The sequence below is a fragment of the Pan troglodytes genome, chromosome X (assembly GCF_028858775.2).
Source record: "Pan troglodytes isolate AG18354 chromosome X, NHGRI_mPanTro3-v2.0_pri, whole genome shotgun sequence".
Classification (NCBI taxonomy): domain Eukaryota; kingdom Metazoa; phylum Chordata; class Mammalia; order Primates; family Hominidae; genus Pan; species Pan troglodytes.
The window spans coordinates 132,615,340-132,687,428 of NC_072421.2; the positions used below are offsets into that span (position 1 = coordinate 132,615,340).

At 40.9% G+C, this 72,089-nt stretch overlaps 2 protein-coding genes and 2 pseudogenes across 2 annotated transcripts; 1 reads left to right on the forward strand and 3 right to left on the reverse strand.

Annotated features, from left to right (window-relative positions):
• Nucleotides 1-7,937: 7,937 nt before the first annotated feature.
• CT55 (cancer/testis antigen 55) lies at nt 7,938-24,859 on the reverse strand. The gene is made up of 6 exons (XM_009439671.4): nt 22,450-24,859; nt 20,965-21,149; nt 11,799-11,943; nt 9,596-9,708; nt 8,713-8,900; nt 7,938-8,425 (listed from the first exon to the last, which is right to left on the reverse strand). Exons 1-6 carry the CDS (start codon nt 22,541-22,543, stop codon nt 8,356-8,358), a joined length of 795 nt encoding a protein of 264 aa, XP_009437946.3. The 5' UTR covers nt 22,544-24,859; the 3' UTR covers nt 7,938-8,355.
• A 6,013-nt stretch (nt 24,860-30,872) lies between these two features.
• On the reverse strand, nt 30,873-46,598 carry LOC737004 (cancer/testis antigen 55-like). Its single transcript, XM_024353153.2, has 5 exons — nt 45,707-46,598; nt 44,242-44,426; nt 34,973-35,117; nt 32,506-32,618; nt 30,873-31,805 (listed from the first exon to the last, which is right to left on the reverse strand). Exons 1-5 carry the CDS (start codon nt 45,918-45,920, stop codon nt 31,614-31,616), a joined length of 849 nt encoding a protein of 282 aa, XP_024208921.2. The 5' UTR covers nt 45,921-46,598; the 3' UTR covers nt 30,873-31,613.
• On the reverse strand, nt 34,574-34,654 carry LOC112207270 (small nucleolar RNA U3; annotated as a pseudogene).
• Nucleotides 46,599-63,676: 17,078 nt separating the features above from the next.
• On the forward strand, nt 63,677-63,772 carry LOC112207272 (small nucleolar RNA U3; annotated as a pseudogene).
• The last annotated feature ends 8,317 nt before the right edge of the window (nt 63,773-72,089 follow it).

Sequence of the window (72,089 nt, forward strand, 5' to 3'; positions counted from 1 at the left end):
ACAAGTGATTATAGGTTGATAATGAAGACACATAATATGCATGTATGTATGTGTGTGTGTATATGCATGTATGTACATATTAACATATATATTTATTATCTTACACACACACACACACACAGAGAAATAAATTCTCCTGCTTCATTTATGTTTCCAGCATAAACTCTTAGGAGTGGAATTTCCTGTTCAAAGGTTTCTGATGAAGATTCAATCCATTGAGTTTTAAATCACTTTTCATGTTTCTCATTTGAATAGCCTAGTTCATAGCCCATACTACTTCACAATTGGTGTCTTTACAACCGTCCATACCAATGTCATGGTATTTCCCCTGTATTTGCTTTCACTGAGGTCTTGTGCACCAAGGTCTTGTGTCTCTCTATACCACTACTTGTGTCACTCTCCTAGTGGATGACCCATAAGACACCCCGGCCTCTCTGCTCCCCGACTCCACTCGTCCTCACAGTCAAACCTCAGGCTTCCCCTCAAGTTTCATTTCTCATCCCCAACCCTCCCTCCTCTGTTTCATCTCCTTTGCAAACACCATCACCTGTCAAACTTCATTCACTTTGTCATTCTCCGCTGGCAAAACTGGAGTCTAGTAAGGCCCAGCTATCCAACTATTCTCCACCTGCACCCAAGTAACAGAACTCTGCTGCATAAATTATAACACCCAATGCAGCTATATAGACCCATACCAAAATAGGGACACACATTTCACAGGGGCCACTCAATACTACCCAATAATCCTACTGTATTACACCCAGGAAGTATGATTTTCCAAAATCTGAGGTTACCTATGCTTCTAAATGTAACACAGCTGTGTTAATTTCCTAGGGAGGCCAAAACACATTACCCCAACTGGGCAGCTTAAGACAACAGAAATTTATTCTGTGGCAGTTCTGCAGGCTACCAGTCTGAAATCAAGTTGTCAGTGAGGTTGGTTCCTTCTGGTGAGCTCTGATGGAGAGTCTATTACAAGTTTCTGGAGGTTACCAGTAGTCATTGGTGGCTTTTCTTGGGTTGCAGATGCATCACTCCAAGCACTTCCTCCTTCATCTGATGGTGCTCTTACCTGTGTGTCTGTGTGTCCAATATCCCTCTTCTTATAATGCCACCACTCACTAGATTAGTGGTGTATGACCAATCCTAATGCTGTGGGACCTCATCTTAATTTGACTTTTTCGTTTTTTATTTTATTTTTTTGCAAAGACCCTATTTCCAAATAAAGACACATTCACAGGTATTGGGACTTAGAACTTGAGCATATCTCTTTAGGGGCGAAACTGAACCCACAACAACTGCTCTTGTACATTTTGATTACTCCAATATTCTATGATTGTCAATGAAAAATTAGGACACACAGATAAGCAGACATTTCCTCTTATTTCTCTGAGAAAACAAAGGCCATAGCCGGGCGCCGTGGCTCACGCCTGTAATCCCAGCACTTTGGGAGGCTGAGACAGGTGGATCACCTGAGGTCAGGAGTTGGAGACCAGTCTGACCAACATGGTGAAACCCCGTCTCCACTAAAAATACAAAAATTTAGCTGGGCACGGTGTGTGCCTGTAATCCTAGCTACTCAGGAGGCTGAGACAGGAGAATCGCTAGAACCCAGGAGGCAGAGGTTGCAGTGAGCCGAGATCACGCCATTGCACTCCAGCCTGGGGAACAGAGCGAGACTCCAATTCAAAAAATAATAAATTTTTTTTTAAAAAGAAAACAAAGGCCGTGAGACAGGAGCTCCTCTGCGAACCTCCTGACACCCATCCTGGCTTTCTCTTCCTTCTCTCTTGTAACAGTGAAAGGACATATCAGCCCCTTCCCAGGGCTGACCCTCCACTGAGCACATGGAACCATTCTCTTGACACATTTTCTCTGAGGATGTCGCTTCTGTTGCTATTGTCTCTCTTCGTCCTGCGTCAACAACCATTCTTTTTGAATCTTTGCTTCTAATGGAATAACATACAAACATACACAAGAATCACCCATCTTAAAAACGTCACAGACAAGTAACTCCCATCTTTAAAAATGTACATAGATAAATAAGCTTCCTTGGCCTCATTTCCCCTTCAGTCCCATTCCTCTGCATCCTGTCCCCCACAGCAAATGCTATTTCAAGAATCACCTCTGCTCACTTGCTGAGCTCCCATTCCCTCCTTATTCCTCTGGCATTAGGCTTTTACCGACATCATGCCCCTAACTTGCTCTTAAGATGGCAGGAAACCTCCAGGTCACCAAATCCAGTGGTCAATATGCTAAGCTCTCATCACTCAACCTCTTAGTGTTTGACGGAGTTGAGGGCTCCCCATTTCTTGAAATAAGTTCTTCGGTCTTCTGTGTGACCACCCTCTCCTAGAAAGGCTCCTTCTCGGCTTCTTTTGCGAGATCTTCCTCCTATCAGGATCCCACGAGACTGCTCCAGGGCCCAGGCCCTGAATGGCTTCTCTATCCACACGCCAGCCCCATGGCATCTAAAGGCAGGTAACTCCCAATCCCATATATATACTGAGTCACACACATGGTTGTCCCATAGATGACTCAAGGGTAAGGTGTCCAAAATTTCATGTGCCCTGAGCTTCCTTCAACCCCTGCACCTCCTTAAAACTTCTCCGTCTCAGACGATGTCAGCTCAGTTCACACAGTGGGTTAACATCATATCCCTGCCATAACCCTTAGTTTTCTCCATTTGCTTTACACTCTTCATGCCATCCATCAGCAAAAACTATCAATCCTTTGAAAACATACCTGTAGTCTCACCACCTCTAAAGAATGATTGAAAAAAAACATCACTGGGTCAAATGTTTTAGTTTCCATCATGGCACAGAAGAAAGCAGAAAGAACCGAAGAGACAGCAGCCACTCAGACATATGAAAACATGCCCAAAACCCTTCCATGTGTCCCTGCTGGCACAAATAGAGCTAACAATGGATGCTGCAGCAAGAGATTGGTGCTAAGAAATCACCTTAGAAAGAGGTAAGAAATAGCCTTCTCTGGCAAACTTCACTAAGTCAGACTCAGCCTCCTCTGCAGGGTTCAAACTCTGTTGGCAGAGAAGCTACAGGTAGATTCCAGCACCAGGAAGACAGGTCCCTGCTGAGAGAATACTGCAGAACAAAGAAGGGGCTCTTCTATACCAACCTGCTGAAAACACTGTGAATGATCTTTGTGGTAGGAGGTGCCTCCAGAGGCCCGGAACATATCAGATAAGAAATGGCTGCTGGACCTGAATGCCAGGGGATGAATTCCACTGGGCCACAGAGCAGCTGTGCGCCCCCTCTTTCCTGTTTGTGTCCCTGACTTGGCTGTTGAATGGACATGATGCTACTGGGACTTCTTTCATAGGATTCTTTGTGAACATTAAATGACGTGTGTGTCCCAAGGCCCTTAGCCCAGTGCTTGGCATATACAAGGGCTGGACACAAAGTAGATTAACAGCAATTCTGAACAAGGATGCTATGCACCCCATTAAACCTTCTGATGTTTTAACTGTCTCCCATGAACAAAATGCACACCTTCACAAGTAACCATGAAGCAATCATTCAATGCCAGATTCCAGCAAAGATATAACCATGTGATTCGCCTTCTTGGCTTCTAATGACCTGCATGTTTCACTCTCAAATCAGGGAAACTGACTCCGACTGAAAATATTGAAAACCATCTGTTCGTGGTCACTGCCATCAAAAACCTCTTATCAGAATCACCTGCTTACATTTCTTTCTGTCACTAACTGCTAGACGGAAATTCTTACTTATTCATATGCTTATCAGAGTATTTATTGTCGGTCTCTTCCCACTTGTATGTCAGCTTCATGACTGCAGAGCTTTTGTTCGTGGTTGCTTTTTCCATCTGCTGGGCCTTCAGCATCTAGAACAGTGCTGGGCACATGGTAGGTTCTCAATAAATACCACAGCAATTAGTTGAATCAGAAAAGGGTAACATCCTGAACCATTCCAGCAACCTGAGAAAGGATCTGGTTTTAAGGCAATTCACACCAAATCTGACTACTTTGCTTTGCTTTGTGCATCTACCTAAACAGTACTGGGCCTCATTCAGAATTATGTTGCAGCTGGCTGTAAATGTAAGAGCTGTAGTTTTGAAGACACTAGATCCCGGCTCAACTAAACTTTTTCCTGGCTTTGCAACCTGTCCCCAGGAGTGTGACCACAGCAGAAACTTAGAACGATTATAGGCCAATAAGTTGGGTTCTCTTGCATGTCAGTGACTCAGCCTCCCTTGTGTACATGAGTTGCACCATGGAGTAAAATGTTACTCCTTCCACTACAAAAGCTACACTGGAAATAAGTGTAAATAAACACTGGACTAGTGTTTAGACAAACATTTCTATAAGAATAGAGTGACAAGGTTTAGATGACATGTATCAATACATGTATTATTCATTATGATTTAATGGATGGGGACAATTCCCATCCATGGGAATTTTGGGATCCTCATGTGATGGGAGTTTTCCCAATCCATATCTTTGTTTTTGAAAACACAATGAGTGTATGGATTGCTTTTATTTGTTACAGAATGTCAATGTTAGCTCTCTGTTGTCTTAGCTTGGTCTGCTATAACACGATACCACGGAAATTTATATTGCACAGTTCTGGAGGCTGGCAGGTCCAAGAATAAGGTGCTGACTGATTTGGTTCGGGGCAAGGGTCCTCTTTCTGGATCGAAGATTGTCAAATTCCGGCTGTTTCTTCCAAGGGAGGAGTGGAAGCAAATGCTGGCTTCTTTTCCTCTTCTTCTAAGGATACAAATCCCATTATGGGGCTCTAGTCTCATGACCCCATCTAAGCCTAATAGCTTCCCAAATGCCCCTCCTCCATATATGATCACATTGGGGATTACGGCTTCAACAAAGGAATTTTTGGGGAACACAGATGTTCAGTCCTCCTAACCACTGTGAAGTATGTTCTTTATGCTGTCAAAATAGCTTGTACCTTTCCTTTTGTTTCCTTTCCTTTTCTTTTTTCTTTTTTTTTTTTTTCGAGATGGAGTCTCCCTATGTCGCCCAGGCTGCAGTGCAGTGGCACGATCTTGGCTCACTGCAACCTCGGGCTCCTGGGTTCAAAGGATTCTCCTGCCTCAGCCACCTCAAGTAGGTGGGACTACAGGCGCGCGCCACCACGACCCCCTAAATTTTTTGGCATTTTTAGTAGAGACAAGGTTTCACCATGTTGGTCAGGCTGGTCTCAAACTCCTGACCTCAGTTGATCCACCCAACTCGGTCTCCCAAAATGCTGGGATTACAGGTGTGAGCCATGCACCTGGCCACCTTTTGTTTTCTTTCAATGGAACTTCAACAATAAGGTTATGCTTTTCACCCTTTGTATATACAGTAGGCCTTCAACTATGCAGAGGATTTGGGGAATGAAGTTTCTAATTCACCTCATTTAGGGTCGACTGGGGCAATGCTCTTAGAAAGTGAAACCACTGTAGGATGACGTTGCCCCAGCAGGGTGAACTCTTTTCCTCCCCCTTATGAGACCAACAAGAGTGCTAACTGATCTGAGTCCTCAGTTATGGATGTTTAGACTGATAGTCCTTAACCAATCCCAAGACTTCACTCTTCTGGCCAGGCCAGCAGCTCTGGAAAGAAACTCACGAAGCATTTAACCCAGGCTGTCCTAGGTGACTATTACAATGAAATGGTGACTAAAAACCAGTTCTGTGAGGAGTTCCAAAGGCAACAGAGAGCCTTTTTCTCTAGCCCTCCCATCCCTGTAGAGCAGGGCACCCAAGTTTAGGAAGGCAGGCGTGGAGCCTGCCGAAAAATGGTTCCAAGGAGGCCTCCTGCAAGCCAGGGTGCATGAGAAGAGGGAGTTAGAGAACAGATGGAAGGCTGTCCACAGTAGGAGAGCATATACGGTAGGATTGTGCAAAGAAGTAAATACACAGAGGATAATGGAAGGTAGGGTTCTCCAAAGCTGAGAAGGAAACAATACACATGGAAAGGTGGAAAGAGAGGAAAACATGGAATAAACTCTGTATTCCTGGGCTGGGTACTGGAGGTTTACGTGCAACCTCAAGTTTGCCAATAGAAATAAGAGCTTCAATTCAAAACATCGTATTCTCCAACACCAAGGGAACAGGGATCCTTCTAAATAGGGCTGATTAAGTAGAATTTGAAATTTTGACAAAACAGAGAACTACACACTAAGCATAACAGAGAGGGGTTGTTTACATTCACAGAGTATATCCCTTTGGCAGATGTACAGTTAAAGATTTATGCGTCTCACAAGAGGAGTGAAATGACAAACCAGAACCTCTGAAAGCTACAGGTGGTTAGAGGATGAAGCCATGATCACAATAAGAGACTTCAAGGTGCTCCTTTGATTAACAGTATGCATTATCATGACAGCGAGAACACTAGGTTCAATCTATTGGGCCATGATTAGGCTCCGGGTACCTAAGTATAACTTTATGTTTTAGAATCATTGCAGGCATCAGGCCAGAATTGGCAGAAGGGCCATAGTTTGCCAAACCCGGCTAAAGATCATTATCTTATTTCATTTTCTTCATTGCATGTATCACTAAATGAGCTGAGAGGCCTCTGATATCAGCACATCTGCAACGCCTTCACGGCGTGGGGCAGTTGGAAGCTCCGTGGCAGAACACTGGAGCCCCAGAAACTCATGGTGACAGGTCCCTGTATTTTCAATCCAATTCTTTTGTACGTGGGGAAAGCACGTTTCTGACAGTCTACTATTTCCTAGTCCCTGAGTCCTTCCGTCCTTGTGCCGTGAGGTCATCCATTTAGGGACACAGGTGTGATGGGGGTGAGATGATCAAGGACCATTCATTATCAGTTGTGGGAAAGAGCCTTGGCATAACACATCCCTGAGGCAAAATATTCAAAATGAACCGCTTGGTCTGCCTTATGAAAGCAAAGCAGTTCTGGGCTTTGCTATTTGAAAGAAGATAGAGGAAATGTATCCAATCCCTGCCCCACTGCCCAGCTGAACTGCTGCCTCCCAGGTGATCTTCAGTCCTGTGAGGAAGTTTGTGAAACAGTGGCTGTGACTGAATCATCAGCTGATTGGGCTTATCATAATACATTATAACTCCCAAAGAACATTCTTCCACATCAAACAAACTGCAGAATTAAATGGGGAGGTAGTGAAAGTCATGACCCTTGCATCTCTCAAGTCCAACGTGGACTGCTCTGTAATTCCACAGGGTGTGGGGTTGCTTTTGAATGACGACATTCACAGGGACCTGGTGTTGCCACAGCTCCCACTTACCCCTTTCAATCATAGGAGCTACTGCTGCATGGGTCAGGAAGCCGAGGACGGTGGGGGCGCCGGGGGGGTGTGTGGGGTTGGGGCATTGAAAGAACACAATTCCATTAGGGCCTGGAATTTTGTCCTTTTGGTTAAGGATATAACTCTAGAGCCTCAACAGTGCCTGGCACATCAAAGAGAATCAGTAGGATTTTGTGGAGTGAACCAGTGAGTGAAAATGGGAACTTTACAAGACCTTCACTGTTTCTATCAAGCAGGAAACAAATCCCTGGATAACTGAGAGGTCTCACTGGATCTGTAGTGGAACGTCAAAACACAACTCTGTTTATTCAAGGACCGGTGGTAATGGTGGAATTATGAATCACAGGACTCAGGGTAAGTTTACAACGACACTCAAGCTATGCCCAAAGGTCTGAATATATCCCTTCCCCTAGGTCACAGCTACCTGGTTAAATATTCTATTAGAAGAAAGCATGAAGTTTCCTGGAGTTTACTTGTGGGATTTTAGTATAACCTTTCCCAGTGGGTAAGCAGCTTGTCCTTCCCTCAAGGGTCTCTGTGTTTGTACGTTTCTTCGTGACTTCACATGAGCTGCACCCCTGCAACAAAGTGGCTCACAGAGGCTCATGTACAGCAGAGTCGACTTTCTATGGTTGTTGGTGTTGTTTAAAAATCAGCAGAGAGGTCTTAGTGCATTGCTCAACAATTTTATTCCTAAGGAACCAGTGATGAATGAACCACAGGTAAGTATCATTGCTGGCCCAGTCATTCAATCATTGAACTTAATAACATTTTATCTGCTCATTGAGTCTGCCAGGCACTCTTCTAAGTGCTTGGTGATGCTTTAATGACAACAGAAAAAAAAGAAAGAAAAAAGAAAAAAAAAACAGATTAAAAGACATCCTGCCATTGTGGAGTTTACATTCTAGCATGGGGAAGAAGGAACAAGTAAAACAATAAACACTGCAAGTTATGTGGGTGACAGAAGATGAAAGAGGCTATGGAACAATACAGGTTGTACAGGCAGCATAACGGGGCTCAAAACTGAAGTCAAATTGTAACTTTAAATCATGCCTTTAACATGCTGTCCCTGATGACTTTTCAGTTAAATGCTTTGGCTCCGACGTTCCCTTTTGGGCCGTCTCAGGCCTCCGTCATCCTGGAATCCGCTGCTGCTAATGGGAAATATGGAATTCAAATTTAATGGCAGTGTTCATTTTAATTAAGAACTCCTTTCCTCCAGTGACTAGCAAGCTAATTTAGCATGCTTTTTAATTAATAAGTTATTTCCCTAAGCTGGGTTCCTGGTCCAGTTGGACTGGCCAGTGTCTCAATTAGATTTGCCAGAAAAGTCATGTATAAAGTACTATTTAGGCTTACTAAGCTAACCTTTTCAGTTAAACCAGCCCCTTTACTGCTCATAAAAGGAAAGATAAACAGAATAAAAATGCTTTGTCATTACGATGTATGCACTGGGGTGATAGAAATCGCTCTCCAAATAAAGCAGAACTGAATGCTCTCCACCACGACCACATTGACGATATCATCTACTTGAGGTACGTATCCATCAGGAAGTTTCACAGAATCCAAGGTGAAAAAAATAGTATAATCTATCACCCCATTTCTTCCATGTACGCTAGTAATGCAGACCTGTGAGTATAAATAATGGAAATGATTATGGAAAAGCCCAATAATCACTGTAACCAGCTTTGCACCTCCTCACCCTGGGTCCTGCGTGAGTGCAGGTCACTTCGATGCAAATCATTGATTTCCAACCTGGTTGGCCCATTGCTAACACCAGGGGTGCTTTGTAAGAATACCCATGTCCACGCTCCACCTCAGACCAATTAAATCGGACTCTCTGGGAATGAGGCCTGGGTCTCTGATGAGAAATCCTGCTCTAAATATTACCAAAATATGTCCATTACCCTCTGTTGCCTTGAATTGCCTGTGCATATTCAGGCTTTAATAACCAAATCATTCTTAGCATCTACTGGTCAGCTCAAGTCCCACAACACACTCCGTTCATTCTTTCCCTATAGTTTTCTGGCACAAAGATTGTTTTTCTTCCTCCTGTCCTCGGAAGATTCTAATAACATTTGGGTATCGAGTAAAATGCACAATTTAGAACTTAATCATGTGCTTGTTCTATATAATTTTCTAATTATTTCCTTTGGAAAATTCTGCCTTTTCAATAAGAAAAGTGGCTCCTTTGTTGGCAAAGAATGTATTTCTTCATATTTTCTGGAATTCCCATTACACCCAACAGAATCCTGGTCACGTAAATTATCACCAAAGGAAGAGTTAGCAGAAACTGCTGACGGGAGCAACAGGAAAGAAATTACCTCTTCCGTATGAATACAACGGATGGGCTTCACAGAAGTTGCCTTGATGTTTGAGATGCCTGGCTCAGTGGAATATTCAACTTCTAACAAGTCACCCTTATAAGGCACAAAATCTAAAACAGCCATGGAGAAATGTGAGCGTCATGATCTCTTAACTAGGTCACTTTTAATTTCACATGTTATTTGATAGTGTACTACTTTAAAGTCAGTTCTGCTAAATCTAAAGTCCATTTTGTGCATATTTAAACAGACACTACAAATCTCTAAGTCCAAAAAGAAGTTTATAATCCTTAGGCATTGATTCTCCTCTACTGATTTAACAAATTTAAATGGAGGAAAGTGTGAAGCATGCATCACAGCCAATATGAGGGAGCAGCACAGGATTTACTAAACAACTGTTAGTGTTCACAATTGCTTAGTGAGAGGCAGTCAAACATATAGGTAAGAGCACAAGTTTGAACCTGGCTATGTGGCTTCGAATCTTGACACTGCCACTCACTCAGTTGGCAACCTTAGCCAAGGTGGTTAATCTGTCTGTGCCTCGATTTCTTCATCTATAAAATGAGAAGCACAGTAAGTAGCCTTCATGGTACACAGCTGCCTTGAGAATTAGTTGATATGTGTGATACGCACAGAATCATCGCTGGCGCATAGCAACCACCAAATAACTGTTGATTGGTAGTAGTGGTAGCAGTACCGCTAGGAAATGTTGTCACTTTCAGAATGAATCAATGTCCCCTGGTGTTGTGTTCAACTAATGAACTCTTAAGTATGTGCCTTACAGGTTACAGTTAAGACCATCGAGTTTCAAACAGAAGTTTGCAATAAGTTAAAAGTGAGTCACAGGATAACAAAGTTACGTGAAAGAATCTGGAGCAAGTGGAAATCCCAACTGCAACTGAGACAGTAAATTGCCACAATGAAAACTAGTGATATCAACAAAGTTAAACATTTCTTCACCTTAGGACCCAACACTGTAGAATGACATAAGACACTGTGTTAGACCTGTTCTCTCTCTCTCTCTCTCTCTCTCTGATAATTTACATACATTTCTTTTGTGTGGATTTGACATATATCTATATGCTTATAACTCCAAAATGTATATGCCTCCAGCTCTAACCAACCTCAGGGTCAATTATCCATATGCTTACACCAATCTAACGTGTGTAAAGCTGAGTTGTTGGTATTCTCCATATTCACCAACTTTTGTTTGCCTCAGTCGTCTACATCACAAACTGGCAACTCCACTCTCACAACTGCTCAAATCAAAAACTTTGGAGGTACCTTAGACTCATTTTCCCTCCACAACAAAGATCTAATCCATTACCTCCTGGGTTCTCCTCTCACTTCAAAATATATCCAGAGTCAACTCAATCCTCAGGTTTTCCACTTCTCCATTTTCATTCACATCTCCATCATCTCTCACCAGGAATATTACAACGTTTTCCTGACTGATTTCCTGACTCCACCCTTCCCCTCATAGTCTCTTCTCAACAAAGCAGACAGAGTCAACATCGTCAAACAAAATTCAGGTCAGAATCCTGCTTTTGCACCCAAGAAAACAAACTAGCAAGCTGCCTGGGGAAGCGGAGCTAATCTCTCCATTTATACCCAAGCTATACGACAGCTGCAGTAGACAAAACAGACAAAAAAATATCGTTGGGTAGAAGCTAAATATTAGAATATATCTGCCGATTACAAAGAGAATTCAACAACACACACACACACACACACACACACACACAAACAGACAACCACAAGGCGCTATCTCCAATCCTAAGTTTGAAGCATTTGAAGTGTATTCTTTTAAAATTTGGTAGTCTACCTTGTCACAGAAACTTCTCTAGTAACCAACTACAGAAATGATGCCTGCAAGTATAGTCTTTGAAGGGTATTAAAAATAGTGTCTCTATGCACTTGTAGGATTGTTTTCTTGATTAGAAATTAAATTCTCATATGAATGAATAGTATATCCAGGCATTACTGAGGGCATTGAACAAATGAACACACAATAACCAACAGCACACAATTTATAATACTGTCTATTTGCCCCTATACTGTACTTAATTTCGATTGGAACAGTCTACCTCTAACACTGAAGAGCCATTGACTGAAGCCAAGTACACTGTAAAAGTTGTTCCAGGACTAAAATCCTCTCAAAAAATTAAGAATTACATCATATATTTCAAAATGTAAATCATACCTTCAGAAACAATGGCTATGGAAAAATAAATGCTGTTACTAATATAAATATTATCTTCATTTATAGAAGTAACACATCCAATTAAAACTCTGGTTCCTGAGTCTGCGGGTCCAGCACCATAAAGATGGCGAGGCACAACATCCACCTGGAAGATTTAGGAAAGAGTTTACTTCAAAAACAATACAAATTTAAACATGGAACTTACATGATTAAAAGACTTGTATTCAAAAATATTTTCAACAACCATCCTAAACACTGGAGAATATAGTTCACTTGGTAAATGGACCATTGATTTGAGATGACAGTAAAAGTCATGTGCGTGCTTCAAGAATTGTGAAATGTATCCCAAAACATTAATTGCATACCCAAGTTTAATGTCCTTGTACCATTAGATTCCAAGATTAAAATAATACCGTCCTTCGCCTGCAGAAATTCACAGTGAAATGACAGTAAAGTGGAAAGGTATATAGTCATAAGCAGGTTGCGATGAAGGATATAAAACTAGTTCAAAGATGGTTTCTGTGAATTATCTAGAGGGAGAACATTTCAGACAGGGAGAAAATAGAAGCATTGTTTAGGGGAAGTCAGATTTGTGCTGGGTTGGGAAAGAAGACGGGGTAAAGGAGCAGGGAGGCAGAGAGAAAAAACAACAGAAGTTAGGAGCCTAGGGAGCAAAACCCTAACATCCGAGATCCAGGCCTAGGAGACAGAAGCATGAGATAAAGTTGGAGCAATAACCTCAACTGGGGGAGGTTCGAAAAACCAAGTCAAATTAGGGCTTTACTTTATCTACAATAGAGAGGCATACAAACCTTTTCCCTTGTTGGAAGTGTAATAGTCCTTATTTTATAATCCTTAAAACTTACAAAAATAGTGTAAGCTTGTTATACTAAAAGTAGGAAAGAAAACAGATAAGCAGACAGCAAAAAGGAGTTACCCCATAATCCATAATTCATTACCAAGAGATCACCAGGGACTACATTTTTGGCAGTAACACTCATCCTGATGTTTTTGTCTGTGCACAAATATATATACATGTGTAAATGCCTGTTTTAAAAGCAAATTAGCATGGTATTCAGTGTTAAAGTATCACATTAAATGAACACAAAAGTTTTTAAATAACAAGAGAGGACGGAAAGAGTCACAGGGAATCCCAATTAATGGATGTGCCGTAATTTACTAACCCAATTTCACATAATTAGACATTTCACTTGTGTCATAGCATTTGGACTACTTGCCTGACTTAACTATAGGATAAACTCCTAGGGTTGGAATTTGCTGAGCAGAGACTTCTGATGGAAACTTGAGCCACTGAGTTGTAAAGAATTTTTCATGGTTTTAAAAATAGCCTAGTTTGCTGCTATTCTCATTTCTAAACTGGTGTCTTTCCAGCTGTCAATACCAATCTGATGTTTATTATCCCCTCACTTACTGTCATGAAGGAATGAGGCATTAGCCTCCCATCCACATATCTATCACCACTTCCGTCAGTATCCCAGTGGATGATCCACAGCACCCTCGGACCTCTCTGTTCCTTGACTCCACGCCAACTCACAGACATATGCAGACTAAAGCTTTGCCCATGTTTCATGGCTCCCAACTCTGTTTCTTATGCCTTGCAAAGACGACCAACACAACAGCTGGTACAAATAGATTCAAATGTTTACGATAATGTGTTGTATGACACAAGTGGCATTTCAATAAAAAGGGGCAATGTGGATTATACAATTAATGTTGAGGGACAACTGAGTAGCCAGTAGTGAAACAAGATGTGGATCCTTCTCTCAGTCCTGCACATGAAAAGCAAACCCAGGCTGGCTGTATGTTTAGATATAAATAAATGAATGACTTTCAGAAGAAAAGCTAAGTGAATACTTGTGTAAATTATGTCTTAGAATTAGCCTAAGGATACTTCCTGAACCCAGAAGCCACATGGACAAGATGGACATATTTATAGTATGTAAAAATTAAACAGATAGAGGAGGAGGGGAGCAAGATGGAGAAATGGGACTCTCCAGTGATTGTCCTCCTGCAGAAACATCAATGTGAAAAACTATCCTTGTATGAAAATATCATCACTTGACATAAAGAAACCAGGTGAGAGACCATGGTACCCGGTTATAGCATGAAAATAAGAAAACATGCACTGAAGAGGGTAGTAAGGACAGTTTTACATTACCCACATCACCCCTTCCCCGACCTTCAACAGCAAAGCATAAATAGAGATACCATCCACCCAGAGGAGAGAGACAGTAGCAAGCATAGGACATTGCCTAGGAACCCAATATCAGGCCACCACTTGACAGATGCCCATGGCCCCTGACTCTCAGATGGTACTTGTGAACAGTCTCTAGACCCACCCTGGCACCAGACAGGAAGCCACAGCCACAGCAAAACAAACTCAATATCTGGCCCACATCTCTCCCTAGTGATTCCAGTGGCCTTATGCTCAGAATAATCTACAGCAACAGGGAGTTCTCAGTGAATGGAGGCTTGGATTCCAGTCTCACAAGGGACCAGCCTCAATAGCTAAGGGAATCCCAGCCATCCTAGCATCTGCCGCTGTGTCCCTGTGAATAGGCATCCCCCTAGTGCTTCAATAGCTGTAGTGTTCCCAAGCATAAGGACCAAAAGAGACCTATATAGAGTTTCTGGACAGGCTTACTGCTAAAGGATGTCCCCTAAAAGCTAGACTGCAAAGACCGAAATGGATACCTACTTCTTCAATACGCAGATATAAACACATTACCACAAAGATCAAACACAATAAGGAAAACATGACATCACCAAACTGACAAAACAAGGTGCTAGCAATTGACCCTAGAGAGACAGGAATATATGAGTTGTTTAACAAATAATTCAAAATATTTATTTTCCACATGCTCTGTGAACCTTGAAAACAATTACAGAGAAATGATTCAGGATTTATCAGAGTAATTTGCAAGAAAGATTGAAAGAATTGTTAAAAACCAAGCAAATCCAGAAGTTGAAAAATACAGTGAAGGAAGTACACGATAGAGAACATCCAAAGAAGAATTGATCGAGCAAAAGAAAGAATCTGTAAACTTGGAGACAGGTTCATTGAAAATATACAGTCAGAGAAGGCAAAATTAAAAGGAAGGACACGGAGTGAAAAAAAACTAGATTTCTGGGACAATATCAGAAGAGCAATAGTATGAGTCATTCACATTCAAGAGGGAGGAGTGAAAAAGAGGTAGAAAGATTATTTAAAAAATAATAATGGAGAGCCATCCAAACCCAGAGAAAGTTACAAATGTCTAGGTACTGGAAGACCAAAGTTCTGCATTCAGATACAATCCAAATAAGATTACCCCATGACATATTAAAATCAGACTGTCAAAGATGAAAAATAAAGAAAGAATCCTGAGAGCGGTAAGAGGAAAGAAGCAAATCACATATAAGGCAGTTCCAATATGCCTACCAGAAGACTTCTCAGCAGAAGCATAGTAGGCCAGGAGAGAGTAGTATAGTATACTTTAGGAACACAAGGAAAAAAATCTCTAACCAAGAATAATGTACCCAGCAGTGAAGGGGAGATAAAGACTTTTACAGAGAAATCACAGCTGAGAAATTTCCTCACCACCACAACTGTCTTACAAGAAATGCTAGGGAGAGTTCTTCCAACTGACGTAAGGGACGCTAATGAGTAATGCAAAAACATCTGAAGGTATAAAACTCACCAGTAAAGGTAACTACACAAATTCAGAATACTCTAATAAGGTAATGGTGGTTTCCAGATCACTTATATCTTTCATGTAAAGGTTAAAGAACTGAACTAGTAAAAATAAAATAAGTACAATAATTTGTTAAGGGATACAAAATATAAAAAATTGTAAAGTGTGAAATAGAAAACTCAAAATCCCAGGGTGGAGTTAAATAGTAGAGTGTTTGTATTTTGTGATCAAAGTTATGTTATCAGTAAAATAAACTGCCGTGATTATGTTTCCGTAAGCCTCATGCTATCCACAAAGAAAAACATCCTGTAATAGACACACTAAAACAAATACAAACAAAACCACAAAACATACTAATAGAGAAAAATCTCTTATCCATCAATGAAAACAGTAAAAGAGAAAGAAAGGAAGAAATTACCTACAAAATAGATAGAAAAAAATTATCTAAATGACCACAATAAATCCTTACCTATCAATAATTACCTTGATAGGAATGGATGACATCCCCCAATTAAAATGCACAGAGTAGCTGAATACATTTAAAAAGCAACAACAAAAACAATCAAACCTATGAGAGACGCACTTCTCCTTAAAGGACATTCGTAAACTGAAAGTGAAGACATGAAAAAAGATATTCTTCCATGTAAAGGGAAACCAAAAGAGAGCAGGAGCTGCTAAACTGATTTCAAATAAAATAGAGTTTAAATCACAAACTGTAAAAAGAGACCAAGATCATTATATAATGATGAAGGGGTCAATTCATCAAGAGCATATAATGATTTCCAAAAATATGCACCCAACATAGCAGCACCTAAATATATGAAGCAGACATTAAGGTATAAATGGTGAGATAGAGTGCAATGCAGTAATAGTAGGGGACTTCAACACCCAACTTGCAGCAATGAACAGATTGTCCCGACAGAACATTGACCCCACAAAAAGTGGGATTTATCTGCACTCCGGACCAAATGGACCTGACAGTCATTTACAGAACATTCCATCCAAATACTCCAAAACACATATTCTTTCCAACTGCATGTGGAACATTCTCGAGGATAGATTATGGGGCAGGTCATAAAACAGGTACTAGCAAATTAGAGGAATTTGAAATAACATCAAATCAGTTCTCTAATCACAACGGTAAAGTATTAGAAATCAATAAAAGTAGGAACTTTGGAAACTTTAGAAGTGGATGGAAATTAAACAACATGCTCCTAAATAACCAATGGGTCAATGAAGAAATTAGAAGCAAAGTGTAAACATTTCTTGAGTTGAAGCAAAATGAAGGCACAACATACAAAAACCCATGAAATACAGCAAAAGCAATTCTAAAAGTGAAGTTTACATCAATAAAACCTACCTCAAAAGAAAAGATACATCTTAAATAAACAACCTCACACTGCACCTTGGGGAACTAGAAAAACAAGAAAAAAATGCAATGCAAAATTAAGACAGAAATCATAAAGGTCAGAGCAGAAATAAATGAATAGAAATGAGAAGAACAATACAAATATCAATGAAACAATGACTTGGTTTCTTGAAGAGGTAAAGCAAATCAACAAAACTTTAGCTAGACTAAGGAAAAAAGAGAGAAGATTCAAATAACTAAAATCAAAGATGAAAAAGGACACAGCACAAATGACATCACCAAAACAAAATGTATCATAAGGAAGATTATGAACAATCATCTGCCTACAAATAGGACAAGCTAGAAGAAATGGCTACATTCCTGGACACATACAACCTACCGAGATGTAATGGTGAAGAAATGGAAAATCTGAACAGACCATTAATGAGTAAGGAAAGTGATTCAGTAATAAAAAATCCCCCATCAGTGAAGAGTCCAAGACAGAATGACTTCCCTTCCTAATACTACCAAATTTATACATAAAGAAGAATAATTAATAGCTATACTTTTAAACCTATTCAAAAAAAAAAAAAAAAAAAACGGACAAGAGAGGAACACTTCCGAACTCATTCTGTCACAACGCATTACCCTGGTAGAAAACCCAGATGAGGAAACAGAAAGAAGAGAAAACCAAAAAAAACTACATGCCAAAATTCCTGATCAACACAGTTGCAAAATCTTTAACAAAGTATTAGTAAAGCAATTTCCACAGCACATTAAAAAAATCATTCACCATGTTCTAGAGGACTTCATCCCTGGGATGCAGGGAAGTTTCAACATACACAAATCAATAAATGTGCTATATCACGTGAAAAGAATGAAGGAACAAAGCCATAGGATCATTCCAATTTCAGCAGGAAAAGCATTTGATTGAATTCCACACCTCTTCGTGACTAAAAACTCCACAAATTAGGTATAAGAGGAGTGCACCTCAACACAATAAAGGTCATATATGATAAACCCACAGATAACATCATACTGAATGGGGAAGTGTTGCAGGCTTTTCCTCTAAGACCTGGAACAGGACAGAAATGCCCACTTTTGCCCTTTCTATCGCACATAGTTCTGGAAGTGCTAACCAGAGAAATTAGGCAAGAAGAAACAAAAGGCACTTAATTCAAAAGGAAGAATTTAGATTGGCCCTGTTTGCAGACAGGAAGCTCTTACTTATAAATAACCCTGAAGACACCACCAAACAGCTACTAGGTCTAATAAACAAATTCAGGAAAGTGGCATGAGACACAACCAACATACAAGAATCAGTAGTATCTCTATACACCAATAGGGAACTATCTGGAAAAGATATCAAGAAACAATCCCATTTACAACACCTTCAGAAACATTAAAATAGGAATAAATTTAACCAAGGAGGTGAAGGATTCCAACACTGAAAACTATAAACCATTGACGAAGCAAACTGAAGGAGGCAGGAATGAATGGAAATATATCATGTGTTCATGAACAGGAAGAATAAATATTGTTAAAATGTCCATAACCTAAAGCAATCTATAGATTCAATGCAACTGCTATGAAAATACCAATGACATTCTTCTTGGAAATAGAAGAAATACTCCTAAAATTTGTATGGAACCATGAAAGATTCCAGACAGCTGAAGCAGTCTGGAATACAAGGAACAAAGCTGGAGGCATCACACTACTTGATGTCAAAACATATGACAAAGCTATAGTAAGCATAACAGCACAGTACCTGTATAAAAACGGACACATCAACCAATGGAGCAGAATACAGAGCCCGGAATTAAATCTGTGCATTTACAGTCAACTAATTTTTGACAAAAGGCCCGAGAACACACGATGTTGAGAAAGTACAGTCTCTTCAATAAATGATGTTGAAAATAACTGGATATTCATTTGAGAAAAATGAATTTCCACCCTTATCTCTCAGCGTGTATATAAATCAACTCAAAATGATTTAAAGCTTTAAAATGAAGACCCAAAGCTGTGAAACTACTAGAAGGAGACATAGGGGGAAAGCTCCATGACATTGTTCTGGGCAACGATATTTTAAAAACAGGACCTCAAAAGCAAAGGCAACAAAAGGAAAAATACACAAATGGGATTACATTGAACTAAAAAGCTTCTGCACCACAGAGGAAACAATCAAAGAGTGGAGAGACAATCTATGCGATAGGAGAAAACATTGACAATCTATGTATCTAGTAAGGGGTCAGTTTCCAAAATGTAACTCCAACAACACAATAGCAAGAAAACAAATAATCCTATTAAAAATGAGCAAAAGACCTGAATAGACATTTCTCAAAAGGAGACATACAAATGGCTAACAGGCATGTGAAAAAACACTCACCTTCTCTAATCATCAGGGTAATGCATATCAGAACCACAGAGATACCGAGTCACGCATGTTAGAATGGCTAACATTAAAAAGACAAGATATAACAAGTGTTGGCAAGGATGTGGAGAAATTGGAACCTTTATGCACGGTTGGTGGGATGTAAATTGTTACAGCCACCGTGGAAAACAGTATGGACATTCCCCAATATTTTAACAATGGAACTTTCACACTATCCATGAATTCCACTACTGAGCATGTATCCAAAGAGAGTGTCATCAGTGTGTCAAAGAGATGTCAGCACTTCCATGTTTGTTGCAGCCCTATTCACAACAGCTATGAAACGAAAGCAATCTAAGTGTCCATCTACGGATGAGTGTATAAAGGAAATGTGGTATAAATACACAAGGGAATGCTATTCAGCCATAAAACAGAACAGAATATTGCCGTTTGAAATAACCTGGATGAACCTGGAGAATGATATGTAAGTGAGATAAGCCAGTCACACAAAGACAAATACTGCACGGTCACATTCACATGCAGAAGATAAAAAAGTGGATCTCATAGCAGTGTAGAGTAGAATGGTGGTTACCAGACGCTTGTGTTGTTAGGGTGGACGGAGGAATGAGAAGATGTTGGTGAAAGAACATATAATTACAGTTGTATAGAAGGAACCTTTTTTAACTGTCCAGAATATATACAAACAGAAAGTGGATAAGTGATTTCCTGGAGCTGGATGTTGTTGGGGGAGGGGACAGTTGGGGGAGCACGAAGAGTTTCCTTTTGAGTAATGAAAATGTTCTAAAGTTGATTGTGGTGATGATTGCATAACTCTGTGAACAAATTAAAAACCACTAGATTGTTCCCTCTAAGTGGGCCAATTGTATAGTCACGTGACTTATATCTCAATAATGCTGTAAAAGAATGAAAGACATAAAGCAAAGGAAAAAGATGGTATCAGACGAAATACTACAAGGGCTTCATACACAAACTTTCCTATTACAAATCTAATTTTCCTACCATAGAGATAGCCGTAAATATCCCTATTGTATCAGTAGGTCTAAGAAAGAAAACTTACTGTAATCTCATGAAGACCCTTAATAATTCCAAATGAATGATGAGACTGCTTTTCCTTTCTCATATGTGCAAAGATTTCAGATCGATAGTATTGTTGTCCTTGCCTATATGGGCAGATGGGCAGTCTCACCTCCTATTGCTGAGAGAATCAATTAGTACAATAGAGCTAAAGAATAATTTCATAATAGCCACTGAATGGGCAAATATCTGGACTCAGGTGATGTTGCCAGGACTCCGTAAATCTGCAAATGTTATTGAATTGTACCCTTAAGAGAGTTTTGTGGTTGGTGAATTCCATGAAGCTCTTTTTAAAATATTTACAATGCACATGGCTTGACATAGAAATTCCACTGTTTTGAATGCACACTACAGAAAATGTTTTTTTACCTGATAAGGGAAGTTGTAAGATTATAAAGAGTTCAATAATTATTATTGTTACTCATATTGTTTAAAGACTAGAATAATAGATAAGTAAGCTTTTATGTTTTACAGCACAAATTACTACAAATATTACAACAGAAGAAGCTACAGCTTCAGAGGAGGGGGGCTTCAAATTGCAGTCTACATCCACTCTACGGATCACAGTAGAGATGTCGGATTAATTCAAGAAAAGAAAGATGGAGAAAGAAAGCCCACTGGGATAAGACACAATTCCCAAACTCATGCACATCTCACCTTGATTGCTCTCAATCCATAAAGTGGTTTATCTTCTTCCACAACCACATTAACTTTTTGTCCAACTTTTAGAGGCACGTTGCCAGTCACAACATCACTACTGAAGTAGATCGACTCATCAATCACGCCATAATCACCACAGAAACTTGTGACAACTCCCTGCACAGTTGTCAACTGGGTGTCACCTACAAGATAAAGAAACAAGGTCACATTATTAGCCTCAAATGCAAACACCTACTACAAGTAAGTCTTACACTCACCATCTGCATAACCCTGGGCAGAGACGTTTTATAACGTCTCTGACCTTGTTTTCATCTGTCAATACACAACAATCACAATTTCGCCTAATAGGGTTGTTGTAGGTTTTTAAAATATTTTTAAAAATTTATTAAAATTTAAAATTTTTAATTTTTAATTCTTTTTTAATTTTTTGAGCAGAGTCTGGCTCTGTCGCCGGGGCTGGAATGCAGTGGCGCAATCTGGGCTAGCGGCAACCTCTGCCTCCTGGGTTCAGGCGGTTCTCATGTCTCAGCCTCCCCAGTAGCTGGGACTACAGGTGTGTACCGTCACACCCAGCTAATTTTTGAATTGTTAATAGAGACGGGGTTTTGCCATGTTGCCCAGGCTGGTCTCCAGCTCCTGGCCTCAAGTGATCCACCTACCTGGAACTCCCAAAGAGCTGGGATTACAGGTGTGAGCCACCGCGCCCAGCTTATGAATATTAACTGACACATGCACATCAACTGTCGAGAGCTCTGAGTGCCTTGCACAAGAGTGTGTAAATGTTACCTGTTAGCATTTCTACATATAAGAGTCTTTAAGCTTCTGCTCCTATTATATTCCTTCATCATTATCACCAACATGATGAGTAGCACCTTCTATAGATACTTAACCATCTCAGCAGACAAAGTACTAAAAGATATCTGGAGATTGAAGGCTAGCCCAAAACAGCATCTGAATGGTTTTCTTTATTTCTCCTTCTTCTTCTTCTTTTTTTTTTTTATTCTGCACAAGCCTAGCTGATCAGCAATACTTAGGGATCAAACCTCAGCAGTCGCCGGCAGGGGTTCTCTGCCTTCCTTTGGGATCAAATAAGTATGAGGCATCAACTTGGCTTCAAATTACATTCCCGTTTGGGATACAAGCCTAAATTAACTCGCAAATTAGGGAGTTTCTCGCCTACTGGGAATATAAATAGGCATGTGCTGTGCGACCACGTGGGGGAAAAGCACAGGCGGTACAGACCCCAAGGTCTTCTCTGTCAACACCTTCCCGCTTTAGATGGACAGGAGAGTTTGGGGGTTGGTTCTCAGGGAATTGTTGAGGACTCGGGTTGCCTCGGGTTGCCTCCCCATGCACGCACAAGATGGAGCCACCGTCACGTGCAGTACCCACCCGAGTTACAACAGCCTCATTCCAGGGGTGAGGAGAACCCCTATTGGGAGGCTTCTGGGGTGGGGGACAAGGGGACACACAGAGGAATACCTTGTGGGAGGCGCTGCTGCTGTGGGCCCTGTCGCTCTGCAGGGTCGGCCGTCCTCCCGTAGAAGGCCAAAGCAAGTCTCAGAAGCCTGAGCATCGTCCCAGTTGTCACCACCGGCCTGGGCACCGCTTGTGGCAGATGAAGCACGAGGCCTCCTCAGTAAGGGAAGCCCTCAGGTCACGGCGTCTCCTCAGGGACTCACTTCCTGCTTCTCCTCAGACACTGTGGCATGGGACCCACCCGTTAGTGAGCCCCCCTCAGGAGAGTCAGGGACACCGCAGCCTCCAAAGGAGCTCCCAGGTTCTCCGCTGACTTCTCCCTCTGAGCATGCGCTCGTCAGGGCCCACCTCTACCACTGTCCAACCAATGGGCATGCAGTGGGTGGGTGGGCAGGTTCCTGTGGCTACTAAAAGGTGATGGGTGGGAACATCGTGGCTTCTCCCATCAAGGCTGAGGGAGCCATTAGGATGGCCTGGGGAAAATGGCTTGGGAGCTTGGGTTCTGCATTTACTAAGGAGATACAGGGCTCTTCTCTTGGGTTCCCTGGGAGGATGGGTGCCTGAAACACCGGCTGTGCAACCAAAAATCCTGCTCCTGCCCTTGTATTCGTGGTGCTTAGCATAAGGAGTCACCACTCAGTGGGCGGTCAATAGTTACTCCTCACCAGGGATCAATTTTGTGGAGAGAGGGCATCATGTGGGTAGGCAATGTTTTAGTGATGGCAAGTACGTGTCTTGTGTACTAGGACTCCCATTTTTAGTCCAGTGATAATTTATAATAGAATCCTTTTATGATCATTGCTACCATGTACTCATCGCTTACCTGGTTATGCTTACATTACTCTGATACACACATTACCCTTATTCATTCATTCAGCAAAACTTGTAGGGCACTAACTGTGAACCAGACACTGTTCTGTGTTCCTAAAATTTGTTAATGAATGAAAGAGTCAAGAATCTTCACCCTGTGAGGGTAGATTTTTCACAGGATGACAAAAGGGTGACACTAAACATCACATAATAAAATATATGGTATGTTAGAAGGCAATAAATGCCATGGAAAAATATAGCAGGACAAGGGAGATCCACAGTGCTGGGCATGGGGTATTGGATTGCACTTTACAATAGCATGGTCAGAGTAGCCCTCATTGGAAAGCAATAGTTGAGAAAGATGTTGGAGTTAGCCAGGCAGCTATTTTTGGGGGAGCCGTTCAGACGGAGGGCACAGTTTGTGCAAAGACCATACAGCAAGACTGTGCGTGATGTATTCAAAGAAAAGCAGTGATTAGAGCAGAGGCAGTGAATAGCTAGAAGAGTGGGAAGTATGGTAAGAGAGATAATAGAGGTTCAGGCTGCATGTGGGATAGCGGGGCACTGGAAGTCCTTTGGCTTTTATTGTCCATGACACATAAAGTCCCTGAAGGATTTGGAGCCTCCAGGGATCACTCCAGGTGCTTGGTTGTGAACAGGCTGGAAGAGGTCAGAGCAGGAAGCAAGGAGAACAGTTTGGATGATTCTGATGCAATCCATGGGCACTGTGGATGAAACCTGTTTGTCTTTCCTCTCCTACTGTGAGAACAGGTAAGAGCATTGCTGAAGATTATCATCTGGTTAACAGGATCGGTTGAGGGCTATCTATGTCTCAAAATGTAACACAACTGTGTTAATTTCCTAGGGAGGCCACAACACATTACTACGACTGCGTGGCTTTAAACAACAGAAATTTATTCTTCTGCAGTTCTGCAGGCTATGAGTCTGAAATCAAGGTTTTCGTGAGGTTGGTTCTTTCTGGCAAGCTCTGAGGGAGAGTTTATTCCAAGATTCCGCAGGTTGCCAGTAGTCATCGGTTGGCTTCCTTCGGTTGTAGATGCATCACTCCAATCTCTTCCTCCTTCATATCATGGTGCTCTTCTCCATCTGTTTGTGTGTCCAATATACCTCTTCTTGTAAGGACACCACTCACTGGATTAAGGGTATATGACTAATCCCAATCCTGTAGGACCTCATCTTAACTTTATTTTTTTATTTTTTATTTTTTTGCAAAGACCCTATTCAAAATAAAGTCACATTCACAGGTACTGGAGCTCAGAACCTGAGCATATCTCTTTCAGGGCAAAATTCAACCCACAGCAACTGCTCTTGTAAATTTTGATTACTCCAATATTCTATGATTATCAATGAAAAATTAGGACACACAGGTAAGCACACATTTCCTCTTATTTCTCTGAGAAAACACAGGCCATGAAACAGGAGCCCCTCTGTGAAACTCCTGGCACCCATCCTGGCTTTGTCTTCCTTCTTTCTTGTAACAATGGAAGGACATCGCAGCCCCTGGCCAGGGCTGACACTCCACTGAGCACATGGAACCATTCTCTTGACACATTTTCTCTGAGGATGTTGCTTCTATTGCTATTGCCTCTCTTCATCCTGCATCAACAATCTTTTTTTTTTTAATCTTTGCCTGCAAAGGAATAACATACAAACATACACAAGAATCACCCATCTTAAAAACTTCACAAATAACTCCCATCTTAAAAATGTACATAGATAAATAAGCTTCCTTGGCCTCATTTCCCCTTCAGTCCCATTCTTCTGCATCCTGTCGCCCACAGCAAATGCTATTTCAAGAATCACCTCTGCTCACTTCCTGAGCTCCCATTCTCTCCTTATTCCTCTGGCATTAGGCTTTTACCCACATCATGCCCCTAATTTGCTCTTAAGATGACAGGAAACCTCCAGGTCTCCAAATCCAGTGGTCAATATGCTAAGCTCTCATCACTCAACCTCTCAGTGTTTGACGCAGGTGAGGACTCCCCATTTCTTGAAATAAGTTCTTTGGTCTTCTGTGTGACCACTCTCTCCTAGAAAGACTTCTTCTCAGCCTCTTTTGTGAGAAGTTCCTCCTATCAGGATTGCACAAGAGTGCTCCAGGACTCAGACCCTGAATGGCCTCTCTATCCACACACCAGCCCCATGGCATCTAAATGCACGTACTCCCAATTCCATATGTATACTGAGTTACACACGTGGTTATCCCATAGACGACTCAAGGGTAAGGTGTCCAAAATTTCATATGTCCTGAGCTTCCTTCAACCCCTTCACCTCCATAAATCTTCTCCATCTCACACAATGTCAGCTCAGTTCACACAGTGGGTTAACATCATATCCCTGCCATAACCCTTAGTTTTCTCCATTTTCTTTGCACACTCCATGCCATCCATCAGCAAAAACTATCAATCCTTTGAAAACATACCTGTAGTCTCACCACCTCTAAAGAATGATTGAAAAAAAAATCACTGGGTCAAATGTTTTAGTTTCCATCATGGCACAGAAGAAAGCAGAAAGAACCAAAGAGACAGCAGCCACTCAGACATATGAAAACATGCCCAAAACCCTTCCATGTGTCCCTGCTGGCACAAATAGAGCTAATAACGGATGCTGCAGCAAGAGATTGGTGCTAAGAAATAGCCTTAGAAAGAAATAAGAAATAGCCTTCTCTGGCAAACTTCACTAAGTCAGACTCAGCCTCCTCTGCAGGGTTCAAACTCTGTTGGCAGATAAGCTACAGGTAGATTCCAGCACCAGGAAGACAGGTCCCTGCTGAGAGAATACTGCAGAACAAAGAAGGGGCTCGTCTATACCAACCTGCTGGAAACATTGTGAATGATCTTTGTGGTAGGAGGTGCCTCCAGAGGCCCGGAACACATCAGATAAGAAATGGCTGCTGGATCTGAATGCCAGGGGGTGAATTCCACTGGGCCACAGAGCAGCTGTGCGCCCCCTCTTTCCTGTTTGTGTCCCTAACTTGGCTGTTGAATGGACACGACGCTACTGGGACTTCTTTCATAGGATTCTTTGTGAGCATTAAATGACGTGTGTGTCCCAAGGCCCTTAGCCCAGTGCTTGGCATATACAAGGGCTGGACACAAAGTAGATTAACAGCAATTCTGAACAAGGATGCCATGCACCCCATTAAACCTTCTGATGTTTTAACTGTCTCTCATGAACAAAATGCACACCTTCACAAGTATCCATGAAGCAATCATTCAATGCCAGATTCCAGCAAAGATATAACCATGTGATTCGCCTTCTTGGCTTCTAATGACCTGCATGTTTCACTCTCAAATCAGGGAAACTGACTCCGACTGAAAGTATTGAAAACAATCTGTCCGTGGTCACTGTCCTCAAAAACCTCTTATCACAAACACCTGCTTACTTTTCTTTCTGTCACTAACTGCTAGACGGAAATTCTTACTTATTCATATGCTTATCAGAGTATTTATTGTCGGTCTCTTCCCACTTGTATGTCAGCTTCATGACTGCAGAGCTTTTGTTCGTGGTTGCTTTTTCCATCTGCTGGGCCTTCAGCATCTAGAACAGTGCTGGGCACATGGTAGGTTCTCAATAAATACCACAGCAATTAATTGAATCAGAAAAGGGTAACATCCTGAACCATTCCAGGCAACCTGAGAAAGGATCTGGTTCTAAGGCAATTCACACCAAATCTGAATACTTTGCTTTCCTTTGTGCATCTATCTAAACAGTATTGGGCCTCATTCAGAATAATGTTACAGCTGGCTGTAAACGTCAGAACTGTGGTTCGGAAGACATTAGATCCCAGCTCAACTCAGCTGTTTCCTGGCTTTGCAACCTGTCCTCGGGGTCTGACCACAGCAGCAACTTGTAAGTAAAATCAGCCAATAAATTGAGTTTTCTTGCAGATCAGTGATCCAGCCTCCCTTGTGCACATGAGTTGCACCATGGAGTAAAATGTTACTCCTTTCATTACAAAAGCTACACTGGAAATAAGTGTTGGACTAGTGTTTAGACAAATATTCCTATAAGAATAGAGTGACAAGGCTTTAAATGACATGTATCAATAAGTATGTTATTCATTATGATTTAATGGATGGGGACAATTCCCATCGATGGGAATTTTGGTATCCTCATGTGATGGGAGTTTTTCCAATTCATATCTTTGTTTTTCAAAACACAATAAGTGTTTGGATTGCTTTTATTTGTTGCAGAATGTCAATGTCAGCTCTCCGTTGTCTTAGCTTTGTCGGCTATAACAATATCCCACAGACATTTATATTGCACAGTTCTGGACGCTGGCAGGTCCAAGAATAAGGTGCTGACTGATTCGGTTCGGGGCAAGGGCCCTCTTTCTGGCTCAAAGATTGTCAAATTCCGGCTGTTTCCTCCCATGGAAGAGTGGGAGCAAACACTGGCTTCTCTTCCTCTTCTTCTAAGGATACTAATTCTATTATGGAGCTCTACTCTCATGATCCCATCTAAGCCTAATAGTATCCCAAAGGCCCCATCTCCATATAGATCACATTGGGGATTACAGCTTCAACAAAGGAATTTTAGGGGAACACAGATGTTCAGTGCCCCTAACCACTGTGAGGTATGTTCTTTATACTATCAAAATAACATGTACCTTTTGTTTCCTTTCTTTTTCTTTCTTTGTCTTTTTTCTTTTTTCTTTTTTTAGGTGGAGTCTCCCTCTGTCGCCCAGGCTTGACTGCATTGGCATGATCTTGGCTCACTGCAACCTCAGCCTCCTGGGTTCAAAGGAGTCTCCTGCCTCAGCCACCCCGAGTAGCTGGGACTACAGGCACCCGACACCACGACCACCTAATTTTTTTTTGTATTTTTAGTAGAGACGAGGTTTCATCATGTTGGCCAGGCTGGTCTCAAACTCCTGATCTCAGGTGATCTGCCTGCCTCGGCATCCCAAAATGCTGAAATTACAGGCATGAGCCACCGTGCCCAACCACCTTTTGTTTCCTTTCAATGGAACTTCAATAATAAGGTTATGCTTCTCATCTTTGGTATATACAATAGGCCTTCAACTATCCATAGGATTGGGGGAATGAAGTTTCTAATCCACATCATTTAGGGTCAACTGGGGCAATGCTCTTAGGAAGTGAAACCACTGTAGGATGACGTTGCCCCAGCAGGGTGAACTCTCTTCCTCCACCTTATGAGACCAACAAGAATGCTAACTAATCTGAGTCCTAAGTTGTGGATGTTTAGACTGATAGCCCTTAACCAACCCCAACACTTCACTCTTCTGGCCAGGCCAGCAGCTCTGGAAAGAATCTCATGAAGCCCTTAACCCAGGCTGTCCTAGGTGACTATTACAATGAAGTGGTGACTAAAAACCAGTTCTGTGAGGAGTTCCAAAGGCAACAGAGAGCCTTTTTATCTAGCCCTCCCATCCCTGTAGAGCAGGGCACCCAAGTTTAGGAAGGCAGGCATGGAGCCTGCCAAAAAACGGTTCCAAGGAGGCCTCCTGCAAGCCAGGGTCCATGAGAAGAGGGAGTTAGAGAACAGATGGAAGGCTGTCCACAGTAGGAGAGCATATATAGCAGGATTGTGCAAAGAAGTAAATACACAGAGGATAATGGAAGGTAGGGTTCTCCAAAGCTGAGAAGGAAACAATGCACGTGGAAAGGTGGAAAGAGAAGAAAACATAGAATAAACTCTGTATTCCTGGGCTGGTAATGGAGGTGTACTTGCAACCTCAAGTTTGCCAATAGATATAAGAACTTCAATTCAAAACACCATATTCTCCAACACCAAGGGAACAGGGATCCTTGTAAATGGTGCTGATTACGTAGAATTTGAAATTTTGACAAAACAGAGAACTACACCCTAAGCATAACAAAGAGGAGTTGTTTACATTCACAGAATATATCCCTTTGGCAGATGTACAGTTAAAGATTTATGCGTCTCACAAGAGGAGTGAAATGATGAACTAGAACCTCTGAAAGCTACAAGTGGTTAGAGGATGAAACCACAATCGCGATGAGAGACTTCAAGGTACCCCTCTGATTAACAGTATGCATAATCATGACAGCGAGAACACTAGGTTCAATCTATTGGGCCATGATTAAGCTCCGGGTACCTAAGTATAACTTTATGTTTTGAGAACCATTGCTGGCATCAGGCCAGAAATGGCAGAAGGGCCATAGTTTGCCAAACCCGGCTAAAGATCATTATCTTATTTCATGTTCTTCATTGCATGTATCACTAAATGAGCTGAGAGGCATCTGATATCAGCACATCTGCAACGCCTTCACGGCGTGGGGCCAGTTGGAAGCTCCGTGGCAGAACACTGGCGCCCCAGAAACTCGTGGTGACAGGTCCCTGTATTTTCAAGCCAATTCTTTCGCACGTGGGAAAAGCACATTTCCGACAGAGTCCACTATTTCCTGCTCCCTGGGCCCTTCTGTCCTTGTGCCGTGAGGGCGTACATTTAGGGACACAGATGTGATGAGGGTGAGATGATCAAACACAATTCATTCTCAACTGTGGGAAAGAACCTTGGAGTTAACACATCCCTGAGGCAAAATATTCAAAAAATACCGCCACTTGGTCTGCCTTATGAAAGCAAAGTGGTTCTGGGTTTTGCTATTTGAAAGAAGGTGGAGGAAATGTATCCAATCCCTGCCCCCCTGCCCAGCTGAACTGCCACCTCCCAGGTGATCCTCAGTCCAGTGAGGAAGTTTGTGAAACAGCAGCTGTGACTGAATCACCAGCTGATTGGGCTTATCATAATGCATTATAACTCCCAAATAACATTCTTCTACATCAACCAAACTGGAGAATTAAATGGGGAGGTAGTGAAAGTCATGACCCTTGCATCTCTCAAGTCCAACGTGGACTGCTCTGTAATTCCACAGGGTGTGGGGCTGCTTTTGAATGATGACATTCACAGGGACCTGGTGTTGCCACAGCTCCCACTTGCCCCTTTCAATCATAGGAGCTACTGCTGCATGGGTCAGGAAGCCGAGGATGGTTGGGGGGTGGGGGCATTGAAAGAACACAAGTTCCATTAGGGCCTGGAATTTTGTCCTTTTGGTTAAGGGTATAACTCTAGAGGTTCAACAGTGCCTGGCACATCAAAGAGAGTCAGTAGGATTTTGTAGAGTGAACCAATGAGTGAAAATGGGAACTCTATAATGCCTTCACTGTTCCTATCAAGTGGGAAACAAATCCCTGGATGATTGGGAGGTCTCACTGGATCTGTAGTGGAAAGTCAAAACACAACCCTGTTTATTCAAGGACTGGGGGTAATGGTGGAATTATGAATCAGAGGAGTCAGGGTAAGTTCCCAACCACATTCAAGCTACACCCATAGGTCTGAATACATCCCTTCCCCTAGGTCACAGCTACATGGTTAAATGTTCTGTTAGACAAAAGCATGAAATTTCATGGGATGTACTTGTTGGATTTTATTATAACCCTTCCCAGCGGGTAAGCAGCTTGTCCTTCCTTCAAAAGTTCTGTGTTTGTATGTTTCTTCATGACTACACATGAGCTGCACCCCCGCAACAAAGTGGCTCATGGAGGCCCATTTACAGCAGAGTCTGCTTTCTATGGTTGTTGGTGTTGTTAAAAAAATCAACAGAGAGGTCTTAATGCATTGCTCAACAATTTTATTCCTAAGGAACCAGTGATGAATGAACCACAGCTAAATATCATTCAGTCATTGAACTTAATAACATTTTATCTGCTCAGTGAGTCTGTCACGCCTTCCTCTAAGGGCTGATGATGCTTTAATGAAAGAAAAAAAAAAGAAAGAAAAACAAAACCGACCAAAAGACATCCTGCCATTGTGGAGTTTACATTCTAGCATGGAGAAGAAGGAACATAAGGAATAATAAACATTGCAAATTATGTGAATGACAGAAGATGAAAGAGGCTATGGAACAATACAGGTTGTACAGACAGCATAAGGGGGACTCAAAACTGAAGTGTAACTTTAAATCATGCCTTTAACATGCTGTCCCTGATGACTTTTCTGTTAAATGCTTTGGCTCTGATGTTCCCTTTAGGGCCGTCCTAGGTCTCTGTCATCCTGGAATCTGCTGCTGCTAATAGGAAATATGGAATTCAAATTTAATGGCAGTGTTCATTTTAATTAAGAACTCCTTTCCTCCAGTGACTAGCAAGCTAATTTAGCATGCTTTTAATTGTTAAGGCACTTCCCTAAGCTGGGTTCATGGTCCAATTGAACTAGCCAGTAACTCAATTAGATTTGCCAGAAAAGTCATATGTAAAATACTATTTAGGCTTACTAAGCTAACCTTTTCAGTTAAACCAGCCCCTTTACTGCTCATAAAAGGAAATATAAACAGAATAAAAATGTTTTGTCATGATTTTTGTACTGGGGTGATAGAAACCGCTCTCCACTTAAAGCAGAACTGAATGCTCTCCACCATGACCACATTGACGATATCATCTACTTGAGGTACGTATCCATCAGGAAGTTTCACAGAATCCAAGGTGAAAAAAATAGTATAATCTATCACCCCATTTCTTCCATGTACGCTAGTAATGCAGACCTGTGAGTATAAATAATGGAAATGATTATGAGAAAGCCCGATAATCACTGTAACCAGCTTTGCACCTCCTCACTCTGGGTCCTGCATGAGTGCAGGTCACTTCGATGCAAATCATTGATTTCCAACCTGGTTGACCCATTGCTAACACCAGGGGTGCTTTGTAAGAATACCCATGTCCATGCTCCACCACAGACCAATTAAAACAGGCTCTCCAGGGATGAGGCCTGGGTCTTTGATGAGAAATCCAGCTCTAAATATTACCAAAATATGTCCATTACCCTCTATTGCCCTGAATTTGCTGGTCATATTCAGGCTCCAATACCCAAATCATTCTCAACATTTACTGTTAAGCTCAAGTCCCACAACGCACTCCGTTCATTCTTTCCCTACAATTTTCTGACACAAAGATTGTTTTTCTTCCTCCTGTTGTTGGAAGATTCTAATAAAATTTGGGTATTGAGTAAAATGCACAATTTAGAACTTAATCGATTAATATGCTTGTTCTACATAATTTTCTAATTATTTCCTTTGGGAAGTCCTGCCTTTTCAGTAAGAAAAGTGGCTCCTTTGTTGGCAAAGAATGTATTTCTTCATATTTTCTGGAATTCCCATTACACCCAACAGAATCCTGGGCACGAAAATTATCACGAAAGGAAGGGTTCACAGAAACCGATGATGGGAGCAACAGGAAAGAAATTACCTCTTCCGCATGAATACAACGGGTGGGCTTCACAGAGCTTGCCTTGAAGTTTGAGAAGCCTGGTTCAGTGGAATATTCAACTTTTAACCAGTCGCCCTTATAAGGCACAAAATCTAAAACAGCCATGGAGAAATGTGAGTGTCATGATCTCTTAACTAGGTCATCTTGAATTGCACACGTTATTTGATAGTGTACTACTTTAAAGTCAGTTCTGCAACACCTAAAGTCATTTTTGCACATATTTAAACAGACACACTGTAAATCGGTAAGTTCAAGAAGAAGTTTATAATCCTTAGGCATTGACTCTCCTCTACTGATTTAACAAAGTCAAATGGAGCAAAGTGTGAACTGTGCATCACAGCCAATCTGAGGGAACAGCACAGGATTTACTAAACAACTGTTCGTGTTCACAACTCCTTAGTGAGAGGCAGTCAAACATGTAGGTAAGAGCACAAGTTTGAACCTGGCCATGTGCGTTTGAATCTTGACACTGCCACTCACTCAGTTTGCAACCTTAGCCAAGATGTTTAATCTCTCTGTGCCTCGTTTTCTTCATTTATAAAATGAGAAGCACGATAAGTAGCCTTCAAGATACTGAGCTGCTGTGACACTTAATAGATATCGTTGATACACACAGAATCATCACTGGTGCATAGTAACCACCAAATAACTGTTGATTGGTAGTAGTGGTAGCAGTACCACTAGGAAATGTTGTTACTTTCAGAATGAATCAATTTCCCCTAGTGTTGTGTTCCGCTGATGAACTCTTTTTATTATTATTATTATTATTATACTTTAAGTTCTAGGGTACATGTGCACAACGTGCAGATTTGTTACATATGTGTACATGTGCCATGTTGGTGTGCTGCACCCATTAACTCGTCATTTACATTGGGTATATCTCCTAATGCTTTCCCTCCCCACTTCCCCCACCCCACAACAGGCCCGGGTGTGTGATGTTCCCCTTACTGGGTCCAAGTGTTCTCATTGTTCAATTCCCACCTATGAGTGAGAACATGTGGTGTCTTAAGTCTGTGCCTTAAGGGTTACCGTTAAGACCATCGAGGTTGAAACAGAAGTTTACGATAAGTTAAAAGTGACTCACAGGATAACAAAGGTACATGAAAGAATCTGGAGCAAATGGAAATCCCAACTGCAACTGAGACCGTAAATTGCCACAGTGACTCCAGAAAACTAGCAATATCAACAAAGTGAAATATGTATTCACCTTAGGACCCAGCATTGTAGACTGATACAAGACACAGTGTTAGACTTCTGTCTCTCTGTCTGTCTCTGTTAATTTGCATACATTTCTTTTGTGTGGGTTTACTGTATATCTATGGGCCAATAACTCCAAAATGTATATGCCTCCAGCTCTAACCAACCTCAGGGTCAATTATCCATATGCTTACACCAATCTAACGTGTGCAAAGCTGAGTTGTTGGTATTCTTCATATTCACCAACTTTTGTTTGCCTCAGTCGTCTGCATCACAAACTGGCAACTCCACTCTCACCACTGCTCAAACCAAAAACTTTGGAGGTACCTTGGACTCATCTTTCCTCCACATCAAAGATCTAATCCATTACCTCCTGGGTTCTTCTCTAACTTCAAAATATATCCAGAGTCAACTCAATCCTCAGGTCCTCCACTTCTCCACTTTCATTCACATCTCCATCATCTCTCACCAGGAATATTACAATGGTTTCCTGACCAATTTCCTGACTCCACCCTTCCCTCATAGTCTCTTCTCGACAAAGCAGACAGAGTCAACATCTTAAAACAAAATTCAGGTCAGGGTCCTGTTTTTGCATCCAAGGAAACAAACTAGCAAGCTGCCTGGGGAAGTGGAGCTAATCTCCCCTTTCATACCCAAGCTATATGACTGTTGCAATGGACAAAAATAGCAAAAAAAAAAAAGTGTATCTTTGGTTATAAGCGAAATATTAGAACATATCAGCTGATTACAAACAGAATTCCACAACACACACACACACACACACACACACCACACACACAGCCACAAAGCACTATCTCCAATCCTAACTTTGAAGATTTGAAGTGTATTCTTTTAAAATTTGGTACTCTGCCCTGTCACAGAAACTTCTCTAGCAACCAACTACAGAAATGATCCCTGCAAGTATAGTCTTTGAAGGGTATTAAAAATAGTGTCTCTGTGTACTTGTAGGATTGTTTCCATGATTAGAAATTAAATTCTTATGTGAATGAAAAATATATCCAGGCATTACTGAGGGCATTGAACAAATGAACGCACAATAGACGACAGCAGACATTTTAAAATACTGCCTATTTGCCCCTATATTGTACATAATTTCAATTGGAAAGGTCTACCTGTAATATTGAAGACCCATTGGCTGAAGCCAAGTACACTGTAAAATTTGTTCTAGGACTAAAATCCACTCAAAAAATTAAGAATTACATCATATATCACAAAATGTAAATCATACCTTCAGAAACAATGTCCATAGGGAAATAAATGATGTTATTAATATAAACAGTATCTTCACTTATAGAAGTAACACATCCATTTAAAACTCTGATTTTTGAGTCTGAGTGTCCATCATCGTTAAGAGGGTGAGGCACAACATCCACCTGTAAGATTTAGGAAAGAGTTACTTCAAAAATAATACAAATTTAAACACAGGAACTTACATGGTTAAAACACTGGTATTCCAAAATATTTTCAAAAACCATCCTTAACACTGGTGAATATAGTTCACGTGCTAAATGGACCATAGACTTGAGATGATGGTAGAAATCATGTGTGTGCTTCATGAATTGTGAAATGTATCCCAAAACATTAATTGCATACCCAAGTTTAATGCCCTTGTACCATTAGATTCCCAGATTTAAAAAATACCGTCATTCACCTAAAGGAATTCACAGTGAAATGACGGTAAAATGGAAAGATATGTAGTCATAAGCAGGTTGTGATGAATGATATAAGACTAGTTTAAAGATAGTTTCTGTGACTTACCTAAACGGAGAACATTTCAGACAGGGAGAAAATAGCGGCATTGCTTGGGGGAAGTCAGATTTGTGCTGGGTTGTGAAAGAAGGCAGAGGTGTAAACTTGTAAACACGAGTAGAGGAGCAGGAAGGCAGAGAGGAAAAACAACACAATTTAGAAGCCTAGGGAGCAAAACCCTAACATTCCAGATCCAGGTCTAGGAGACAGAAGTTCAAGATAAAGTTGGAACAATAACCTCAACTGGGGGAGGTTCAATAAACCAAGTCAAATTAGGGCTTTACTTTATCTACAATAGAGAGGCATACAAACCTTTTTCCTTATTGGAAGTGTAATAGTCCTTATTTTATAATCCTTAAAACTTACAGAAATAATGCAAGTTCATTGTACTAAAAGTAGGGGAAAAAAACAGATATGCAGACAGCAAAAGGCGGTTACACCATAATCCATATTCCATTACCAAGAGACCACCAGGGACTACATTTTCTCAGTAACACTCATCCTGATGTTTTTGTCTGTGCACAAATATATATATACATATGTAAATACTCATTTTAAAAGCAAATTAGCATGGTATTCAGTAGTAAAGTATCACATTAAATGAACACAAAGTTTTTCAAATAACAAGAGAGGACAGAAACACTCATAGAGAATCCCAATTAATGGATGTGCCGTAATTTACTAACCCAATTCCACGTAATTAGACATTTCGCTTGTGTCTTAAAATTTGTACTACTTGCTTGACTTAACTATAGGATAAACTCCTAGGGTTGGAATTTGCAGATCAAAGACTTCTGATGGAAACTTGAGCCACTGAGTTGTAAATAATTTTTCATGGTTTTAAAAATAGCCTAGTTTGCTGCTATTCTCATTTCTTAACTGGTGTCTTTCCAGCTGTCAATACCAATCTGATGTTTATTTTCCCCTCACTTACTGTCATGAAGGAATGAGGCATTAGCCTCCCATCCATGTGTCTACCACCACTTCCGTCAGTATCCCAGTGGATGATCCACAGCACCCTCGGACCTCTCTGTTCCTTGACTCCACGCCAACTCACAGACATATGCAGACTAAAGCTTTGCCCATGTTTCATGGCTCCCAACTCTGTTTCTTATGCCTTGGAAATACCACCAACACAACAGCAGGTACGGACAGATTGAAATGTTTGCAATAATGCGTTGTATGACAGAAGTGGCATTTCAATACGATAGGGGCAAAGTGGATTATACAATTAACGTTTAGGGCAACTGAATAGCCAGTAGTGAAACAAGACGCGGATCCTTCTCTCAGTCTTATACATGGAAAGTAAACACAGGCTGACTGTACGTTTAGATATAAATAAATGAATGACTTTCAGAAGAGAAACTAAGTGAATACTCGTGTAAATTATGTGTTAGAATTAGCCTAAGGAAACTTCCTGAACCCAGAAGCCACATGGACAAGATGGACATATTTATAGTATGTAAAAATTAAACAGATGGAGGAGGAGGGGAGCAAGATGGAGAAATGGGACTCTCCAGTGATTGTCCTCCTGCAGAAACATCAATGTGAAAAACTATCCTTGTATGAAAATACCATCACTTGAGAGAAGGAAACCAGGTGAGAGACCACGGTACCCAGTTATAGCATGAAAATAAGAAAAGATGCATTGAAGAGGGTAGTAAAGACAGTTTTACATTACCCACATCACCCCTTCCCCGACCTTCAACAGCACAGCATGGAGAGAGATACCATCCACCCGGAGGAGAGAGAGAGTAGCAAGCATAGGACATTGCCTGGGAACCCAATATCAGGCCTTCCACACTATATGCCACCACTTGACAAACGCCCATGGCCCATGGCCCCAGACTCTGAGATGGTACTTGTGGACCGAGTCTCTAGACCCACCCTGGCAACAGACAGGAAGCCACAGCCACAGCAAAACAAACTCAATACCTGTCCCACATCTCTGCCGAGTGATTCCAGTGGCCTTATGCTCAGAATATTCTACAGCAACAGGGAGTCCTCTGTGAATGAGTGGAGCCTTGGATTCCAGTCTTGCAAGGCACCAGTCTCAACAGCTAAGGGAATGCATGCCATTGCAGCATCTGTCGCTGTGTCCCTGGGATTAGGAGGCCCCCTAGTGCTTCAATAGCTGTAGTGTTCACAAGCATAAGGACCAAAAGAGACCTATATAGAGTTTCCGGACAGGCTTACTGCTGAAGGATGTCCCCTAAAAGCTAGACTGCAAAGACTGAAATGGATACCTACTTCTTCAATACGCAGATATAAACACATTACCACAAAGATCAAGAACAATAAGGAAAACATGACATCACCAAACTGACAAAACAAGGTGCCAGTAATTGACCCTAGAGAGATAGGAATGTTTGAGTTGTTTAATAAATAATTCAAAATATCTATTTTCCACATGCTCTGTGAACCTTGAAAACAACTACAGAGAAATGATTAGAATTTATCAGAGTAAATTGAAAGAAATATTGAAAGAATTTTAAAAAACCAAACAAATACAAAAGTCAAAAAATACAATGAAGGAAGTATACAATAGAGAACATCCACAGGAAAATTTTCCAGCAAAATGAAGAATCTGTAAACTTGGAGACAGCTTCATTAAAAATATACAGTCACAGGAGACAAAATTAAAAGGAAGGATATGGAATGAAAATAAAACTTACTGAATTTCTGGGACAATTATCAGCAGAGCAATAGTATGAGTCATTCATGTTCAAGAGGGAGGAGTGAAAAAGAGGTAGAAAGATTATTTAAAAATTAATAATGGGGAGCCATCCAAACCTAGAGAAAGTTATAAACGTCTAGGTACTGGACGACCAAAGTTCTGCATTCAGATACAATCCAAATAAGATTACCCCATGACATATTAAAATCAAACTCTCAAAGATGAAAAATAAAGAAAAAATCCTGAGAGCAGCAAGAGGAAAGAAGCAAATCACATATAATGCAGTTCCAATATGCCTGCCAGAAGACTTCTCAGCAGAAGCATAACAGGCCAGGAGAGAGTGTGATGATACATTCAAGGACATCAAGGGAAAAAATGACTAACCAAGAATAATGTACCAAGAAGTGAAGGGCAGAAAAAGACTTTTACAGAGAAATCACAGCTGAGAAACTTCCTCACCACCACAACTGTCTTACAAGAAATCCTATGGAGAGTTCTTCCAACTGACATAAGGGACGCTAATGGGTAATGCAAAAATATCTAAAGGTATAAAACTCACTAGTAAAAGTAACCACACACATTCACAATACTCTATTAAGGTAACAGTGGTGTCCAGATCATGTATATCTTTCATGTAACAGTTAAAAAAGGAACTAGTAAAAATAAAATACGTACAATAATTCATTAAGGGATATAAAATATAAAAAGTTGTAAAGTGTAAAATACAGAACTCAAAATCTGGGGGTGGAGTTAAATGGTAGAGTGTTTGTGTTTTGTGATCAAAGTTATATTATCAATAAATAAACTGTTGTGATTATGTTTTTGTACGCCTCATGCTAACCACAAAGAAAAAAATCATGTAATTGACACATTTTAAAATATCAAGGAAACAAAACATATTAATAGAGAAAAATCTCTTATTCATCAAGAAAGACAGTAAAAGAGAAAGGAAGAAATTACCTACAAAATAAGTAGAAAAAATTATCTAAATGACAACAGTAAATCCTTGCCTATCAATAATTAACTTGATAGAAATGGATGACATTCAACTAAAATACACAGAGTAGCTGAATGGATTTAAACAACAACAACAACAACAACAACAACCAAACCTATGAGAGATCCACTTCTCCTTAATGGACATTCGTAAACTGAAAGTGAAGGCATGAAAAAAGATATTCTTCCATGTAAAGGGAAACCAAAAGAGAGGGGCAGCAGCTAAACTAATTTCAAATAAAATAGGCTTTAAATCACAAACGGTAAAAAGAACAAGAAGATCATTATATAACGATGAAGGGATCAATTCATCAAGAGGATATAATGATTTCCAAAAATATGCACCCAACATAGCAGCACCTAAATATATGAAGCAAATATTAAGGTCTAAATGGTGAGACAGATTGCAATGCAATAACTGTAGGGGACTTCAACACCCAACTTGCAACAATGAGTAGATTGTCCAGACAGAACACTGACCCCACAAAAAGTGAGATTTATCTGCACTCTGGACCAAATGGACCTAACAGTCATTTACAGAACATTCCATCCAAATACTCCAAAACACATATTCTTTCCAACTGCATGTGGAACATTCTCGAGGATAGATTATGGGGCAGGCCATAAAACAGGTCTTAGCAAATTAAAGGAATTTGAAATAACATCAAATCAGTTCTCTAACCACAATAGTAAAGTATTAGAAATCAATAAAATTAGGAACTTTGGAAACTTTAGAAGTGGATGGAAATTAAACAACATGCTCTTAAATAACTAATGGGTCAATGAGGAAATTAAAAGCGAAGTGTTAACATTTCTTGAGATAAAGGAAACCGAAGGCACAACATACAAAAACCCATGAAATACAGCAAAAGCAATTCTAAAAGTGAAGTTTACATCAATAAAGCCTACCTCAAAAGAAAAGATACATCTTAAATAAACAACCCCACACCACACTTTGAGGAACTAGAAAAAAAAAGAAGAAAAAAATGCAATCCAAAAGTAGGAGGACAGAAATCATAAAGGGCAGAGCAGAAATAAATCAAATAGACATGAGAAGAACAATACAAATATTAATGAAACAATCAGTTGGTTTCTTGAAGAGGTAAACCAAATCAACAAAACCTTAGCTAGACTAAAGGAAAAAGGGGAGAAAATTCAAATAAATAAAAGCAAAGATGAAAAAGGAGACACCAAAACTGACATCACCAAAATAAAACGCATCATAAGAACTATTATGAACAATCATCTACCTACAACAGGACAAGCTAGAAGAAATGGATACATTCCTGGACACATGCAACCTACCAAGATGTAATGATGAAGAAATGGAAATTCTGAACAGACCATTAACAAGTAAGGAAAGTGATTCAGTAATAAAAAATCCCCCATCGATGAAGAGTCTAAGACAGAATGGCTTCCCTTCGTAATACTACCAAAATTTATATATAAAGAAGAAGAATTAATAGTTATACTTTTAATGCATTCCAAAAAAATGATAAGAAAGGAACGCTTCCAAATGCATTCTATCACACCCGCGTTACCCTGGTAGAAAACCCAGACTAGGAAACACAAAAAAGAAAAAAGCAAAGAAAACTACATGCCAAAATTCCTGATGAACACAGTTGCAAAAATCTTTAAGAAGGTGTTAGTAAACCAAATTCCACAGCACATTAAAAACACCATTCATCATGTTCCAGAGGTATTCATTCCTGGGATACAAAAAAGTTTCAATATACACAAATCAATAAATGTGCTATATCACATGAACAGAATGAAGCACAAAAGCCATATGATCATTCCAATTTAAGCAGGAAAAGCATTTAACCGAATTCCACATCCCTTCGTGATAAAAACTCCACAACTTAGATATAGGAGGAGTGCACCTCAACACAATATAGGTCATATATGATAAACCCACAGGTAACATCATACTGAATGGGGAAATGTTGCAGTCTTTTTTCCTCTAAGACCTAAAACAAGACAGAAATGCCCACTTTTGCCCTTTCTGTCGCATATAGTTCTGGAAGTACTAGTCAGAGAAACTAGGCAAGAAGAAACAAAAGGCATCTAAATTCAAAAGGAAGAATTTAGATTGGCCCTGTTTGAAGACGGGAAGCTCTTACTTATAAATAACCCTGAAGACACCACGAAAAACCTACAAGGTCTAATAAACAAATTCAGGAAAGTGGCAAGATACACAACCAACACACAGGAATCAGTAGCATTTCTATACACCAATAGGGAACTATCTGAAAAAGATATCAAGAAACAATCCCATTTAAAACACCTTCAAAAAATAAAATAGGAATAAATTTAACGAAGGAGGTGAAGGATTGCAACGCCGGAAACTATAAACCATTAATGAAGCAAATTGAAGGAGGCAGGAACGAATTGAAATGTATCATGTGTTCATGGACAGGAAGAATAAATATTGTTAAAATGTCTGTAACCTAAAGCAATCTATAGATTCAATGCAACTGCTATGAAAATACCAATGACATTCTTCTTGGAAATAGAAGAAACACTCCTAAAATGTGTATGGAACCGCAAAAGATTCCAGGTAGTCGAAGCAGTCTGGAATACAAAGAACAAAGCTGGAGGCATCACACTACTTGATGTCAAAGCATATGACAAAGCTATAGTAAGCATAACAGCATAGTACCAGTGGATACATCCACGAATGGAGCAGAATACAGAGCCCGGAATGAAATTCATGCATTTACAGTCAACTGATATTCAACAAAAGGCCCAAAAACACACAATGTTGAGAAAGTACACTCTCTTCAATAAATGATGTTGAAAATAACTAGATATTCATCTGAGTAAAATGAGTTTCCACCCTTATCTCTCAGCATGTATATAAATCAACTCAAAATGATTTAAAGCTTTAAAATGAAGACCCAAAGCTATGAAACTACTAGATAGAGATATAGGGGGAAAGCTCCATGACATTGTTTTGGGCAATGACATTTTAAAAATAGGACCTCAAAAGCAAAGGCAACAAAAGGAAAAACAGACAATAGGATTACTTTGAACTAAAAAGCTTCTGTACCGCAAAGGAAATGATCAAAGAGTGGCGAGACAATCTACAGGATAGCAGAAAACACTGACAATCTATACATCTAGTAAGGGGTCAGTTTCCAAAATGTATGAGTAACTCCAACAACTCATAGCAAGAAAACAAATAATCCTATTAAAGATGAGCAAAAGACCTGAATAGACATATTTCAAAAGGAGACATACAAATGGCCAACAGGCATATTAAAAAAATGCTCACCTTTTCTAGTCATCAGGACAATGCAAATCAAAACCACAGAGATACCGCCTGACACATGTTAAAATTGCTAACATTAAAAAGAAAAGAGATAACAAGTATTGGCAAGGATGTGGAGAAATTGGAAACTTTATGCACGGTTGGTGGGATGTAAGTTGTTACAGCCATTATGGAAAACAGTATGGAAGTTCTCCAAAATATTAACAATGGAACTATCACATGAATCCATGAATCACATGAATCCATGAACTACTGAGCATGTATCCAAAGAGAGTGTCATCAGTGTGTCAAAGAGATGTTAGCACTTCCATGTTTATTGCAGCCCTATTCATAACAGCCAAGAAACAAAAGCAATCTAAGTGTCCATCTACGGATGAGTGGATAAAGGAAATGTGGTATAAATACACAATGGAATACTATTCAGCCATAAAACAGAATAAAATCTTGCCATTTGGGACAACATGGATGAACCTGAAGAATGATACGTAAGTGAAATAAGACAGTCACATAAACACAAATAACTGCATGGTCTCATTCACATGCAGAATATAAAAAAATTTACCTCATAGCAGTGTAGAGTAGAATGGTGGTTGCCAGATGCTTGGGTTGTTAGGGTGGATGGAGGAATGAGGAGATGTTGGTGAAAGGACATATCATTACAGTTATATAGAAGGAACCTGTTTTAACTGTCCAGAATGGGCAAATATATACAAACAGAAAATGGATAAGTGATTTCCTAGGGCTGGATGTTGCAGGGGGAGGGGACAGTTGGGGGATCAGGGAGAAATGGGAAAAGACTATGAATGGTTATGGAGCTTCCTTTTTGAGTGATGAAAATGTTCTAAAGTTGTTTGTGGTGATTGTTGCCTAACCCTGTGAACAAACTAGAAACCACTGGATTGTACTCTGTAGATGGGAGAATTGCATGGTGAATCACGTGACCTATATCTCAATAAGGCTGTAAAAGAATGAAAGATATAAAGCAAAGAAAAAAGATGGTATCGGAGGAAATGCCACAAGGACGTCATATACAAACTTTCCTATTACAAATCTAATGTTCCTACCATAGAGATAGCCATAAATATCCCTATTGTATAATAAGTCCAAGAAAGGAAACTTGCTGTAATCTCATTAAGATCCTTAATAATTCCAAATGAACGATGAGACTGCTTTTCCCTTCTCATATTTGCAAAGATTTCAGATTGATAATATTGTTGTCCTTGCCTATATGGGCAGATGGGCAGTCTTACTGCCTATTGCTGAGAGAATCAATTAGCACAGTAGAGCTAAAGAATAATTTCATAATAGCCACTGAATGGGTAAATATCTGGACTCAGGTGATATTCTCAGGACTCTGTAAATCTGCCAAATGTTACTGAATTGTACCCTTAAGAGAGTTCTGTGGTTTGTGAACTATACCTCCATGAAGCTCTTTTTAAAATGTTTACAAGGCACATGGTTTCACATAGCAATTCCACTGCTATGAATGCACACTACAGAAAATGGTTTTTTACCTGATAAGGGAAGTTGAAGGATTGTATAGAGTTCAATAATTATTATTGTTACCCATGTTGTTTAAAGATTAGAAGAATAGATGAGTAATTTTTATGTTTTAAAGCAGATATCACTACAAATATTAGAACACAAGAACCTACAGCTTCAGAGGAGTGGGGCTTCAAATTGCAGTCTACATCCACTCTACGGATCACAGTAGAGATGTTGCATTAATACAAGAATAGAAAGATGGAGAAAGAAAACCCATTGAGATAAGACACAATTCCCAGACTCATGCACATCTCACCTTGATTGCTCTCAATCCATAAAGTATTTTATCTTCTTCCACAACCACATTAACTTTTTGTCCAACTTTTAGAGGCACGTTGCCAGTCACAACATCACTACTGAAGTAGATCAACTCATCAATCACGCCATAATCACCACAGAAACTTGTGACAACTCCCTGCACAGTTGTCAACTGGGTGTCACCTACAAGATAAAGAAACAAAAGTCACATTATTAGCCTCAAATGCAAACATCTACTACAAATATGTCTTACACTCACCATCTGCATAAACTTGGGCAGAGAAGTTTTTTAACGTCTCTGACTTTGTTTTCTTCTGTCAATCCACAACAATCAAATTTTCACCTAATAGGGTTGTTGCAGTTTTCTTTTTTTTATTTAAAAATTTTTTAATTTTCAAGTAATTTTTAATTTTTTGAGCAAAGTCTGGCTCTGTCACTCAGGCTGGAGTGCAGTGGCGCGATCTTGGCTCTCAGCAACCTCCACCTCCCAGGTTCAGGTGGTTCTCATGTCTCAGCCTCCCAAGCAGCTGGGATGACGGGTGCATGCCGCCACACCCGGCTAATTTTTGTGTTTTTAGTAGAGACGGAGTTTCGCTATGTTATCTCAGGCTGGTCTCAAACTCCTGGACTCAAGTGATCCACCCGCCTGGAACTCCCAAAGAGCTGGCATGAGCCACTGCGCCCGCCTTGTATTAACTGACACATGCACATCAACTGTCGAGAGCTGTGGAGTGTCTTGCACAAGAGAGTGTAAATGTTACCTGTTATCACCATATCTACACGTGAGAGTCTTTTAGCTTCTGCTCCTACTATATCCCTCCATCATTATCACCAACATAATGACTAGTACCTTGTATAGATACTTAACCATCTCAGCAGACAAAGCACTAAAAGATATCTGGAGATTGATGGCCAGCCCAAAACGGCATCCAAAAGGTCTCCTTCTCCTTTTCATTTTCTCTCTCTCTCTCTCTCTCTCTTTTTAATTCTACACAAGCCTAGCTGACCAGCAATATTTATGGATCTGACCTCAGCAGTTGGCCCGCACAACGGGTTCTCTGCTCTCCTACAGGACCAGATATGTATGAGGCATCCACTCGGCTTCAAATTAAATTTCTGCTTGGGATACAAGCCTAAATTCACTCGCAATTAGGGAGTTTCTTGCCTACTGGAAATATAAATAGGCATGTACTGCACATCCATGTTGGGGAAAACCACAGGCGGTACAGCCCCCAAGGTGGTCTCTGTCAACACCGTCCCGCTTTAGATGGACAGGAGAGTTTGGGAGTTGGTTCTCAGGGACTTGTTGGGGACGCAGGACGCCTACCCATGCACGCACAGAAGATGGAGCCGCCGTCACGTGCTGTACCCGCCAGAGCCACCAGATCCTCATACCGGGGGTGAGGAGAGCCCCTATTAGGAGGCTTCTGGGGTGGGGGCCAAGGGAACACACAGAGGAATACCTTCTGGGAGCCCCTGCTGCTGTGGGCCCTGCTCCTGTGGGCCCTGCTCCTGTGGGCCCTGCTCCTGTGGGTCCTGCTGCTGTGGGTCCTGCTGCTGTGGGCCCTGCTGCTGTGGGCCCTGCTCCTGTGGGCCCTGCTGCTGTGGGCGCTGCTGCTCTGTGGGGTGGGCTGTACTATGGAAGAAGGCCAAAGCACGTCTCAGAAGCCTGAGCATTGCCTCTGTTGTCACCACCGGCCTGGACACCGCTTGTGACAGATGAAGCACGAGGCCTCCTCAGTAAGGGAAGCCCTCAGGTCACAGCGTCTCCTCAGGGACTCGCCTCCTGCTTCTCCTCAGCCTCCGCGGGACGGGACCCAGCCGTTAGTGAGCCCCCCTCAGGAAAGCCAGGGACACCGCAGGCACCCAAGGAGCTGGCAGGTGCCCCTCTGGCTCCTCCCTCTGGGCATGCGCATGTCAGGGCCCGCCTCTACCACTGTCCAGCCAATGGGCACGCAGTGAGTGAGCGGGCAGGTTCCTGTCGCCACTAAGAGGTGGTGGGCAGGAACATCGTGGCTTCTCCCATCAAGGCTGAGGGCGCCATTAGGATGGCATGGGGAAAATGGCTTGGGGGCTTGGGTTCTGCATACTCGGGTGACACGGGGCACTTCTGTGAGGTTCCCTGGCAGGATGGGTGCCTGAAACACCAGCTGTGCAACCAAAAATCCTGCTCTTGCCCTTGTATTCATGGTGCTTAGCATAAGGACTTACCAGGCAGTGGGTGGTTAATAGTTACTGCTCAGCAGGGATCAGTTTTGTGGAGAGAGGGCATCATGTGGGTATGCAGTGTTTTAGTGATGTCAAGTACGTGTCTTTTGTACTAGGACTCCCGTTTTGAGTCCAGTGATAATTTATAGTAGAATCCTTTTATAATAATTGCTACCATGTACTCATCGCTTACCTAGTTATACCTACATTATTCTGCTATACACATTACCTTTATTCATTCATTCAGCAAAAATTTATAGAGCACTAACTGTGAGCCAGACACTGTTACGTGTTCTTAAAATTTGTTAGTGAATGAAAGAGTCAAGAATCTTGGCCCTGTGAGGGTAGTATTTTCACAGGATGACAAAAGGGCGACACCAAACATCACATAATAAAATATATGATACGTTGGAAGGCAACAAATGCCGTGGAAAAATATAGCAAGACAAGAGGGATCCACAGTGCTGGGCATGGTGGGTTGGATTGCACTTTACAATAGCATGGTCAGAGTAGCCCTCATTGGAAAGCAATAGCTGAGAAAGATGTTGGAGTTAGCCAGGCAGCTATTTTGGAGAGAGTCATTCAGATGGAGGGCTTAGTTTGTGCAAAGGCCGTACAGCAAGACTGTGCCTGATGTGTTCAAGGAAACGCCAAGTGGTTGGAGCAGAGGCAGTGAGAGCTAGAAGAGTAGGAATTATGGACAGACAGGTAATAGATGTTCAGGCTGCGTGTGGCCTTGTGGGGCACTGGAATATCTCTGGCTTTTATTGTCCATGATGTGTAAAGTCCCTGAAGGGTTTGGAGCCTTCCAGGGATCACTCCAGGTGCTTGGCTGTGAACAGGATGGAAGAGGTCAGGGCATGAAACAAGAAGAACAGTTTGGATGATTCTGATGCAATACATGGGCACTGTGGGTGAAACCCTGTCTTTCCTATCCTGCAGTGAGCACAGGCAAAATCTTTGCCAAAGATGATCATCTGGATGAAGGGATCAGTTGAAGGTTATCTATGGCTCAAAATATAACACAGCTGTGTTAATTTACTAAGGAGGCCACAACACATTACTACAACTGGGTGGCTTAAAATGACAGAAATTTATTCTCTGGCAGTTCTGCAGGCTACGTGTCTGAAATCCAGGTGTCAGTGAGGCTGGTACCTTCTGGTGAGCTCTGAGGGAGAATCTATTCCAAGATTCCATAGGTTGCCAGCAGTCATTGGTTGGCTTTCCTTGGGTTGTAGATGCATCAGTCTTACCTCTTCCTCCTTCATCCCATGGTGCTCTTCTCCGTGTGTCTATGTGACCAATATCCCACTTCATATAAGGACACCACTCACTGGATTAGGGGTGTATGATTAATCCTAATGCTGTAGGACCACATCTTAACTTGATTTTTTTTTTTCAAAGACCTTATTTCCAAATAAGGTCACATTCACAGGTACTGGTACTCAGACCTAGAGCATATCTCTTTCGGGGCAAAATTCAACCCACAACAACTGCTGTTGTACATTTTGATTACTCCAATATTCTATGATTGTCAGTAAAAAATTAGGACACACAGGCAGACATTTCCTCTTATTTCCTGGGAAAACAAAGTCCGTGAGACAGGAGCTCCTCTGTGAACCTCCTGGCACCCATCCTGGCTTCCTCTTCCTTCTCTCTTGTAACAATGGAAGGATATCTCAGCCCCTACCCAGGGCTGACCCTCCACTGAGCACATGGAACCATTCTCTTGACACATTTTCTCTGAGGATGTTGCTTCTATTGCTATTGCCTCTCTTCCTCCTGTGTCAACAATCATTTTTTTATCTTTGGCTCTAATGGAGTAACATGCAAACATACCCAAGAATCACCCATCTTAAAAACTTCACAGACAAATAACTCCCATCTTAAAAATGTACACAGATAAATAAGCTTCCTTGGCCTCATTTCCCCTTCAGTCCCATTCCTCTGCATCCTGCCCCCCACAGCAAATGCTATTTCAAGAATCACCTCTGCTCACTTCCGGAGCTCCCATTCCCTCTTTATTCCTCTGGCATCAGGCTTTAACCCACATCATGTCCCTAATTTGCTCTTAAGATGACAGGAAACTTCCAGGTCACCAAATCCAGTGGTCAATATACTAGGCTCGCATCACTCAACCTCTTAGTGTTTGACCCGGTTGTAGACTCCCCATTTCTTGAAATAAGTTCTTTGGTCTTCTGTGTGACAACCCTCTCCCAGAAAGGCTCCTTCTCAGCCTCTTTTGTGAGCTCTTCCCTCTATCACGATCCCACAAGAGTGCTCCAGGGCCCAGGCCCTGAATGGCTTCTCTATCCACACGTCAGCCCCATGGCATCTAAATGCAAGTAACTCCCAATCCCATATATATACTGAGTCACACACATATTTGTCCTGTAGACATCTCAAGGGTAAGGTGTCCAAAATTTCACATGTCCGGAACTTCTCCCAACCCCTGAACCTCCCTTAATCTGCTCCATCTCAGATGATGTCAGCTCAGTTCACACAGTGGGCAACATCATATCCCTGCCATAACCCTTAGTTTTCTCCATTTTCTTTACACACTCCATGCCATCCATCAGCAAAAACTATCAATCCCTTGAAAACATACCTGTAGTCTCAGCACCTAAAACAAACGATTGAAACAACATCACTGGGTGAAATTCTTTAGTTTCCATCATGGCAGAGAAGAAAGCAGAAAGAACCAAAGAGACAGCAGCCACTCAGATACTTAAAAATATGCCCAAAACCCTTCCGTGTGTCCCTGCTGGCAGAAATAGAGCTAATAAAGGATGCCGCAGTGAGAGATTGCTGCTAAGGAATAGCCTTAGAAAGAGTTAAGAAATCGCCTTCTCTGCAAACAGAAGCTTCAGGTAGGAATCTATCTTCTCCGGCAGGGAAGCTACAGGTAGATTCCAGCACCAGGAAGACAGGTCCCTGCTGAGAGAATACTGCAGAACAAAGAAGGGGCTCTTCTATACAACCCCCTTGAAACTTTGTGAATGGTCTTTTGTGGCAGGAGGTGCCTTCAGAGTCTGGGAACACATCAGATAAGAAATGGCTGCTGGGCCTGAATGTCATGGGATGAATTCCGCTGGGACACAGAGCAGCTGTGCGCCCCCTCTTTCCTGTTTGTGTCCCTGACTTGGCTGTAGAATGGACACAACGCTACTGGGACTTCTTTCATAGGATTCTTTGTGAGCATTAAATGACGTGTGTGTCCCAAGGCCCTTTGTCCAGTGCTTGGCATATACAAGGGCTGGACACAAAGTAGATTAACAGCAATTCTGAACAAGGATGCCATGCACCCCATTAAATCTTCTCATGTTTTAACTGTCTCCCATGAACAAAATGCACACCTTCACAAGTATCCATGAAGCAATCATTCAATGCCAGATTCCAGCACAGATATAACCATGTGATTTGCCTCCTTGGCTTCTAATGACCTGCATGTTTCACCCTCAAATCAGGGAAACTGACTCCGACTGAAAATATTGAAAACAATCAGTCCGTGGTCACTGCCATCAAAAACCTCCTATCACAAACACCTGCTTACTTTTCTTTCTGTCACTAACTGCTATACAGAAATTCTTACTTATCGATATGCTTATCAGAGTATTTATTGTCTGTCTTTTCCCACTTATATGTCAGCTTCATGACTGAAGAGCTTTTGTACATTGTTGCTTTTTTCATCTTCTGGGCCTTCAGCATCTAGAACAGTGCTGGGCACATGGTAGATTCTCAATAAATACCACAGCAATTAATTGAATCAGAAAAGGGTAACATCCCGAACCATTCCAGGCAACCTGAGAAAGGATCTGGTTTTAAGGCAATTCACACCAAATCTGAATACTTTGCTTTCCTACGTGTATCTATCTAAACAGGATTTGGCCTCATTCAGGATAATGTTACAGTTGGCTGTAAACATAAGAGCTGTAGTTCAGAAGACATTAGATCCCGGCTCAACTCAGCTGTTTCCTGGCTTTGCAACCTGTCCCCAGGAGTCTGACCACAGGAGCAACTTATAACAAAAATCGTCCAATAAATTGGGTTCTCTTGCATATCAGTGACTCAGCCTCACTTATGTACATGAATTGCACCATGGAGTAAAATGTTACTCCTTCCATTAGAAAAGCTACGCTGGAAATAAGTGTTGGACTAGTGTTTAGACAAACATTTCTATAAGAATAGAGCGACAAGGCTTTAGATGACATGTACCAATAAGTATGTTATTCATTATGATTTAATAGATGGAGAAAATTTCCATCCTTGGGAAGTTTGGGATCCTCATGGGATAGGAGTTTTCCCAATCCATATCTTTGTTTTTCAAAACTCAATGAGTGTATGGATTGCTTCTATTTGTCACAGAATGTCAATGTCAGCTGTCTGTTGTCTTAGCTTGGTCTGCTATAACACAATACCACGGACATTTATATCGCACAGTTTTGGAGGCTAGAAGGTCCAAGAATAAGGTGCTGACTGATTCGGTTCCTGGGGAGGGCCCTCTTTCTGGCTTGAAGATGGTCACCTTCTGGCTATTTCCTTCCATGGAGGAGTGGGAGCAAATGCTGGCTTCTCTTCCTCTACTTCTAAGGATACAAATCCCATTATGGGACTCTAGTCTCATGACCCCATCTAAGCCTAATAGCCTCCCAAAGGCCCCACCTCCATATATGATTACATTGGGAATTACAAAGAAATTTTAGGGGAACACAGATTTTCAGTCCCCCAGCCACTGTGAGGGATGTTCTTTATGCTGTCAGAATAACTTGTACCTTTTGTTTCCTTTTCTTTCTTTCTTTCTTTCTTTCTTTTTTTTTTTTTTTTTTTTTTGAAATGGAGTCTCCCTTTGTTGCCCAGGCCGGAGTGCAGTGGCATGTTCTTGGCTCACTGCGACCTCCGCATCCTGGGTTCAAGAAATTCTTCTGCCTCAGCCTTCCCGAGTAGCTGGGACTAAGGTGCATGCAACCATGCCAAGCTAATTTTTTTGTGTGTATTTTTTAGACGAAGTTTCACCACTTTGGCCACGCTGGTCTCAAACACTTGACCTCAGGTAATCTGCCCGCCTCAGCCTCCGAAAGTGCTGAGATTACAGGCGTGAGCCACCGTGCTCAGCCACTTTTTGTTTCCTTTCAATGGAACTTCAAAAATAATATGCTTTTCACCCTTTGTATATACAGTAGCCCTTCAACTATACAGAGGATTAGTGAATGAAGTTTCTAATCCACATATTTAGGGTTAACTGGGGCAAAGCTCTGAGGAAGTGAAATTGCTGTAGGATGAGGTTGCCCCAGCAGGGTGCACTCCCTTCCACTTCTTATGAGATGAACACAAGTGCTAACTCATCTGAGTCCTCAGTTGTGGATGTTTAGACCGATAGGCCTTAACCAAGCCCAAGACTTCACTCTTCTGGCCAGGCCAGCAGCTCTAGAAAGAATCTCATGAAGCACTTAACCCAGGTTGTCCTGGGTGACTATTACAATGAAGTGGTGACTAAAATCAGTTTTGTGAGGAGTTCCACAGGCAACAGAGAGCCTTTTTTCTAGCCCTCCCTTCCCTGTAGAGCAGGGCACCCAAGTTTAGGAAGGTAGGCATGGAGCCTGCCAAAAATGGTTCCAAGAAGGACTCCTGCAAGCCAGGGTCCATGAGAAGAGGGAGTTAGAGAACAGATGGAAGGTTGTCCACAGTAGGAGAGCATATACGGCAGGATTGTGCAAAGAAGTAAATACACAGAGGATAATGGAAGGTCGGTTTCTCCAAAGCTGAGAAGGAAAGAACACATGTGGAAAGGTGGAAAGAGGAAAATATAGAATAAACTCCATATTCCTGGGCTGGTAATGGAGGTGTACGTGCAACCTCAGGTTTGCCAATAGATATAAGAGCTTCAATTTGAAACACTGTATTCTCCAACACCAAGAGAACAGGGATCCTTGTAAATAGGGCTGATTAAGTAGAATATGAAATTTTGACAAAACAGAGAACTACACACTAAGCATAACAAAGAGGAGTTGTTTACATTCATAGAACATATCCCCTTGGTAGATGTATAATTAAACTTTTATGCATCTCACAAGAGGAGTGAAATGACGAACCAGAACCTCTAAAAGCTACAGGTGGTTAAAGGATGAAACCACAATCATGATGAGAGACTTCAAGGTGCCTTTTTGATTAACAGTATGCATAATCATGATGAGACGAACACTAGGTACAATCTATTGGTCCCTGATTAGGCTCCAGTTACCTAAATAGAACTTTATGTTTTGAGAATCATTGCAGGCATCAGGCCAGAATTGGCAGAAGGGTCATAGTTTGCCAGATCCAGCTAAAGATCATTATCTTATTTCATTTTCTTCATTGCATGTATCCCTAAATGAGCTGAGAAGCATCTGATATCAGCACATCTGCAACGCCTTCACGGCGTGGGGCCAGTTGGAAGCTCCATGGCAGAACACTGGAGCCCCAGAAACTCGTGGGGACAGGTCCCTGTATATTCAAGCCAATTCTCTCCCACATGGGAAAAGCACATTTCTGTGGTGATTATGGCATGATTGATGAGTCGATCTACTTCAGTAGTGATGTTGTGACTGGCAACGTGCCTCTAAAAGTTGGACAAAAAGTTAATGTGGTTGTGGAAGAAGATAAAATACTTTATGGATTGAGAGCAATCAAGGTGAAATGTGCATGAGTTTGGGAGTTGTGTCTTATCCCAGTGGGCTTTCTTTCTGCATCTTTCTTTTCTTGTATTAATCCAACATCTCTACTGTGATCCGTAGAGTGGATGTAGACTGCAATTTGAAGCCCCACTCCTCTGAAGCTGTAGGTTCTTGTGTTCTAATATTTGTAGTGATTTCTGCTTTAAAACATAAAAATTACTCATCTATTCTTCTAATCTTTAAACAGTATGGGTAACAATATTAATTATTGGACTCTAGACAATCCTGCAACTTCCTTTATCAGGTAAAAAACGTTTTCTATTGTGTGCATTCATAGCAGTAGAATTGCTATGTGAAACCATGTGCCTTGTAAACATATTAAAAAGAGCTTCATGGAGGTATAGTTCACAAACCACAGAACTCTCTTAAGGGTACAATTCAATAACATTTGGCAGATTTACGGAGACCTGAGAACATCACCTGAGTCCAGATGTTTACCCATTCAGTGGCTACTATGAAATTATTCTTTAGCTCTACTGTACTAATTGATTCTCTTGGCAATAGGAGGTGAGACTGCCTCTCTGCCCCTATAGGCAAGGACGACAATATTCTCGATCTGAAATCTTTGCAAATATGAGAAGGGGAAAGCAGTCTCATCGTTCACTTGGAATTATTAAGGATCTTAATGAGATTACAGCAAGTTTCCTTTCTTAGACCTACTTATACATTAGGAAAATTTACCGCTATCTCTATGGTAGGAAAATTAGATTTGTAATAGGAAAGTTTGTATGTGACGTCCTTGTAGTATTTCCTCTGATACCATCTTTTTTCTTTGCTTTATATCTTTCATTCTTTTACAGCCTTATGGAGATATAAGTCACGTGATTCACCATGCAATTCTCCCATCTACAGGGTACAATCCAGTGGTTTTTAGATTGTTCACAGGGTTAGGCAACCATCACCACAAACAACTTTAGAACATTTTCATCACTGTAAAAGGAAGCTCCATAACCATTCATAGTCTTCCCCTTTCTCCCCGATCCCCCACTGTCCCCTCCCCCTACAACATCCAGCCCCAGGAAATCACTTATCCATTTTCTGTTTGTATATATTTGCCCATTCTGGACAGTTAAAAAAGGTTCCTTCTATATAACTGTAATGATATGTCCTTTCACCAACATCTCCTCATTCCTCCATCCACCCTAACAACCCAAGCATCTGGCAGCCACCATTCTACTCTACACTGCTATGAGGTCAAATTTTTATATTCTGCATGTGAATGAGACCATGCAGTTATTTGTGTTTATGTGACTGGCTTATTTCACTTACATATCGTTCTTCAGGTTCATCCATGTTATCCCAAATGGCAAGATTTTGTTCTGTTTTATGGCTGAATAGTATTCCATTGTGTATTTACACCACATTTCCTTTATCCACTCATCCATAGATGGACACTTAGATTGCTTTTGTTTCTTGGCTGTTGTGAATAGGGTTGCAATAAACATGGAAGTGCTGACATCTCTTTGACACACTGATGACACTCTCTTTGGATACATGCTCAGTAGAGGGATTCATGGATTCATGTGATAGTTCCATTGTTAAAATTTTGGCGACCCTCCATACTGTGTTCCATAATGGCTGTAACAATTTACATCCCACCAACCATGCATAAAGGTTCCAGTTTCTCCACATCCTTGCCAACACTTGTTATCTCTTGTCTTTTTAATGTTAGCCACTCTTACATGTGTTAGGCAGTATCTCTGTGGTTTTGATTTGCATTGCCCTGATGATTAGAGAAGGTGAGGATTTTTTTATGCTCATTGTCCATTTGTATGTCTCATTTTGAGAAATGTCTATTCAGGTCTTTTGCTCATTTTTAATAGGATTTTTTTTTCTTGCTATTGAGTTGGAGTTACTCATACATTTCATAAACTGACCCCTTACTAGATGTATAGATTGTCAATGTTTTTCCTATCCTGTAGATTGTCTCTCCACTCTTTGATCATTTCCTTTGTGGTGCAGAACCTTTTTAGTTCAATGTAATCCCATTTGTGTGTTTTTCCTTTTGTTGTCTTTACTTTGGAGGTCCTATTTTTAAAATTGTTGCCCAGAACAATGTCATGGAGCTTTTCTCCCTATGTATCCTTCTAGTAGTTTCATAGCTTTGGGTCTTCCTTTTAAAGCTTTAAATCATTTTGAGTTGATTTACATACATGCTGAGAGATAAGGGTGGAAATTCATTTTTCTCAGATGAATATCCAGTTATTTTCAACATCATTTATTGAAGAGGCTGTACTTTCTCAAGATTGTGTGTTCCTGGGCCTTTTGTCGAAAATCAGTTGACTGTAAAAGCACGGATTTCATTCCGGTCTGTGTATTCTGCTCCATTGGTTGAAGTATCTGCTTTTATACTGGTACCAAGCTGTTATGCTTACTGTAGCTTTGTCATATGTTTTGACATCAAGTAGTATGGTGCCTCCAGCTTTGTTCTTTGTATTCCAGACTGCTTCAGGTATCTGGAATCTTTCATGGTTCCATACAAATTTTAGTAGTGTTTCATCTATTTCCAAGAAGAATGTCATTGGTATTTTTTTAGCAGTTGTATTGGATCTGTAGATTGCTTTAGGTTATGGACACTTTAACAATATTTATTCTTTCTGTCCATGAACACATGATATATTTCCATTCATTCCTGCCTCATTCAATTTCCTTTGTCAGTGGTTTATTGTTTTCAGTGTTGCAATCCTTCACCTTCTTGGTTAAATTTATTCCTATTCTATTTTTTGAATTTTCTGTAAATGGGATTGTTTCTTGATATCTTTCTCGGATAGTTCATTATTGGTGTATAGAAACGCTACTGATTCTTTCATGTTGGTTGTGTGTCATGCCACTTTCCTGAATTTGTTTATTAGACCTAGTAGCTGTTTGGTGGTGTCTTCAGGGTTATTTATATGTAAGAACTTCCAGTCTGCAAACAGGGCCAATCCAAATTCTTCCTTTTGAATTTAGATGCCTTTTGTTTCTTCTTGTCTAATTTCTCTGGCCAGCACTTCCAGGACTATGTGCGATAGAATGGGCAAAAGTGGGCTTTCTGTCTTGTTCTAGGTCTTACAGGAAAAGCCTGCAACATTTCCCCATTCAGTATGACATTACCTGTGGGTTTATCATATACAACCTTTATTGTGTTGAGGTGCACTCATCCTATACCTAATTTGTGGAGCTTTTATCAAGTAGGGATGTGGAATTTGGTTAAATGCTTTTACTGCTTAAATTGGAATGATCCTATGGCTTTTGTGTTTCATTCTGTTCATGCGATATGTCACATTTATTGATTTGTGTATGTTGAAACTTCCTTACATCCCAGGGATGAATCCCTCTAGATCATGGTGAATGATGTTTTTAATGTGCTGTTGAATTTGGTTTACTAATACTTTCTTAAAGATTTTCGCAACTGTGTTCATCAGGAATTTTGGCACGTCTTTTTTTTCAGTTTTCTCTTCTTTGTGTTTCTTTGTCTGGGTTTTCTAGCAGGGTATTATGATGTGATAGAATGCATTTGGATGTGTTCCTTTCTTGTCTGTTTTTTTGAAAGAGTTTTAAAAGTATAGCTATTAATTCTTCTTCTTTATATAGAAATTTTGGTAGTATTAGGAAGGGAAGCCATTCTGTCTTAGACTTTTCATTGATGGGGGATTTTTTTTATTACTGAATCACCTTCCTTACTTGTTAATTGTCTGAACAGATTTTCCATTTCTTCACTATTACATCTCGGTAGGCTGTATGCGTCCAGGAATGTATCCATTTCTTCTAGCTTGTCCTATTTGTAGGCAGATGATTGTTACAATAGTCCTTATGATCCGTTTTATTTTGGTGATGTCAGTTGTACTATCTCCTTTTTCATCTTTGATTTTATTTACTTGAATATTCTCCCTTTTTTCCTTTAGTCTAGCTAAAATTTTGTTGATTTGGTTTACCTCTTCAAGAAAACAACTAATTGTTTCATTGATATTTGTATTGTTCTTCTCATGTCTATTTGATTGATTTCTGCTCTTACGTTTATGATTTCTGTCCTCCTACTTTGGATTGCATTTTTTTCGTTTTTTTTCTAGTTATTCAAGGTGGAGTGTGAGGTTGTTTATTTAAGATGTATCTTTTCTTTTGAGGTAGGCTTTATTGATGTAAACTTCACTTTTAGAATTGCTTTTGCTGTATTTCATGGGTTTTTGTACGTTGTGCCTTCAGTTTCCTTCATCTCAAGAAATGTTAACACTTCGCTTTTAATTTCCTCATTGACCCATTAGTTATGTAAGAGCATGTTGTTTAATTTCCATCCACTTCTAAAGTTTCCAAAGTTCCTAATTTTATTCACTTCTAGTATTTTACTATTGTGATTAGAGAAGTGATTTGATATTGTTTCAAACTCCTTTAATTTCCTAAGACCTTTTTTATGACCTGTGGGCAGCAAGCCACCCAGGTGCCGAGGCAAGAGACCGAGCACGAGCTGTTCCAGTATAATAAAATATAAAACAAGAATAGTTATGCCAGATATAGATCTTAGATATGATTATATATGAATATCATTAATCATTAGTTTGTAGCAATTACTCTTTATTCCAATATTATAATAATCCTCGCTCTATAACCATAACCTAGGAAAAACCAGGCCATACACAGATAGGAGCTGAGAGGACACAGTGAGAAGTGACCAGAAGACAAGAGTGTGAGCCTTCTGTTATGCCCAGACAGGGCCACCAGAGGGCTCCTTGGTCTAGCGGTAACGCCAGCGTCTGGGAAGACGCCCGTTGCCAGGCGGACCGTGGTCTAGTGGTAGCCTCAGTGTCAAGGAAAAACACCGGCTACTTAGAGGACCGGGAAAGGGAGTCTCCCTTTCCCCCGGGGAGTTTAGAGAAGACTCTACTCCTCCACCTCTTGTGGAGGGCCTGACATTAGTCGGGCTCGACTGCAGTTATCCGGAGGCCTAACCGTCTCCCTGCGATGCTGTGCTTCAGTGGTCACACTCCTAGTCCGCCTTCATGTTCCATCCTGTACACCTGGCTCTGCCTTCTAGATAGCAGTAGCAAAATTAGTGAAAGTACTAAAAGTCTCTAATAAGCAGAAATAATGGTGTAAGTTGTTTCTTTCTTTGTCTCCTCTCTCTCTCTCTGCCTCGGCTGCCAGGCAGGGAAGGGCCCCCTGTCCAGTGGACACGTGACCCACGTGGCCTTACCTATGATTGGAGATGGCTCACTCTCCTTATCTTGCCCCTTTGTCTTGTATCCAATAAATATCAGTGCAGCCTGGCATTTGGGGCCACTACCGGTCTCTGCAACTTGGTGGTAGTGGTCTCCCGGGCCCAGCTGCCTTTTCTTTTATCTCTTTGTCTTGTGTCTTTATTTCTACACTCTCTTGTCTCCACACACGGGGAGAGACCCACCGACCCTGTGGAGCTGGACCCTACAATGACCTTCCACATAATCTATCCTCCAGTATGTTCCACATGCAGTTGGAAAGAATACGTGTTTTGCAGTATTTGGACGGAATGTTCTGTAATGACTGTTAGGTCCATTTGGTCTGGAGTGCAGATAAACCTGACTTTTTTGGGGGTCAATGTTCTTTCAGGACAATCTGTTCATTGCTGCAAGTTGGGTGTTGAAGTCGCCTAATATTATTGCATTGCACTCTATCTCACCATTTAGACCTTGATATTGGCTTCATATATTTAGGTGCTGCTATGTTGGGTGCATATTTTTGGAAATCATTATATCCTCTTCATGAATTGACCCCTTCACCATTATATAATGACCTTCTTGGTCTCTTTTTACAGTTTGATTTAAACCCTATTTTATTTGAAGTCAGTTTAGCTGCTCCTGTTCTCTTTTGGTTTCCCTTTACGTGGAAGAATATCTTTTTTCATGTCTTCACTTTCAGTTTACGAATGTCCTTAAAGGAGAAGTGGGTCTCTCATAGGTTTGGTTGCTGTTGTTGTTTAAATCCATTCAGCTACTCTGTGTATTTTAGTTGAAGAATGTCATCCATTTCTATCAAGTTAATTATTGATAGGTAAGGATTTACTGTTGTCATTTAGATAACATTTTTCTATCTATTTGGTAGGTAATTTCTTCCTTTCTTCTCTTTTACTGTTTTCCTTGATGGATAAGAGATTTTTCTCTATTAGTATGTTTTGTTTTCTTTATTTGTTTTAATGTGTCTATTACAGGATTTTTTCTTTGTGGTAAGCATGAGGCTTACAAAAACATAATCACGGCAGTTTATTTTACTGATAACATAACTTTGATCACAAAATACAAACACTGTACCATTTAACTCCACCCCCAGATTTTGAGTTCTCTATTTTACACTTTACAACTTATTACATTTTATATCCTTCAACAAATTATTGCAATTATTTTATTTTTACTAGTTCAGTTCTCTATCTGTTACATGAAAGATATAAGTGATCTGGAAACCACCATTACCTTATTAGAGTATTCTGAATTTGTGTAGTTACGTTTACTGGTGAGTTTTATACCTTCAGATGTTTTTGCGTTACTCATTAGCGTCCCTTATGTCAGTTGGAAGAACTCTCCCTAGCATTTCTTGTAAGACAGTTGTGGTGGTGAGGAAGTTTCTCAGCTGTGATTTCTCTGTAAAAGTCTTTATCTCCCCTTCACTTCTGGGTACATTATTCTTGGTTAGAGATTTTTTTTCCTTGAGTTCCTTACATATACTATACTACTCTCTCCTGGCCTATTCCGCTTCTGCTGAGAAGTCTTCTGGTAGGCATATTAGAAGTGCCTTGTATACGATTCGCTTCTTTCCTCTTGCTGCTTTCAGGATCCTCTCATTCTCTTTCAACTTTGACAGTTTGATGTTAATATGTCATGGGGTAATCTTATTTGGATTGCATCTGAATGCAGAACTTTGGTCGTCCAGTACCCAGATGTTTGTAACTTTCTGTGGGTTTAGTTGGCTCTCCATTATTATTTTTTAAATAATCTTTCTACCACTTTTTCAATCTCTCCTCCTCCCTCTTGAATGTGAGAGATTCACACTATTGCTCTGCTGATAATTGTCCCAGAAATTCAGTAAGTTTTTATTTTCATTTCGTGTCCTTCCTTTTTCTTTTGTCTCCTCTGACTGTATATTTTCAATGAAGCTGTCTCCAAGTTTACAGATTCTTTCTTTTGCTCGATCAATTGTCCTCTGAATGTTCTCTATTGTGTATTTCCTTCATTGTGTTTTTTGATTTCAGGATTTGTTTGGATTTTTAAATTCCTTCAATCTTTCTCTCAAATTCCTCTGTTAAATTCTGAATCATTTCTCTGTAATTGTTTTCAAGGTTCACAGAGCATGCTGAAAATAGATATTTTGAATTATTTATTAAACAACTCATACATTCCTATCTCTCTAGGGTCAATTACTGGCACCTTGTTTTGTCAGTTTGGTGATGTCATGTTTTCCTTATTGTTCTTCATCTTTGTGATCATGTGTTTATATCTGGGTATTGATGAAGTAGGTGTTCATTTTAGTCTTTACAGTCTAGCTTTTGGGGGACATCCTTTGGCACTAAGCCTGTCCAGAAACTCTATATAGGTCTCTTTTAGTCCTTATGCTTGTGAACGCTACAGCTATTGAAGCACTAGGGAGCTTCCTAATCACAGGGACACAGCAACAGATGCTGCAATGGCATGCAATCCCTTAGCTATTGAGGCTGGTGCCTTGCGAGACTGGAATCCAAGGCTCCACTCATTCACTGAGGACTCACTGTTGCTGTAGATTATTCTGAGCATAAGTCCACTGGAATAACTCAGCAGAGATTTGGGCCAGATATTGGGTTTGTTTTGCTATGGCTGCGGCTTCCTGTCGGGTGCCAGGATGAGTCTAGAGACTCTGTCCACAAGTACCATTTTGGAGTCAGGGGCCATGGGCGTCTGTCAAGTGATGGCGTATATGTGTGACAGGCCTGATATTAGGTTCCCAGGCAATGTCCTATGCTTGCTACTCTCTCTCTCCTCCGGGTGGATGGTATCTCTCTCCATGCTGTGCTGTTGAAGGTTGGGGAAGGGGTGGTATGGGTAATGTAAAACTGTCTTTACTACCCTCTTCAATGCATCTTTTCTTATTTTCATGCTATAACTGGGTACCGTGGTCTCTCACCTTGTTTCCTTCTCTCAAGTGATGGTATTTTCATACAAGGATAGTTTTTCACATTGATGTTTCTACAGGAGGACAATCACTGGAGAGTCCCATTTCTCCATCTTGCTCCCCTCCTCCTCCATCTGTTTAATTTTTACATACTATAAATATGTCCATCTTGTCCATGTGACTTCTGGGCTCAGGAAGTTTCCTTAGGCTAATTCTAACACACAATTTACACTAGTATTCACTTAGCTTTTCTTCTGAAAGTCATTCATTTATTTACATCTAAAGATACAGTCAGCCTGGGTTTGCTTTCCGTGTGTAGGACTGAGAGAAGGATGGGTGTCTTGTTTCACTACTGGCTATTTAGTTGCCCTGAACATTAATTGGATAATCCACTTTGCCCCCATTTTGTTGAAATGCCACTTCTGTCGTACAACACATTATTGCAAACATTTGAATATGTCTGTACCTGCTATTGTGTTGGTGGTATTTGCAAGGCATAAGAAACAGAGTTGGGAGCCATGAAACATGGGCAAAGCTTTAGTCTGCATATGTCTGAGTTGGCGTGGAGTCAAGGAACAGAGAGGTCTGAGGGTGCTGTGGATCATCCACTGGGATACTGACGGAAGTGGTGATAGATATGTGGATGGGAGGCTAATGCTTCATTCCTTCATGACAGTAAGTGAGGGGAAAATAAACATCAGATTGGTATTGACAGTTGGAAAGACACCAGTTGAGAAATGGGAATAGCAGCAAAGTAGGCTATTTTTAAAACCATGAAAAATGCTTTATAACTCAGTGGCTCAAGTTTCCATTAGAAGTCTCTGATCAGCAAATTCCAACCCTAGGAGTTTATCCTATAGTTAAGTCAGGCAAGTAGTCCAAATGCTATGACACAAGTGAAATGTCCAATTATGTGAAATTGGGTTAGTAAATTACGGCACATCCATTAATTGGGATTCCCTATGACTCTTTCCGTCCTCTCTTGTTATTTAAAAACTTTTGTGCTCATTTAACGTGATATTTTAATACTAAATACAATGCTAATTTACTCTTAGAACAGGCATACATATATGGCACAGACAAAAACATAAGAATCAGCATTACTGCCAAAATGTAGTCCCTGGTGATCTCTTAGTAATGGAATATGGATTATGGGGTAACCGCCTTTTGCTGTCTGCTTATCTGTTTTTTTCCTTACTTTTAGTACAATGAACTTGCATTATTTTTGTAAGTTTTAAGGATTATAAAAGAAGGACTATTACACTTCCAATAAGGAAAAAGGTTTGTATGCCTCTCTATTGTAGATAAAGTAAAGCCCTAATTTGACTTGGTTATTGAAACTCCCCCAGTTGAGGTTATTGTTCCAACTTTATCTCGTGCTTCTCTCTCCTAGGCCTGGATCTCGGATGTTAGGGTTTTGCTCCCTAGGCTCCTAACTTCTGTTGTTTTTTCTCTCTGCCTCCCTGCTCCTCTACCCCTGTTTACAATGTTACACCTCTATCTTCTTTCACAACCCAGCACTAGTCTGACTTCCCCCAAGCAATGCTCCTATTTTCTCCGTGTCTGAAATGTTCTCCATCTAGATGATTCACAGAAACCATCTTTGAACTAGTTTTTTATCTTTCATCACAATCTGCTTATGACTACATATCTTTCCACTTTACTATCATTTCACTGTGAATTTCTGCAGGCGAAGGAAGGTTTTTTTAAATCTTGGAATCTAATGGTACAAGGACATTAAACTTGGGCATGCAATTAATGTTTTGGGATACATTTCACAATTCTTGAAGCACGCACATGACTTTTACTGTCATCTCAAGTCAATGGTCCATTTATCAAGTGAACTACATTCTCCAGTGTTTAGGATGGCTGTTGAAAATATTTTCAAATACAAGTGTTTTAATCATGTAAGTTCTCGTGTTTAAATTTGTATTGTTTTTGAAGTAACTCTTTCCTAAGTCTTACAGGTGGATGTTGTGCCTCGCCATCTTTATGGTGCTGGACCCGCAGACTCAGGAACCAGAGTTTTAATTGGATGTGTTACTTCTATATGTGAAGACATTATTTATATTAGTAACTGCATTTATTTCTTCATAGACATTGTTTCTGAAGGTACGATTTACATTTTGAGATATATGATGTAATTCTTAATTTTTTGAGAGGATTTTAATCCTAGAACAACTCTTACAGTGTACTTGGCTTCAGTCAATGGCTCTTCAATGTTAGAGGTAGACCTTTCCAGTTGAAAATATGTACAATATAGGGGCAAATAGGCAGTATTATAAAATGTCTGCTGTCGTCTATTGTGTGTTCATTTGTTCAATGCCCTCAGTAATGCCTGGATATATTTTTCATTCACATAAGAAATTAATTTCTAATCAAGCAAACAATCCTACAAGTACATAGAGACACTATTTTTAATACCCTTCAAAGACTATACTTGCAGGGATCATTTCTGTAGTTGGTTACTAGAGAAGTTTCTTGTCTATAGTTGGTTATTAGAGATCTGTACCTAATTTTAAAAGATCTGTACCTAATTTTAAAATACACTTCAAATGCTTCACATGTGAGATTGGAGATAGCGCCTTTTGGCTCTGTGTGTGTGTGTGTGTGTGTGTGTGTGTGTTGTTGAATTCTCTTTGTAATCAGCAGATGTGATCTAATATTTAGCTTATACCCAAAGATACACTTTTTTGTGTTATTTTTGTCTATTGCAGCTGCCATATAGCTTGGGTAAAAAAGGGGAGATTAGCTCCGCTTCCCCAGGCAGCTTACTAGTTTGTTTTCTTGGGTGCAAAAGCAGGACTCTGACCTGAATTTTGTTTAAAGATGTTGACTCTGCTTTGTCGAGAAGGGACTATGAGGGGAAGGGTGGAGTCAGGAAAACGTTGTAATATTCCTGGTGAGAGATGATGGAGATGTGAATGAAAATGGAGAAGTGGAGAACCTGAGGATTGAGTTGACTCTGGATATATTTTGAAGTTAGAGAAGAACCCAGGAGGTAATGGATTAGATCTTTGATGTGGAGGAAAGATGAGTCCAAGGTACCTCCAAAGTTTTTGGTTTGAGCAGTGGTGAGGGTGGAGTTGCCAGTTGTGATATAGACGACTGAGGCAAACAAAAGTTGGTGAATACGGGGAATACCAACAACTCAGCTTTACACACGTTAGATTGGTGTAAGCATATGGATAATTGACCCTGAGGTTGGTTAGAGCTGGAGGCATATACATTTTGGAGTTATTGGCCCATAGATATACAGTAAACCCACACAAAAGAAATGTATGTAAATTAACAGAGACAGAGACAGAGACAGAGAGAGAAAGAGAGAAGAGTTCTAACCCTGTGTCTTGTATCATTCTACAATGCTGGGTCCTAAGGTGAATAAATGTTTCACATTGTTGATATTGCTAGTTTTCTGGAGTCATTGTGGCAACTTAGTGTCTCAGTTGCAGTTGGGATTTCCATTTGCTCCACATTCTTTCATGTACCTTTGTTATCCTGTGACTCACTTTTAACTTACTGTAAACTTCTGTTTGAAACTCAGTGGTCTTAACTGTAACCTGTAAGGCACATACTTAAGAGTTCATCAGCGGAACACAACACCAGGGGAAATTGATTCATTCTGAAAGTAACAACATTTCCTAGTGGTACTGCTACCACTACTACCAATCAACAGATATTTTGTGGTTGCTATGCGCCAGCGATGATTCTGTGCGTATCGCACATATCAACTAATTCTCACAGTAGCTGTGTATCATGAAGGCGACTTATCGTGCTTCTCATTTTATAGATGAAGAAAACGAGGCACAGAGAAGTTAAGCACCTTGGCTAAGGTTGCAAACTGAGTGAGTGGCAGTGTCAAGATTCGAACGCACATGGCCAGGTTCAAACTTGTGCTCTTACCTACACGTTTGACTGCCTCTCACTAAGGAGTTGGAACACAAACAGTTGTTTAGTAAAACATGTGCTGCTCCATCAGATTGGCTGTGATGCACGGTTCACACTTTGCTCCATTTAAATTTGTTAAATCAGTAGAGGAGAATCAATGCCTAAGGATTATAAACTTCTTTTTGGACTTAGAGATTTGTAGTGTCTGTTTAAATATGCACAAAATGGACTTTAGATTTAGCAGAACTGACTTTAAAGTAGTACACTATCAAATAACATGTGAAATTAAACCTGACCTAGTTAAGAGATCATGACACTCAGATTTCTCCATGACTGTTTTAGATATTGTGCCTTATAAAGGTAACTGGTTAAAAGTTGAATATTCCACTGAACCAGGCTTCTCAAACTTCAAGGCAAGCTCTGTGAAGCCTACCCATTGCATTCATGCGGAAGCGGTAATTTCTTTCCTGTTGCTCCCACCATAAGTTTCTGCGAACCCTTCCTTTGGTGGTAACTTTCGTGCCCAGGATTCTGTTGGGTGTAATGGGAATTCCAGAAAATATGAAGAAATATATTCTTTGCCAACAAAGGAGCCACTTTTCTTATTGAAAAGGCAGAATTTTCCAAAGGAAATAATTAGAAAATTATATAGAACAAGCACATGATTAAGTTCTAAATTGTGCATTTTACTCGATACCCAAATGTTATTAGAATCTTCCGAGGACAGGAGGAAGAAAAACAATCTTTGTGCCAGAAAACTATAGGGAAAGAATGAACGGAGTGTGTTGTGGGACTTGAGCTGACCAATAGATGCTAAGAATGATTTGGTTATTAAAGCCTGAATATGCACAGGCAATTCAAGGCAACAGAGGGTAATGGACATATTTTGGTAATATTTAGAGCAGGATTTCTCATCAGAGACCCAGGCCTCATTCCCAGAGAGTCTGATTTAATTGGTCTGAGGTGGAGCGTGGACATGGGTATTCTTACAAAGCACCCCTGGTGTTAGCAATGGGCCAACCAGGTTGGAAATCAATGATTTGCATCGAAGTGACCTGCACTCACGCAGGACCCAGGGTGAGGAGGTGCAAAGCTGGTTACAGTGATTATTGGGCTTTTCCATAATCATTTCCATTATTTATACTCACAGGTCTGCATTACTAGCGTACATGGAAGAAATGGGGTGATAGATTATACTATTTTTTTCACCTTGGATTCTGTGAAACTTCCTGATGGATACGTACCTCAAGTAGATGATATCGTCAATGTGGTCATGGTGGAGAGCATTCAGTTCTGCTTTATTTGGAGAGCGATTTCTATCACCCCAGTGCATACATCGTAATGACAAAGCATTTTTATTCTGTTTATCTTTCCTTTTATGAGCAGTAAAGGGGCTGGTTTAACTGAAAAGGTTAGCTTAGTAAGCCTAAATAGTATTTTATATATGACTTTTCTGGCAAATCTAATTGAGACACTGGCCAGTCCAACTGGACCAGGAACCCAGCTTAGGGAAATAACTTATTAATTAAAAAGCATGCTAAATTAGCTTGCTAGTCACTGGAGGAAAGGAGTTCTTAATTAAAATGAACACTGCCATTAAATTTGAATTCCATATTTCCCATTAGCAGCAGCGGATTCCAGGATGACGGAGGCCTGGGACGGCCCAAAAGGGAACGTCGGAGCCAAAGCATTTAACTGAAAAGGCATCAGGGACAGCATGTTAAAGGCATGATTTAAAGTTACAATTTGACTTCAGTTTTGAGCCCCGTTATGCTGCCTGTACAACCTGTATTGTTCCATAGCCTCTTTCATCTTCTGTCACCCACATAACTTGCAGTGTTTATTGTTTTACTTGTTCCTTCTTCCCCATGCTAGAATGTAAACTCCACAATGGCAGGATGTCTTTTAATCTGTTTTTTTTTTTTCTTTTTTCTTTCTTTTTTTTTCTGTTGTCATTAAAGCATCACCAAGCACTTAGAAGAGTGCCTGGCAGACTCAGTGAGCAGATAAAATGTTATTAAGTTCAATGACTGAATGACTGGGCCAGCAATGATACTTACCTGTGGTTCATTCATCACTGGTTCCTTAGGAATAAAATTGTTGAGCAATGCACTAAGACCTCTCTGTTGATTTTTTTTTTTTTTTTTTTTTTTGAGACAGAGTCTTGCTCTGTCGCCCAGGGTGGAGTGCAGTGGCGCGATCTCGGCTCACTGCAAGCTCCGCCTCCTGGGTTCACGCAATTCTCCTGCCTCAGCCTCCCAAGTAGCTGGGACTACAGGCGCCCGCCACCACGCCCGGCTAATTTTTTTTGTATTTTTAGTAGAGACGGGGTTTCACCGTGTTAGCCAGGATGGTCTCGATCTCCTGACCTCGTGATCCACCCGCCTCGGCCTCCCAAAGTGCTGGGATTACAGGCATGAGCCACCGCGCCCGGCCCTCTCTGTTGATTTTTAAACAACACCAACAACCATAGAAAGTCGACTCTGCTGTACATGAGCCTCTGTGAGCCACTTTGTTGCAGGGGTGCAGCTCATGTGAAGTCACGAAGAAACGTACAAACACAGAGCCCCTTGAGGGAAGGACAAGCTGCTTACCCACTGGGAAAGGTTATACTAAAATCCCGCAAGTAAACTCCAGGAAACTTCATGCTTTCTTCTAATAGAATATTTAACCAGGTAGCTGTGACCTAGGGGAAGGGATATATTCAGACCTTTGGGCATAGCTTGAGTGTCGTTGTAAACTTACCCTGAGTCCTGTGATTCATAATTCCACCATTACCACCGGTCCTTGAATAAACAGAGTTGTGTTTTGACTTTCCACTACAGATCCAGTGAGACCTCTCAGTTATCCAGGGATTTGTTTCCTGCTTGATAGAAACAGTGAAGGTCTTGTAAAGTTCCCATTTTCACTCACTGGTTCACTCCACAAAATCCTACTGATTCTCTTTGATGTGCCAGGCACTGTTGAGGCTCTAGAGTTATATCCTTAACCAAAAGGACAAAATTCCAGGCCCTAATGGAATTGTGTTCTTTCAATGCCCCAACCCCACACACCCCCCCGGCGCCCCCACCGTCCTCGGCTTCCTGACCCATGCAGCAGTAGCTCCTATGATTGAAAGGGGTAAGTGGGAGCTGTGGCAACACCAGGTCCCTGTGAATGTCGTCATTCAAAAGCAACCCCACACCCTGTGGAATTACAGAGCAGTCCACGTTGGACTTGAGAGATGCAAGGATCATGACTTTCACTACTTCCCCATTTAATTCTGCAGTTTGTTTGATGTGGAAGAATGTTCTTTGGGAGTTATAATGTATTATGATAAGCCCAATCAGCTGATGATCAGTCACAGCCACTGTTTCACAAACTTCCTCACCTGACTAAAGATCACCTGGGAGGCAGCAGTTCAGCTGGGCAGTGGGGCAAGGATTGGATACATTTCCTCTATCTTCTTTCAAATAGCAAAGCCCAGAACCGCTTTGCTTTCATAAGGCAGACCAAGCGGCAGTTCATTTTGAATATTTTGCCTCAGGGATGTGTTATGCCAAGGCTCTTTCCCACAATTGCTAATGAATGGTCCTTGATCATCTCACCCCCATCACACCTGTGTCCCTAAATGGATGACCTCACGGCACAAGGACGGAAGGACTCAGGGACTAGGAAATAGTAGACTGTGTCAGAAACGTGCTTTCCCCACATACAAAAGAATTGGATTGAAAATACAGGGACCTGTCACCACGAGTTTCTGGGGCGCCAGTGTTCTGCCATGGAGCTTCCAACTGCCCCACGCCGTGAAGGCGTTGCAGATGTGCTGATATCAGATGCCTCTCAGCTCATTTAGTGATACATGCAATGAAGAAAATGAAATAAGATAATGATCTTTAGCCGGGTTTGGCAAACTATGGCCCTTCTGCCAATTCTGGCCTGATGCCTGCAATGATTCTAAAACATAAAGTTATACTTAGGTACCCGGAGCCTAATCATGGCCCAATAGATTGAACCTAGTGTTCTCGCTGTCATGATAATGCATACTGTTAATCAAAGGGGCACCTTGAAGTCTCTTATTGTGATCATGGCTTCATCCTCTAACCACCTGTAGCTTTCAGAGGTTCTGGTTTGTCATTTCACTCCTCTTGTGAGACGCATAAATCTTTAACTGTACATCTGCCAAAGGGATATACTCTGTGAATGTAAACAACCCCTCTTTGTTATGCTTAGTGTGTAGTTCTCTGTTTTGTCAAAATTTCAAATTCTACTTAATCAGCCCTATTTAGAAGGATCCCTGTTCCCTTGGTGTTGGAGAATACGATGTTTTGAATTGAAGCTCTTATTTCTATTGGCAAACTTGAGGTTGCACGTAAACCTCCAGTACCCAGCCCAGGAATACAGAGTTTATTCCATGTTTTCCTCTCTTTCCACCTTTCCATGTGTATTGTTTCCTTCTCAGCTTTGGAGAACCCTACCTTCCATTATCCTCTGTGTATTTACTTCTTTGCACAATCCTACCGTATATGCTCTCCTACTGTGGACAGCCTTCCATCTGTTCTCTAACTCCCTCTTCTCATGCACCCTGGCTTGCAAGAGGCCTCCTTGGAACCATTTTTTGGCAGGCTCCATGCCTGCCTTCCTAAACTTGGGTGCCCTGCTCTACAGGGATGGGAGGGCTAGAGAAAAAGGCTCTCTGTTGCCTTTGGAACTCCTCACAGAACTGGCTTTTAGTCACCATTTCATTGTAATAGTCACCTAGGACAGCCTGGGTTAAATGCTTCGTGAGTTTCTTTCCAGAGCTGCTGGCCTGGCCAGAAGAGTGAAGTCTTGGGGTTGGTTAAGGGCTATCAGTCTAAACATCCATAACTGAGGACTCAGATCAGTTAGCACTCTTGTTGGTCTCATAAGGGGGAGGAAAAGAGTTCACCCTGCTGGGGCAACGTCATCCTACAGTGGTTTCACTTTCTAAGAGCATTGCCCCAGTCGACCCTAAATGAGGTGAATTAGAAACTTCATTCCCCAAATCCTCTGCATAGTTGAAGGCCTACTGTATATACAAAGGGTGAAAAGCATAACCTTATTGTTGAAGTTCCATTGAAAGAAAACAAAAGGTGGCCAGGTGCATGGCTCACACCTGTAATCCCAGCATTTTGGGAGACCGAGTTGGGTGGATCAACTGAGGTCAGGAGTTTGAGACCAGCCTGACCAACATGGTGAAACCTTGTCTCTACTAAAAATGCCAAAAAATTTAGGGGGTCGTAGTGGCGCGCGCCTGTAGTCCCACCTACTTGAGGTGGCTGAGACAGGAGAATCCTTTGAACCCAGGAGCCCGAGGTTGCAGTGAGCCAAGATCGTGCCACTGCAATGCAGCCTGGGCGACATAGGGAGACTCCATCTCGAAAAAAAAAAGAAAAAAGAAAAGGAAAGGAAACAAAAGGAAAGGTACAAGCTATTTTGACAGCATAAAGAACATACTTCACAGTGGTTAGGAGGACTGAACATCTGTGTTCCCCAAAAATTCCTTTGTTGAAGCCGTAATCCCCAATGTGATCATATATGGAGGAGGGGCATTTGGGAAGCTATTAGGCTTAGATGGGGTCATGAGACTAGAGCCCCATAATGGGATTTGTATCCTTAGAAGAAGAGGAAAAGAAGCCAGCATTTGCTTCCACTCCTCCCTTGGAAGAAACAGCCGGAATTTGACAATCTTCGATCCAGAAAGAGGACCCTTGCCCCGAACCAAATCAGTCAGCACCTTATTCTTGGACCTGCCAGCCTCCAGAACTGTGCAATATAAATTTCCGTGGTATCGTGTTATAGCAGACCAAGCTAAGACAACAGAGAGCTAACATTGACATTCTGTAACAAATAAAAGCAATCCATACACTCATTGTGTTTTCAAAAACAAAGATATGGATTGGGAAAACTCCCATCACATGAGGATCCCAAAATTCCCATGGATGGGAATTGTCCCCATCCATTAAATCATAATGAATAATACATGTATTGATACATATCATTTAACCTTGTCACTCTATTCTTATAGAAATGTTTGTCTAAACACTAGTCCAGTGTTTATTTACACTTATTTCCAGTGTAGCTTTTGTAATGGAAGGAGTAACATTTTACTCCATGGTGCAACTCATGTACACAAGGGAGGCTGAGTCACTGACATGCAAGAGAACCCAACTTATTGGCCTATAATCGTTCTAAGTTTCTGCTGTGGTCACACTCCTGGGGACAGGTTGCAAAGCCGGGAAAAAGTTTAGTTGAGCCGGGATCTAGTGTCTTCAAAACTACAGCTCTTACATTTACAGCCAGCTGCAACATAATTCTGAATGAGGCCCAATACTGTTTAGGTAGATGCACAAAGCAAAGCAAAGTAGTCAGATTTGGTGTGAATTGCCTTAAAACCAGATCCTTTCTCAGGTTGCTGGAATGGTTCAGGATGTTACCCTTTTCTGATTCAACTAATTGCTGTGGTATTTATTGAGAACCTACCATGTGCCCAGCACTGTTCTAGATGCTGAAGGCCCAGCAGATGGAAAAAGCAACCACGAACAAAAGCTCTGCAGTCATGAAGCTGACATACAAGTGGGAAGAGACCGACAATAAATACTCTGATAAGCATATGAATAAGTAAGAATTTCCGTCTAGCAGTTAGTGACAGAAAGAAATGTAAGCAGGTGATTCTGATAAGAGGTTTTTGATGGCAGTGACCACGAACAGATGGTTTTCAATATTTTCAGTCGGAGTCAGTTTCCCTGATTTGAGAGTGAAACATGCAGGTCATTAGAAGCCAAGAAGGCGAATCACATGGTTATATCTTTGCTGGAATCTGGCATTGAATGATTGCTTCATGGTTACTTGTGAAGGTGTGCATTTTGTTCATGGGAGACAGTTAAAACATCAGAAGCTTTAATGGGGTGCATGGCACGCTTGTTCAGAATTGCTGTTAATCTACTTTGTGTCC

Bases quoted from the DNA above. Each gene is read 5' to 3' on its own strand.
- CT55 (XM_009439671.4), bottom strand. From the start codon at position 22,543: ATGCTCAGGCTTCTGAGACTTGCTTTGGCCTTCTACGGGAGGACGGCC. The intron at 21,150-22,449 runs GTATTCCTCTGT...TTTATCTTGTAG, and splicing joins GCAGCAGCGCCTCCCACAAG to GTGACACCCAGTTGACAACT. The intron at 8,426-8,712 runs GTAATGACAAAG...ATTTCCCATTAG, and splicing joins ATCACCCCAGTGCATACATC to CAGCAGCGGATTCCAGGATG.
- LOC737004 (XM_024353153.2), bottom strand. From the start codon at position 45,920: ATGCTCAGGCTTCTGAGACGTGCTTTGGCCTTCTTCCATAGTACAGCC. The intron at 32,619-34,972 runs GTATGATTTACA...TGGCTGTTTTAG, and splicing joins TATGGACATTGTTTCTGAAG to ATTTTGTGCCTTATAAGGGC. The intron at 31,806-32,505 runs GTAATTTCTTTC...TTATACTCACAG, and splicing joins GTTGTATTCATGCGGAAGAG to GTCTGCATTACTAGCGTACA.